Source organism: Cenococcum geophilum (assembly GCF_001692895.1).
Source record: "Cenococcum geophilum 1.58 unplaced genomic scaffold K441scaffold_23, whole genome shotgun sequence".
NCBI lineage: Eukaryota > Fungi > Ascomycota > Dothideomycetes > Gloniales > Gloniaceae > Cenococcum > Cenococcum geophilum.
The window spans coordinates 449,368-509,399 of NW_027137581.1; the positions used below are offsets into that span (position 1 = coordinate 449,368).

Consider the following 60,032-nt stretch of genomic DNA (forward strand, 5'->3'; position numbering starts at 1 on the left):
GTTAATCCTACTAATCAAATAAAATCCTATTATACCTTAAGATCTACCGCCGTACCTAGAAGCCTCTTTTTTAGTTTTTTATTTATTTAACTGTTACTAGCACCTGTAAATTATCCTCTATATATACCCACGGCTAAGTATACTACGCTAGTTATAAAGCTTTCCGCGAATCTCTTATTAACTCTTTACTTAAATACTTTACCTTTTAAGCTTAAGCTAGTTATATATAGGTCTCTATAAAGAATATATAGTATTATTTAATAATATATTATAGATATAAAGTAGTTAAAATTAATTAAAAGCAGAAGGCTTACTTTATATACCTAGTGGTAAAAAGCAAGAGCTGTATAAAGAAGCATTTAAATAGGAAGCCTCTATATAAACTTTTAAAAAATATTATAAAAGTATCGCGTGATAGTAAGGACTTTAAGAGACTTTAAACGGCGCTAAGAATAGCGTACAAGTACAACATTTATTGAATACCACTATATAAAGACAGCCTGTATTAGCAGCAGTATATAAATTAACTTAACTCTAAGGAATAAGTCTTTATATATAATGTACATCAATATTTTAAGATATTTATAACTTTATTTAAGAGCTCTAGTATTGCGAATAACTTACTACCTATATATACCTTATATAATTGGTATATATAGGCCAAATTTTATAGAACGTTATTATTAGTATAAGGGATGCTATAGACTAGGGGTTATATATAATATTCCCCCTTTTATATATTACGGACCTTATATTAATAGTAATATAACTACTTAAGAAGAATATAAACAGACTAGTAGTAGAAGCGCGGGAAGCGCTAGAACCGGTTAAACTATAGGACGAAGGGTACCTAAGTTATATAATAAATTACAAGACTAGTTTAGAATATAAAAATATAGAAACGTAAGAATATAAGACGTACTAATGTGCTAACGTACTTAGTACATTTCTTAGGAGTTAGATTATATATTTAAAGGACTATAGTCCCTCTCTTAAATAGTTCTCTCTTTATAATAAATCTTAGAATATAATTAGAGTTAATTTATTAGGCACTTATTCTATACTTAGATCTTATTATTACATTTACCTATATACCTAGCCCATTAACAAGTCTACCGTAGTACCTACTATAAGGCTGTGTTATATTATATATTTTAGGGCAGTAAAGTCCTCTTTCCTTAGAGTTTTTATTTAGTTATCTCTTACTATAGATATTAAATAATAGAAATCTTTTAAATTCCTAATATTATAATATCTATATCTTTATAGATATCCTCCCTATTTCTATACTATAGGAAACGAGAGCTAGTCTTCCTTATACAGATAGCTATTTTAGGGCAAATAGCTAACTTACTAGGAAAGATAATGTTGGTACCAATTTAATGGTATAAGTGAGTCGTGTCTAGGGGCACGAAATACGTATAGTATCGTATGCTCATTTAGACGGTGGTAACTGTCGATTCTACTGAGGTGGGCTATATGGTCTATATACTAACACACCTCCCCCTTAACTAGCTAGTGTTTTAGGAGTGCACCAGACGCGTAAGCGAGTGGGTACACTAAACGCGTAAACGCGTAAGCACGCGGTTGGTACGACAGGTGCTGTAATTATACACTGGCGGTACTTGGAAAATGGAACCACTTGTGTATAGCCTCCGTAATTGCCTTAATAGAACTATAAAACACAAAAGAAAATATATAGGAAATCCCTCCCAAGGTGCCTTTTGGGTTGCCTTCCAAACGGTGCTCCAAGCTGGCCGTAAGTCCTGCTTATGGTCCATAAAATGAACTATACGGCCTTTTAACGGGCCGTAAATGCACTATACGGCCTTCCGAACGGGCCGTAACTAAACCGTAAATGCTCCGTTAGTCTCGCTCTACCCATTCTATAACCTTTAGGTTGAGCTTATTTGTGTTAATTAGGGTTTTAAGAGCTTGATACGGCTTTGCCTTCGTTATAGCGTTTGCTGGGTTGTCTCCGCTACTAATCCATTTGACCTCTGTAATCTCGCGTTGTTTATAGGCCTAACGTAGGCACATTAGGTCGACCATAAGCCTCTTCTCTTATGTTGTACCTAGTTTGACTAGGCAGTCGTAAAGGGACTTTAAATTGGTGCATAAAACTAGGGGTAGCTACTCTAGTTATAGGATCTTCTGGATCGTTGATTTGATTACGGCTGCTATATTAAAGCTATGGGCTAATGCATATAGTTTAGAAGCTAGTACACTGCGGGTTACTTGCTTGTATTTAATTAAAGACCAATACAGTATATTTGCGTCTTAATTATGGTCCGTAAGTATAATTACGAAGCCGATTTGCGATGATAGGTCCCTATTATTGGCGAAGGAGGCGTCCGTAAATACCATTACGCTAATAGAATTTAGGTCTAGCGGTACAAAAGTAAGTCCTCTTATTGCGTTGTTAATCTGCCATTAAATACGCTTATTAAGCTGCTTAATATTTTCTTCTTACGGATCTACTGCCTGGGCCGTAAAGGATAAGTTATAGGCAGATTTGGGTTAACAGACTATAGCAATATAGGCACCTCTTGCACGCTATGCAGCGTATTGGTCCTTTATATTTACGGTTTTATAGGTCTCTTCGCGGGAACTAGTAAGGTCTATAGGCTTTGCCGTAACGGGCTTTAGGTTTTAAGCTTAGCGTTCCTAAGTTAGCTAGATTAAGTTGCCCTTTTATATAATTAAGCCTCCGTTAAACTTAATTAGAGTCTGCTCAGTTAACTGCTCCCATGGCTTTACTAGGAACTTAGCCTTTTACAGTTTAGTCTCTTCCGCGTCCATAAAAGTTTAGTTCGCTAAAAAGAGGGTATCGTCTATTTGGAGTCTAACGATACTAAGGCCGTTTAATAGGGTATATAGGAGGCAAGGGTCATAGGTCAACTGCTCTATCTTAAGTTTACTAACGTGGTGCTAGTGGTATATTTTAAACCAGTGGTTTCTAGCTTCTGGTACTCCGTAAAGTGGTTTTATAACCCATAAAATTGTTTCTAGTTATAGATTAAGCTTAAGCGGTGGCCGTATAAAGATATCCCTACTTAGGTAGGTATTAGACTGTACGTAGGCTTATAAGATATCCCGTAAGTAAAGAGCTACGGGTTTGGTTTTCTGTAGACCTAGTATAAGCGTAAGTATGATCCGTTAACTGACCCGTTAAATTATAGGCAATTGCGTAAGGATAAGGTCCTTTCCCTGGTCGTTATAAGCTTGTACAACAAGCCTTGACTTTTTAAAGACTTTATTAGTACTGGGGTGCTTAATTTCGTTAATAAAGCGCGAGTTAAATATACGGACGCCTTGCGGAACGTCTCTCTCCGTTACAACTACAAAGACGCCCTTCTTAAGTAGTCCATTAATCTCTTTGCGTCGTGAGTCTATAAAAGGGGTTTCCTGTACTAGAACTAATATATCCATAGGTGGAGGTTGCTTTGCGGATGTGTCTGCGGAGGTATCTATAAAGGTTAGGTAATTCTCTATTACGGGGTTCTTAGTTATGGGGTGCTTTCGGGGGCGTCCTCGGCCACGTTTTACGGCAGGTTTAGCGGGTTCAGTAGGTTTACGGGGGACTTCTGAAGTAGGTAAGGGTGCTTCTAGTTTGTCTAGTTCGGCGGGTGCTTCTAGTTCGTCTAGTTTAACGTTATTAGTATTTTCGGGCCGTAAATAGGGTTTTATAGACGTGCTTCTAAAGCTTATCGGTCCGCTAGGGAGCTATATACAGTAGGTCTCGTCTTCTACGGCCAGTAGACGGTAAGGTCTAGTCCAATTGCCGCTTTCTCGCCATATGAGGACTTCAGAGTTAAGCGGGAGGTTGTGTACTAGGGTCGTATTAGGTCCGTTGCGGTAGTATAGGGCGTTATTAACAGCTTGTTTGGCCCGTAGCTTAACTATCTCTGCCATTGCCTTCCGTATTATAGCTGCTTATTCCGTAATAGACGGGGCCGGAGGGTCTAGGTTACTTATCCTTAGGTAGGCTCCGTAGACTAAGAGGGTAGGTACTAGTCCGTTAGGGCCGGCGGTGTTATTAACGGCTTTTACGGCCATCTATAAAGCCAGTTCCTTTTAGATGTTCTTACACTCGTCCGTAATAATCTAGTAAGCTCTCCATAAAGCTAGATAAGCTCGCTTAACAAGCCTAACGGACTAGTGCGCCTTAACTAGAACGGCTTTTGTTAATATAGCCATGGCCGTAGCATACTGCTAGAATTCCTTACTAATAAAGTTCCTACTAGCGTCGTAGGTAATATACTTAGGAGGTCTAAGGTATGTGTTAATTTAGCAGGTCTATAAAATATCCTAAGTATATTTTGCGGATATATTTTGTAACTAACGGGCGGCTTAGTAGCGGGTTGCCTTGTTAATTATATATAATACTAGGCTGCCGTTAATGTACATAATATCTATATACACTAAGTAGTTAAAATTAAGATCCTTATAAAGGGTAAACTTAAATCGGCCTAGGGAACGTCCGTATTTCTGGCAAAAGGAGCAGTATTTAGTTAGGTGGTCAATTGCCTTCCTATTAACGTCGTCGTGTCCAGAGCGTTTAAGGACTCTATACAGCTTTTCAGCTAACAGGTAGCCGAAACGGCGGTACAGGCGGTGGATTTCCGTACTGGTGAGGTAGCACGGGTTATAGTCAAAAGATTCCTAAATATAGGTCCATAAAGTCTCTCCCCATATAAGGAACGGGTGTCCGAATCGTTATATAATTGGCAAGGTAATATGCTTGCTTCCTAGGGCAGTTGTGGGGCCAGTTAAGGTGTCCGTTATATTATTGTAGTAGACCTATAACCTGTCCATATCCACAAGGCAGAGTAGAAAAGAGGTGTCCGCTTTTACTATATAGAAGTTAACTAGGCTAATTAGGGTCTTAACTGCGACTAATCTAATTAATGCGGTTGAACTAATACCAAATTAGACATTTACGGCCCTAGCTTGCATAGTGTCAATGTCCGTATTGCCATTTGCGGTAGTCTTATATATAAGGTATTGTCCATAACCTACAGTAGACTTCTTAGAGGCACCTATATCGATTATAACGCCATAGAATTCTTTAGGGGTATAGCGTTCTATAGTAATATATGCAAATAGGTCCTATTCGCGGTCCGTAACGTCCATAACGGGTCCAACGGGTATGCTTACGGGCCAGTTTTCAGGTGCAATTAAGTATATAAAGGAACGGTCGGCTAATATAGTTATAGTATTAAAGGCTTAACTGTCCGTAAAAGGTCTAAAAGTAGTTAGGAACGTCTCTAAGGTCTCCTATTCCTAAGCGTCTAAGTTAAAATCAATTATAAGGGCTTCTATTAACTCGTTAAGAGACTCTTCTACTTCCTCTCCTTTGTATTCTAAGATAAACTAGTTAATCCGTTTATTAAATTTCTTCTTAGACCTATCACGTTCTTCTTAGGTATGCTTTATAGACCAACATCCTTCCTTGCCGCACATAAAGTACTTCTAATTAGTTCATCTATAGGGGTATGCTTTCGTATAGGAGTTGCTATAAAGGTTGCGGGTAGAACCTAGTTAATGCGGGTGCTGCTAGCGGTAGCGGCGGTCCATAAAGTAGGCATCTAAGTCAGTTTGCGGATCTTATAGGTCCGTAACAAAGGCTTAAGTACTGCCTGGCGGGTTTAAGGCTTCGTACATTGCAATAGAGGACTATAAATCATTAATAAGGCTAGCTACGGTGTCTGCGGGCTTATAACAGGCGTATTTATAGGGTTCCATTTCCTAGCAGGCCGTAATCAGTTTATTATGCAAGAAGTTATCCGTTTAAAGCTTAATATTAAGACCGTGCTATAGGTGGCGGAGGTCTTTAATAAGGATTTGTAGGCACTCTATGGTTGATTTTTCAGTATTCTTATCTATTACGGTCCATAACTTGGTCGCATTCCATTAGGTAAGGATATCACGCCTATATTCCGGCCCTTTAAAGTAGTTATATATAGCCTTATATAGCTTATTAAAGGGAACGCCAAGGGGGTTACTCTTAAGGTTGGTGTAGTAGTAGTTAAGTGCTAGGCCGCGCAGCATGGTAGAGTAGGCTTGGCTAAACTCCTGTTTAGGGATATTAGCCTTCTAATAGAGGTCCGTAAAGATGGTTAGTTTGAAGTTAAAATTGTCGTTTTCACCGCTGTATTTAGATTCGTCGGTATAGAGCTTAGCCAGATTGGCTAGCTCCTTGCCATAGGTCTTTACTTAGGTGGTTTGCGGATCTATAGCTTACGGATTTATAGCTTGCGGATATATAGCTTACGGATTTATAGCTTGCGGATATATAGCTTACGGGTCTATAGCTTACGGATATATAGCTTGCGGATCTATAGCTTAAATAACAGAAGGGTTTTGGTCCGTGTTTTGGTTTGCGGGGGTATTACGGTCCGTAATTTGGGTTATAGGGGTATTGCGGTCCGTAACTTAAGTACTAGGTATGCTTTAGTCCATAAGGTTAATTCCAAAACTGCTTAGGTTTATAGGACAAATTTAGTTAAGAGGGTTAGGTATAAGGCTAGCGATTATATTAAGTTTTAAAGAAGTAAAGAGTTCCTTAATAGTGTTGAACTGGTCTAGGATTTCTTCCTTAGTCCATTTTGTTTGGTCCTCCTTATATATTGTATTATATAGAGACTGTGCTACAGTAACTCGTTTGTCCCTTTTAACCTATACGCCTTAGTAACATAAAAGGGTTCGTAGGTTACGGATGGTAGTAGGGTTACAGGCCTTAAAAATAGCTTCCGTAAAGTCCACGAAGTCTTCCTGGTACTATTCCTATAGGTCGTTGTTCATAAACTTAAAGTATTTATACTTAAGGGTTTTAAATTGAATATAGTCGTTAACGTCATCCGCAGACGTAAGGTCGACTCCTTGTCTCCACTTCTTTTAACCTTCGCTAACTTGCTTGCTAATGTCTGCCATACTATATAATATAGTCTAGTACGTAGCGGGTGGGAGAGGTCTTGTAAGGGTCCGTAAAATCGGTTAACGGGCCCGTAACGGTTTATAGGAGGGTAAGGGTGTCCGTACGGGGTCTTAATAGGTCCGTAGTGGTCCGCAAAGGGGTAAGAGGTCTCCGTAACGGTCCGTAAGAGTAATTAACGGGTCCGTAACGGTTCGTAAAAGGGTAAGGGGTCTCCGTAAGGGGTCAGAGAGGAGGCCGGGGTATTATGGTAGGGTGTAGTAAGGGTTAGGGTTCGAGGTGGTTGGAGTGGTCGCGTTCTTAGTATAATCGCGTTTTTAACGTGGTCGCGTTAACTACTAGTATAGTAGTCAATATCTCTAATTAAGGTAGAGCGTAAACATCTTCCAAAACTAGGGTAGATTTAAGGTAATTCTAGGTAAGATAGAGCGTTAGACGTCTTCCAAATCTAAAGTACTTTAATTCTCTTTAACTGAAATAAGGGGCTTACAAGGTGGAGCGTCAGACGTCTTCTAAGCAAGTACGTATCTCCTGATCTGTGCGCGCTTACTAATCAGTGTTGGTACCAATTTAATAGTATAAGTGAGTCGTGTCTAGGGGCACGAAATACGTATAGTATCGTATGCTTATTTAGACGGTGGTGACTGTCGATTCTACTAAGGTGGGCTATATGGTCTATATACTAACGCACCTCCCCCTTAACTAGCTAGTGTTTCAGGAGTGCACCAGACGTGTAAGCGAGTGGGTACACCGAACGCGTAAACGCGTAAGCACGCGGTTGGTACGACAGGTGCTGTAATTATACAGATAAGGTTAAATATAAAAATATAAAATAGAGATGTAGAAATCTTCGTATCTACCTTTCTAAGTACTAGGTTCTTATACTAGGATTTAAAAAAAAAACTAAATCCTATTTCTAGTAGGGATTACTATACTTATTTTTTCTATATTATATTATATTATATAAAGGAGATTTCTTCTTCTTTCTATATAGAACCTTTTAAGCTTATACTTATTAATACACTAGTTTAGCTATTTTAAAAGATTTGTAGTCTTAACTATTAGTAAAGTATTTTTCTTTATAATTAATATAAAGAGAAGTAGTATACTCGCAAGATTTACTTAATATATTATAAATAGAATAGGAATAACCTTTAAATAGATATACTACTATATAATACTAACAGGCTCTAGTGGAGTATTTATCTCCTATATAGCCAAACGTTTAGTAGCTTATATACTGTGTAGTAGGAAAGACCTCTATATATTTAACTACCTCAGTAGCTACTTCTATAATTAGGATTTCATTCTACCTTAGGATATCTTATCTTTTCTGTTCATTTTCTATAGTAAAACCTATAGAGCTATATCTAGTTTATAGATTATATCTCTCTATACTAGATAAAATTTATTTAGGTAGTCTCTATATCCTAATAGGATTAAAGGTCTCTATTTCTTTTAGAAGTTTAAATTTTCCTTTTATTAAAAAAGGGGGAGATAGGGATATTGTAAGCTACTACGTAAGTTTAAAGCTCTATTTTATTCCCTTTTAAAGGAGAAGTAGTTAGACTGGATTTCCTTATATTTAACTAGAAAATCTATATTATATTCTTCTATAGTTATAAAGAAAATACTCTACTTCTCTCTAGTTTTAGCTATAGAAGCTATAACTAGCTTCTTTATTTAAAATTTGGATATAAATAGTTAATTAACTTTATTTCTTATAGAGAAGATATTTAGCGCCTGGTTCTTTTAGTTTATAACTAGGACTAGTCTCCTATCTTATAGCTACTTCTTCTTTTCTCTTATAGAAGTAGAGCTAGTAAAACTAGTAAAACTATTAGCTATCTTAGTAGTAGCGGGAAATAAAAAGGGGGGGGAGAGAAGAAAAAGAAGAAAATAAAACGGAGAAAAAAGAAGTGGTAGAAAAGTAGAAAAGAGGCTCTTCTTTAGCTTGTTTATATAGGTTTAGATTTAGGTTTTTAAGGCTATCTCCTTATAGATTGTTCTTCCTTCTTTTAATAGTTTTCTTACAATATCTCCTTTCTTTTTCTCTATTCCCCTTATAAAAGGATTTTCTTCTACTATATTATCTCCTCTACCTAAAATAGTATCCCCTAACGTTTCCTTATAATTTTCTTAGTAGGTAATAAATGCCTAAAAATAGAAGACAATTTAATACCTAATACTCCCCTAACTATTATATACGGATACAATCTATTAGGCGTCTGCTAGTATACTTACTCTATAGTATACGCGGTTATTTAAGGTAAAGGGGGAGTAGAGATTATAAAATTGCTTACGGGCGGAGCTCTTAGCTTACTACTAGCTATTTCCTATAAGGGTATAGGATTGGTTTAAATATAAGGTATATAGTAAAGAGTAAGTAAGCTAAATATAAGTTATGGGAGAGTTAATAAAAGAGGACAATATAGTAAAAAGTATTGTAATAGTCTTGTATAGAGATAAACTAATAAAGAGGGAAGGGCTATAAGCCTAAGAAGTTTATAAAGAGGTGCTAAGGGCTAGCTAAAGGCTAGTCTAAGTAGCCCTTAAGAGCTCCTAGGCGTGCACCTAAGGAAGGGATAAAAGATCCCTTATAATTACTTAGTACTAGAAAATGCGCTCTAAGATACTACGTTTAGTTAAATCTTATCTTTAAACTACGGCTAAGCATTTATTAAGTTTATATACTGCTACTTTATACCTTACCTAAAATAAGAGTAAATAGAATATTTGGCTTACTAATCTTATTTCTACTAAGCTAGTAAATAAAGGGCCTAAAATAGATAACTTAGTGCTATAGGGGGGGCCAAATTAGCACGGTAAGGTTAAGTATATAGAATATATATAGACGCTAACCCTATCCTCTACTCTTTCTCTATAATAGCCTTCTACTTCCTTAACTACTAGGGTAAAGACAGTGTTAAGAACTTCCTATTTTTTTTTGTAGTTGGAAGATTACTATAACCTATAGGCCTTTCCTAATAGTATTAAAGTACTATGCCGCTAAGCTATTTTATGTGGTTTAAATAGAATAAGGAAATATTCTAGGAGGTAGGGATTTACTTAAAGGAGAAGACCTATAGCGCCTATATATAAAGTGTCTAGTATACTAAGCTTAGCGGCGTTAAGAAGACCTAAAAAATAGGCTAGATGCTAGAATATAGACGCGGTAATAGGAGCCTACCTTAGTTATTTACCCTATGCGTTTATATGGTTAATTAACGGCTTCCTAAAGAAAGGAAAGAGCTACTTTCTCCCCTATATATAGGCGGTGCTAAAAAGGCCCTTTATTTAAAGACACAGCCTAAAACTAATATTTAGCTAAAATATATAGAGACCTACTACTTAGATAGGGTAGATAATAAGGTTATATAGCTTAACTTTACGGGCCTAGGATTTCTACGCCTTCTCTATATACTTAGGGTATCTCTATTATAAGACTTAGTAGTATTATAAAAGTAGTTCTTACTCTTACCCCTATAAAAGGACTCCCTCTTTAGCTATTAGGAGTACTAAAGGTTTACTATGTAGGTAGAAAGCTCGCTAGCTAGCGTAGTTACGCTAAATATGCTAATAATATAGAAATATTGGACTACCTATAAAGCCGTAGCTAAGCTAAAATAGAAGGCCGCGATCTTGGAGATAAAGGGGGTTTAATTACGCGTATAAATAATGTTAAACACCTTATCGAGGTAGAAAGGTTATTAGCATTGTTTATACCTATATAGATCTAGTAAGAGGAGATAGTTATCTTAATAGGGCCTATAAAGTCTATATATTACGGACCTTATATTAGCAGTAGTACGATTACTTAACGAGGATATAAGTATAGTTGGCGGACAAAAATCTCCACGTCTAAGCGATTTTACACCAGAACTTACTATATTCGCAGCATAATTGATACTATTCTAAATAATAAATTTATTCAAAAAAAAATCATGATTAAAAACAAGCAGTATTTCTAAAAATTCACTTATTTAGATTTTATTTAATAAAGAATTTGTTTAGGTAAATATACTTTAAAGATAAGTATTATAAACTTTAAGCGAATTTATATATAAAATGCCTTTTTTTGCCCTTAAACTTTGGGGTATATTTATCTAAACTAATTCTTTATTAAATGAAAATCTAAATATAGAGGTTTTTAGAAATATTAATTTTTTTAGAATAAATTTATAATTTAGAGTAGTATTAATTATGCTGTAAATATAGTAAGTTTGGTGTAAAATCGCTTAGACGCGGAGGCTTTTGTCCTAGTACTATAGACTAGTAGTAGAAACGCAGGAGGTGCTAAAACTAGCCAAACTATAGGATAAAGGGTAGCTAAGTCATATAACGAGTTATAGGGCTTACGTACTAAACGTACTAAGTATACTTATATATTTAAAAGACCACAGCTCCTACCTTATATGGTTCTCTCTTTATAGTAAATCTTAGAATATAATTAATGTTAATCTATTGGGTAATCACTCTACTAGTTATATTTACATTATTGACTTTTTATTTACATATATATATACCTAGCCTATTAATAAGTTTACCGTAGTATATACTACAAGGCTTTATTATAATTTATTAAGGGTTAATCTTTAGTGGTATAGGGAGGCTAGGTATCCAGGCTCCTTAATATTATACTATATAGCTACTAACTTTCCTAGGTTAAAATATCAAGGAATACTACGTAGGTAATACAACCTAAAATAGTACGTTTGCCGTTAAATCTAAATACATTAATATGTTGGCTAAGGGGGGTTAGGGTAAAACAATTATCCTATTTAAAGATCTTATTATTAAATCCTATATTACTATTTCCTATATTAATTAAGACTTAAGTATTAACCTATTAATTGTTCTACTAAAGATAATAGTTAATAGTTATACTATAATCCCAAGAGTTAGAGTTCGTAATATTTAAAGTATTTAATAAGATCTTAAGGCAGAGCCGTCCTAGAGAGCGACTTAGCTCTAAAACCTTTCTTTTAAAGGTAATTAGGGCGGAGTTCTTATAGTATATCGGATACAGCTTCGTCTTTATAAGTAGCACTTACTAAATGATAAGTTAGAGCTGGATAACGATTGGGGTTAGTAGATAGGGCTTATTTAAGGCAATTAGTTACTTATATTAATTACCTGTTTATATATTTAAGATAGCGGTACACCGCCTATACCAGTTATTTATATATATATTTAGGGCAGCGGGATAAAGCAGCAGCTTAAGATATAAGTATTACTTCTGCACTTAAAATAAAGGCCGCATTTAATGTGTTATTTCCGTTTAATAGATTACTTTAGGGCGTAAGAGAGGATTCTGGCGTTAATATTTATAGCGTTTATATCCCTACGGGTCCAAGGCGGCTAAGGGGTAGAGTATTAAGGCGTATATTTTAGGGTAGGGCGTAGTATATTGTTATATAAGCTATTAATAATATTATTGTAAGCAATAATAATATCTAGCAATTTAACTCCTATAAGGGAGATCTTTAACTTAGGGTTTAAACATTCTATTAGGCGGTTAATTAAGGTAGATTTATTCTATCTAATTTCTTTAGTATAGTAGTAGAACTTAGTAAAGTATAACGGGAAGTTCTTAGAGCCTTATATTATCTTATTTGGTTTTCTTTATACTATAGCGGTTTAATTAGGGTTGCTATAAAAGGCTTCTAGTATAGCAACTAGTTCTTCTATAGTGCTTAGCTAGAACAAGTATATCGTTTCTATAGCGCCTTTTTTTAAGCGCCTTATAGTATAACGTAGCTAGCTATTAGGAGTAGTATAGCAATTAATATTACCATTTAGTTTATTTTTAAGTTAATTAAAGGAGGAGTGTAGTTTACTTCTTTTATCTAAAAAGGCGGAAGGGCTAAGGAGGTATTTGTTTAGCTTCTTTACGGCGGTACTAATTAGCGAATTTAGGGTTAAGAAGCTAGTTTTAGACGCATTCTTTCTATCTAGTATTTATAGGTTAATACCGGTAGGGATAAATAGAGGAATAGTATGGTAGATAGTAGGTTTCTACATATCTCTTTAATTTCCTTTTTTTTAGAGATTTAATTAACTTATAATATTAGGCTTTTTAATAGATAAGTATTTCTATAAAAACTTATTATAGGTTCTCTATTTATTTAATAAATATAGCGTATAAGTCTTTTATAAATATAGGGGCTTTTAGGTTATTCTATATAGTAGGCGGGGGGGGTATAAAGTATAGATTTAACGTAATATAGTATTATAGAGTAAGTATAAGTGACAATAATATATAATAAAGTTAAAAGGTTATATATTTAAAAAAATAAAAAAAAGGTAAGAAAATAGGAAAAAGGGTATATATTATTAACTTAGTTGCTTATTTAATACGTATATAGAGCAGAATAGGATTTAAGTAACTGTTATAGAAGTGGGCATAAGCTGGAATACAATGTACTAAATGGGGTAGTAATTAAAGAAGGCTATATACGCGTAACTATATATAGTTAATACAAAGACATTTAGATAAAGAAGAAGAGTCTTTATCTGCTAGGTACGGATATAAATAGGGGTTGTAGGGGAACGTGCGTAGGTGTCTTGGGACGAACGTAAGCACGGGTTAAGAACGTCAAAACGCGCAGGGATGTGAGAACGTGTGAGTCCCGTAACAGTAGCTGCCCTAGCAGAACTTAGTAGGGTTTAGTAAACTTAGTAAAATATAGCAAAATACTATAGATTGCGGTCTTGTAGTTAGTCTCTAATTACTAAGTTAATAGAAATAGGTAAAGGTATATAAGGTATTATAGGGGTATTCTATAATATTAAAACACTATTAACCTAAAGCTAAACCACTCTAGTTCCTTAGAAGAACTAGTTAAATATACTAACTTAGACTAGGTAAAAGATATTATAACTAGATACTCTACTACAAGCTATATCTTTAATATTAAAAGGGGAGCAATTAGCTAGTTATTAAGAAAGCAGCTAGTTATTATACTATCCTCCTATAAGGCAGAATATATATAAGAAATATAAGCTATTAAGGAAGTTATTTAGCTTAGGAATCTCTTAGCAAAACCGCTTAAGTTAGAAGAAGAACTAATAGTGACTATTATCTATAAAGACAACTAAGGCACTATAGCCCTAGCTAAAAATCCTTAGTTCTATTCTAGAATAAAGTATATTATAATTTAACACTACTATATAAGGGAAAAATAGGCTAAAGGAGATATAGACCTATAATATGTCCCTACTAGAAAAACAGGTCGTAAATAGGCTTACTAAAGCACTACTAAAAGACAAATTTGTCGCCTTTAGGAAGGCGTTAGGATTAAAAATATATAAATATATAATAATAATAATTCTTTGATTAACGTCTAATACGGATGCTATCTAGCCCTACGCAGACTACTCTGTATATAAGGGAAAAGTAATATTAACGGGAAAAAACCCTTGCTGCTGGGGGGGAGGAAAAACCCTATAAGCCACCTCAGTAGGATAAAAAACCCCGATTTGCCATGTCCGTCCGTAGCGGCGGCCCTGCGGGTCTACGGCTACGTCCTGTCCTCCTTAGATGTTTGAACTCCTTAGGAACCACTGCTTCCTTCTCTAGCTTACCCTAGCTAGGGTTCACTACGTCCCAGCTAGGCCTTGCCAATTAATTGCCGTACTACTGTTTCCCATATCTTGGCCATCCCCTATATACTATTTCTTGTCTAACCATTGCTATATACGCCATGCCTTCCCCCCCCTAGGGCCTATTAAAGGCGTAAGGGGGATTTATCCGTTCTAACTACCGTAATACTAATAAGCGAGCGGGATATTATGTTATATTTGGGTATCTTTTATACCTAGGCCCCAGCTAGGCCCTTTCTAAGGGTTACCACTCCGTTAAAAGAAGATAGGGAAAACCGTGGGTCGCAATCTAGGCTGCTAGGTAGTATTTGGTAGAAAAAACGGCAAGTGACCGTATGCTCCGCGGGCGATCGCCCTAGGGGTTAGGAGGGGCCGTATATTTGCTCATTCGTCTACTTATTTATTCGCGATCGCTTATTTATCGATATAAGAGGTTGTTAATGCTTTCTATTGGGGGTCGGGGGATGCTATTAAATGCCGTATATCCACGTTGGATTGTATAGGTGCCTTAATAGGAGAATAGCGTAGCTGAATTGTAGAGGGCTATAGTAGTGGTTTTTGAGATCTCACCATCTGAAAATTTTTTACTACCGCCCACAATGCTCACAACCACGACTACTAGGTCCTATCGCACGCTATACAACGTCTCTGCGTTAGCTCTGAGTCTAAACTTTAAAGACCTAGGTTTGTAGCCGTTACCACGTACAGGTGCAGAGTCCGTTTTCGACGGCTATATAAATATATAAATATAGGATAGATAGATCTAATTTTTATAAAAGACTTTACTAAGGCACTCTTTCCCTATTTTTCTTTAAGAGTTTAAGGTTTAATAAGGCCTAAAGAAGGTTCTATTATTATTTATCTATCTATAAGGGCGCGGAGAGACTTTGGGGAAGATTTGAAGAAATGATATAAATTCTATCTAAATTTAAGGGTATATAGCTCTTGCTAAGAACAAGACGTTACGTAAAGAAGAGAAAGGAATAATAAGTGAATTATATAATTAAATAGTTAGGGGCTTAGTGGTTAATGCGTGCGTATATATATACGCGGTCTTTAACGGACTTTAGTAATTCAATTAATCTAGCGGATTTTGGTTAAAGCGTTGGAATTTATTTATTAAGTGTTTTACTAAGACATTCCTACTATAACTGGGCTAGTCCCGTTATAGTATCCCCCCTTTTTAGCCAAAGGTCTAAATAATTTAATTTTAGTTAAGACTTATAACTTATTATATGTTATATTTTCGCGTTAGGTAGCGGTATAGGGTTTTACCAATTCTATTATTAAATAAACTAATTAGGATTTTCTATCCCCGGGATAGAAAATTGCTATTAGCTTAGTTAAGGTGGTAAACAGAACTAATATCTTTATAGTAGGTCTTAGTAAGGTAGATCTAACTAATTAGATTACTTTAACTGGCGGTTAAAGTTCCTTAATATCTTGCGTGTTATATAATTGTATTATAAACATTATAACATATTTTAAGTCCTTTTTAATTTTAAGCTTTCTGCTATTATATTTCGTGTATTCGTATTAAGTGGTAATTATTTACTTTTATATCGTGTCTATTTAGCTAAAGTAAGCCGCAAAGGATAGTCCTTATAGAATTCTTTTACTAGGGAAGGCGTATTGGTCTTAATCTAGTTATAGGTTTCCTAAGTTTATATTTTATATCCTTCCCATTTAACGAGAAGTTTAAATTATTTAGATTATATCTTTTATTATATATCGTTAATTAAGTTAATAAAGTAAGAACCGTTGCCGTTATTAACAATTATAGAAGGTAGCGGTAGTACTTCGCGAGTTATAGGTTTACCCTTTAAGGGTTATAGCAAGTTTATATAAAATATTAGATATATTTTTATTTTAGTTAGTAGTTTAAGTTTATAAGCGTACGGGCTTAGTTTCTTTTTAACTTAGTATAGGCTCATAAACTTTTAGTCTAGTTTCTTTAAGGGTTATTAAGCCTTTAGGTTTTGTATATTTAGGTAAACTATATTACCTTCTTTAAAGTTTTACGTAGGAGCTTGTTCTTTATTTATATACTATTTCTATACCGTTTAAGCGTACGCTAATTTACTTTATAATAGTTTCGTTAACTACTTTATTTAATTAACGAAGTTATACATATTAATTAGTTAAATCCTCTTAATTATAGGTCCTGTTATATTAATTTCGGGTTATAGTTTAAATTTAAGTTAAGGGTCTTATTCGTAGGTTACGTAGAACGGCGTTACGCCTATTAATTCATTTCTTATATTATTTGCAGTAAACTTAGCTAACGGTAGCTATTTTTCCCAGTTATTTTATAGGTAGGAGTAGTATATTTATAGGTATTATTCTATAATCGCGTTTACAATTTTAGTTTAACTATCTATCTCCGGATAAAATGTAATTAAGAGTTATATTTATATACTTAATTGTTTATATAGGGCTTACCAAAAATCTAAAATAAACTAGCTTCCTTAGTTAGATATTATTAAATTAGGAAGTCCGTGTAGCTTAAAGACGTACTTAATAAAACATTCAGCTACTAATATTATATTAATTAAGTCCATAGGAATTATATATTATATTTTTATAAGATAATTAATAACTATTATAACATTTATAAACCTATTACTATTAGGTAGGTTAACTACAAAGTTAATTAAGATATCTTACTATCTTTATATTAGAATTGGCAATAGTTAAAGTACTCCTTATTTCTTTATATAAGAGGTCTTCCCACATATATATATTCTATATACTTAAACGTATTTTTGTATATAGTTATACATTATAGGCCAGTAATATACTTATTAGATAATCTTATAAGTCTTTATATAGCTAGGATGCCCTATTATAGGGAAATCGTATACAAATTTAAGTATCTTAAATTATAAGGGTTTGGAATTTAGGACTACTATCTTCTATTAATAGTATAACCAATTATTACGGATTTCGCATTTAGCGAGTGTAATATCCTTATATTACCGTTTCCCTATGTAAATTACTTTTATTATATCTACTATCTAAGGGTTATTCTTATATTTATACTCTATTAATTTATTAATTTCTATATCTTACTTATTAATTTCTAATTTATTCCTATTAAGCTCTATATTTAGGAATATAGGGCGTAGTTTCTTAAAGCGTTTAGGGGGTAGTAGAATTTNTAATTAATTTATAATCNNTTNNTTANAGGCGNTTATAGGTAAGTCNTATAATTATTATATTAATAAGTTAGGCTTCTAATTAAGTTTACTAGGTTAGTATATAATCTTAAAGTTAAATTATAAAAGGTATTCGCCCTAATAAATTTAGCGCTATATTAATTGCTTTATAGTTATAAAGTACTATAGGTTTTTATAGTCCGTTAATACGTATATTATAAACAATAATCCTTTAAGTTTTAGGCGCCATTATTTAAAGTATCTAATAATTATAAGTAGTTCCTTATTATATATCTTATAGTTTAATTTAGTAGGGGTAAGTTTCTGGGAGAGAAAGGCTACTAGGCGCAGCTCGCTATTCTTATTATATTGCGATAATATTCCTTTTAGTATATAGTTAAACGAGTCTATTTTAATAATATATTTAAGGTCCGGATTAAAGTAAATAAGAATTAGAGTAGTTATAAAATAATATTTTAGGTTATTAAAAGCTTATTTATATTTAGTAGTCTATTTAAATCTTATGTTCTTTCTTATTAAGTTTACTAATAGCTAAACAATTTTTAAGAAGTAATTAATAAATTAATAATAAAAATTTATAAATTCTAGAAATCCTTAGATATCTTATACACTACTAGGACTTTCCTAGTTTACAATTATAGCGATTTTTTTAAGGTCTATTTTAATTCTGTCGCGGGATATAATTAGGCCTAAGTATATAACTTTAGACGCATAGAACTTGTATTTCTTAATATCGCATTATAAGCCCGCATATTATAGGTATTTAAGGACTATTTAGATGTGCTTCTAATACTTAGAAAGCAAAGGTAAATAAATAAAGATATTATTAATATACGCGGTAATAAATATATTAAGGAATTTGCAAAGCGTATTATTAACGTATTATTAAAACATACTATAGTGGTGTGATTTGGCCCCTGGATTTAATATCTAGATTGGGCATAGCTTTGGGAGAGCCTAGGCCTTATATAAGTTATATAGATCAGTCTAGAGCCCTTAGAGTATTTAACAACTCGGATAGGCACGACGGACACATAATACGCTCTTTTCTTTCTTTCTTACTGCCTGTTTTACTAACTGATTATAACCGACCAACCGACTAACCGACTGACTGACAGACAGATAGACAGCACTATGACTTTCCTATCTTAGAGAGGTCGTACCCTCCTACATATTTTATGGCATTCCACATAGGGACAACGGCAAGCTCTTTAGATTAGAAGTCCAGCGCTACATATATAGAAGACGCATAGGAACGTGCTGCAGCCACTAAAAACTGTTAAGTCACTATTACCGGAAGCCGTTAAGTCACTAATAGGTGCGGAAATTAAGTATGGAACTACTAGCGACGTACGCGCAGGCATTACTATTACTAAGATAAGTTAACAACACTTTCGGAGATTGTTATTTAAGACCTATAGTAGACAGAATAGATAACTAGGAGTGGGAATATAAGCATAGGGTACAGTAGGACGGAGGATAAAAGAGAGGGTTATGATGCATTAGGACTAGCAGAAAGAAGTCTTTAATTTTTTATTTACTATATTTGTAACGGTCTATATAATTCTTCTAGTATTTATATAAGCCTCCCTTAAATTTATAAGAGTAATAGCGACAGGACCGATAAAGGGAATACTAGGAATGCTAGGCCTATTCTATAATAACGGCAGAGAAGAAAGTAGGCAGCCTATTAACCTACAAAGTTTTCCTAACCTAGAGGATGCGGTACTAGACCTAACTCCTATAACGTCCAGAACCGATAACCTTTAGTAAAAAGAGGATAAGAACTAGGAGGTTAACTTACCTATCTCAGAAGAAACTGCTAGTCTATTACCTTGCGATAAACTACTAATAGAATAAGATAAGGTATATATTATGGCCTAGCCTATACTAGCTTTAGGGACTCTAGGAACTCCTTACTTTACAGGATAAAACGTGTTGCAATTTATTGAACAATATAAGCGACTATGCATTTAACACCATGTTATAGACGATAAGAAGCATTAAGGACTTCCGGAATATTATAACTATTAAATAGGGACCTAGATCTAAAGTCTACCTAAGTTTATTATTGCAGATAAATAGAACTTATAAGAAAGCTTTAGATAGACTACTAAGAAAGTGACTACTTTTAATAAGTTAAGATGGTAGAATTCTTGGAAGCGTATATACTATAGTATAGAAACAACCCACCTAGTAGTATACGCGAGTACTGCAGACAATTTACACTAATTTCCTAGAAAGTTACTAAAGCTAGTAATTTAGAAAACCGTAAACGAGGATACTGGTTTATAAAAGGACTCCTATTTAAATATTAAAAATATACCATAACTAAAATAGGAGCTGACCCGGATAGATAAGAGTCTTTTAACTTCCACCTACTAAGGAGGGCTGTAGAAGACAGGCTTAATTCGCATAAGGGCGTAGACCGTTTATTAATAATAAACCCTAAGGAGCAAGGTCTCCGTTAACTAGTTAGACAATTCCATAAGCAGCAGCCAGCTATATTAAACTAGAGAGATACTACTCTTCGGCCACCTATAGTCTCTTAGCTGAATAAGTCGGCAAGTGCCCGTTATATAACCTAAGAGACAGACCCTAAGCTAGAGAGCCTTACTAGTTAACTCTGGAAGCTTAATCTTAGGATAGTTAAATTAGTAAGCGTTATATCTTTAATGCCGTTCCTTAATAGAATTCGCTAAGACCTAATATAGTATATATAGCTCCTAAATAAGGCGTTAGCGCGTTAAGAATAAGTAGGTTTATAACTAGTAATAAATAATAACGGACTACTACTATCCTATAAAGGGGCGCTATAAGAGTAATATAAGCTAGGTTTAGGAAGGTATAAAAGACTAGGAAACCCTAGTGCATACTAGGTATAAGATAAGATGTATTATAGATATAGAGGCCCTTATTATTTTATTAATTAATGCCTAAAGCTCTAAGAACTAGTTAGCCGGGGGTTTCTATATATAAATAAGAATAACTAAATCTGTACTAGAACACGTTAGCGCCTAGGATATCCACTCCTATATTTACCAAGCAGCTATTAAATTTAGTTCCTTAAAGACTAGCTAAGGCAGAATGCGAATATCGATCCTAATGCGACGGCGATAGGCATCCAACCAAATATATCTTTAGTAGAGCTTATAGAAAGCAATGGCGCTAAAAGTAAAGAAGAGCTCGGCGAGTCCTGGGAAGATATATACTAAGTGGAGTTAGTATATATTAATCCAGTAGGAGCAGCAACCTAGTTGTAGCCTATAACACAGTTATACGATCTTAGGAAGCTAAGAGAAGACGTTAGGGTAATAAAACCACCTCTAAAACCGACTAGTTCGTAACCAGCAATAGTTCGAAATATATAACTAGGAGGATATATCTAAATCGCACTACAACTATAGCGGCAGGCCCCCTATTCACTAGTAAATAATAAGGAGACTAACGAAATGGACTATGCTAAATAGCTAAAAAGAGAAGTAGAGTAAGGAACGGAAGTAACTGCGACCGCTAAAGCACCGCGACTAAAGCCAGTCAGGATAATAGACATATTAAAAGGGAATATCTTAAGCCCAACTATAATGGCGGACAAGATCTTATTAAAAACTATTAAAGTTACTGTTAGTAACTGCCTCGTGTATATACCTAAAGTCGCAAGGTTATTCTTTAAGCCGCTCCCGCCACCTCTTATAGAACCTTACTAACAAAAGTAAAAGGGCGTTAAGGCATCTATATTGTCGGCGTACTTAACGTTTTATACTAATTAAGCTAGCCTAACGACTGCGAAGGTAGACTAGATTAAACGGGAAGTAGGATTTACCTAGTTTTAATAATAATGCCTAAAGATAGAAGCATAAATAGGAGATAAAAGGGTTAAGTGCTTAATTAACTCTGGAGCGGAGCTTAACCTTATTAAGGAAAGTGTGGCTCTATAATACGGCTTGCCAATATTAAGTCTGCCCCTATAGTTATAGGGCGTACGTCTAACGTCTGCAAATAGGACTTAATCTAAGTTTATTAGATTAGTATATACAGCCGCTATAGTTATAGGGGACGTCTTAATATCCACGACTTTTATTACTGTAGGAGAAATGTCATATAAGGTAATACCCAGTAAGCTATGGTTGGTAAGGGCTAGGCTAGTAACGCAGCAAACCGCAATAGGCCAGGTATCTTATATTATTTAATTAAAAAATAGCGGAGTCGAAATAAGGTTCTTAACATCCTATAAGGACGCAATATTCCTTAGACTAGATAAAGGAATTAGTATAGGTAGTAGTTCGGGAAACGTATAACTAGTGCGACCGCTAGGATTGTATCTAGGGTTACTTATAACCCGGCGTATTAGGATAAAGAGGATGCTAAGGACGGAGAGGAGGGAAATAAGGTACGACTTCAATAAGGACGTTTGCTATTTTGGATATCTGCTAAATAGGGCAATTAACGGAAAGAAGAGCATAACGCTAAATAGAGAAAGCTCAACAGTAAAACGTTAAAGGAAGTCCTAACGAAGCACTTAGGAAGAAGGCAGAAGCTAGTATTTAAAGCGAAGGCTAGATCCCTTATATATTAAATATTAAAGATAACAGATCTATTTATAATGTAAATAGAAGGCTATAGAAGCAAGGCCTAATAAAACGCTATAAGTATAGCAACTACGTATAAACGAAAGGTAGAGAAGGTCCGCCCGGTTAATTCGTTAGCACTAGATAAAATGGTTATAGGAGGAATAATAGAGTGGCGAGAAGTGGCCTTGCGTCAGCAAAAGGCGTCTATTTAAGGGTTGCCCCTTAGTCCATATAATTATTTCCTTAAGCCGCAGTATATTAAGCTGGCCTACGGTACATAGCTAAAGCTAAAATAATTAGAGCGCGTGATTATAGGGAACCTTTAGCTAAGAGAATAAGAAATCTTTAAGGCCATATTGTTTAACCGAGAAGAGGCTCTAGTATAGGAGTTCTCTAAAATGGGTCGTGTTAGCAGAGATATAACTCTACTATTAAAGATTAAGACTGTACCGTATAAAGTATAGTAAGTGCCAAACTTCCCTATACTAAGAGCCCTATAAGGGGAAGTAATAAATATATTACAAGAATAACTAGCTTAAGGGACTCTGGAATATTACGAAAGCCTATATAGAAATCTATAGTTTTTTATAAGTAAAAAGGAATATAAAAAGTACCGGCTAATTAACGCGGCAATAAATATCAACTAAGTAACTATTAGGGACGTAAATCTGCCGCTATATGCTAATAAGTTTTCTAAGGAGTTTATAGGGTATAAAGTTATATCTCTAGTGGACTTCTTCTTTAGATATAACTAATTGGAGCTAGATATAAAAAGCAGGAACCTAACGGCCTTTATAACACCTCTAGGACTTCTATAATAAATAATAGTACCTATAAAAGGAATGAATTCGGTAGCCTAGTTCGTAAGGACAATTACTAAGATTCTAGAGCGATATATCCCACACTATACCTTGCCGTTTCTAGATAATATTATAGTAAAAGGACCATAGACAATATATAATGGAGAAGAGAGCCTTTTAGGCGTGCGCAGATACATTTTAGAATATATTATGTGGCTGGACAGAGTACTTACAGATTTAGAACGAGCTAGGTATATAATCTTAGGCGTAAAGTCTTATTTCTACAAGGACGAGATTATAGTAGTTAGTTACCGCTATAATAAAAAGGGGCGATATCTAGAAGAGTTAAAAGTCGCAAAGATTATTTACTAGAGAGATTATGAAGATATTATATCTGCCCAAGCCTTTATAGGAGTTGTTGTATATTACCAAATATAGGTAAAAGACTTCGTAATAAAGGCAGAGCTAATCTTCCGACTGCTATGAGTAAACGTTCCGTTTATATAGGGCATAGAGTAGATAACTGCTATAAAGACTCTAAAGCATGCAATCACTACTATACCCGCGTTAGTTTAACTAGATTATAGTAAGGAGGCTAGGCTAATTATTCTCGCCGTTAACGGATGTAAGAATGGGTAGGGATGCGGTCTTATACAACTAGACGTGTAAGGTTATCGCCACCTATATTAATATAAGAGTGGTATTTAGTCTTAAGTAGAGTAGAAGTACAATTTAGAAAAGCTTAAATATTGGGCATTGCTATATACATTAAAGAAGTATTAAGTATACCTATACGGCGTCCGCTTTACGGTTAAAACGGATATAAATACCTTAATCGCGCAACTAAATTATGCTGCTATCAATTTACCAGGAGCCTTAATAACACAATAGCTAGCATAGATTTAGTTATGGGACTTTAATATTAGGCATGTTTTAGGGAAGAAGAATAGCCTAGCTAATAGACTATTATAATAACTACTAGATAGCGAACGACCTAATAAGCCAACTAAAGATATTAAAGAGTTTATTAACTGCGAACTAAGTGCTTTAGAATACACGGCTAGCCCAGTTAAAATAGAGGTGGATCTGCTATTAGAAGACTTGTATTTTAGGGAGTCTTAAAAGATTATAAAATAGCTAGTGACCTTATAACGTCTAGAAGAAATAAATACTAAAGAATTTAAAAAGTTTAAACAATATACGCTGAAATTCCTAGTGCGCAATTAATAGCTCTTCTACTAATAGTCGAAAAATGTACTGATATAAAGGGTAGTTAATAATAAGGACGCTTAGTAAGAGATTATTAAAAGCCTTTATAATTAAAGCGGATATTACAGATAAGAAGGAACGTATTAGAGGATCTTAAATTAATATTAGTGGCTAGGGCTATAGGATTAGATATTATAGTATATTAAGTCATGTCTATAATACTAGGAGCGACAGTTAGGATAGAAAGAAGAAGCGATATACTCTATATGGGAGTCCACCTTATAGCAATAAGTAGTAGTAGATATTATATTTATGCCTCTAAGCCGTCTCGGATTCTAGTACCTAGCTATTACTTAAGAATATATATCTAAATAGGTGGAAGCTCGGGCCCTTTAAAATAAGGATGTAAAAAGTATAGCAAAGTTCCTCTATAAAGATATTATCTGCCAATAGGGAGCATTCGGATAGCTCTCTGTAAATAGTGGAGAAGAAAATGCTAACGTTACCGCTGCGCTCGCAGAGCTCTACAATATTAAGAGGGTTATAGCTTCCGCTTACCACGCTTAGGCGTAAGGCTTTATAGAGCAAGGCTATAAACCTATAATAGACGCTTTAGCGAAGATAGATGGCTTATAGCTGGATAATCTTTATACCGTTTTATAGGCAGATAGAATAACTATTAAGCAGCCTATAGGAATAACACTGGTAAGAGTTATATACGGATACAAGCATGTCCTTTTTATTAAACTCTATATACCTACTTAGTAGATACTGCCTTAGTAAATAGTCCGGACCACTATAGAGCTATTAGCACTTTGTATAAAGCAGTTTAACTAAAAAGACGTAGATATAAAAGAGGCTGTTGCGCGTATAAAACGACTAAGGGTAGTAAATAAGGAGTACTTTAATAACACCTACCGCATTTACTAGGACGGATTTAAGGTTAGAGATATAGTTATACTTTATAACACGTAGCTTAAGCAAGACTATTCTAGTAGTCGCAAGTTAGATCTAAAATGGCTAGGCCCGTTCCGTGTACGTAAGAGTTACCCTTATAAAGGATGGTACTTAATTAAGGATCTTAACGGCATGCCATTCCGTGATTAAACTCCAGGGAATAGATTAAAAAAGTTCTATTAATAACAGATATCTAAGGTCTGCTAGAAAGACTAGCTTAACTAGTTAGGCGAAACTATACTATAAGAAATAACAGTAGAGCTAGAACCTAAGGAGGATGCTATATAAAATTCACCAGTATCACAACGCCGTGTAGTTTAAGAAGTGCGCGTTTTAGAAAGATTATTTAACAGAACTAAGTATAAATCATTTAACTAGGGGATAGTTAAGTTCTAAGGTGGGGGAAGGGATATAGATAACAGCCGTGTAATCCGTTTATTTATTTACCGTATTTCCTAAAGCTCTTTCTATTACGCTTTCTTATTTACTTTTTTAGTTAGGAATCTAATACATAGTAGCAGTAAGGTAAAAATAGAAGAATGTTTACGCATAACTATCTAGTATTATTTACTACAAAGATATTAGTTCCGCTTACCGCCTTCACCAAGCTAATAGTAATTTTCTATCCCAAGGATAGAAAATTATAATTGGTCTATTTAACAATTAGAGCCAGTAGAACTCTATACCACTACCTAAATTTAGTAGACCATTTAGATTAGGAAGCCCTATTTAAAACTTTACCTTTTTACCCTTAATAAACCTTAAACATAGTCGCAATTAGTTAAAGTTATAAATTAAACAGAATTAACAATAGTATATTTATAATGTCTTTATCTAGTAGACCTCTAGTACTATATAAAGGAGCTAAGTAATAGATTAGTAACGTCCTTATAGAAGTCAGAGGCTTCGCAGTTAATTAGTATCAGGTAGTACTCCTCTAAATCTATAACGAGATTCTGCTCTCTTAAAAAAACTACGCAGATACTACTAGTATAGTAGTTAATTTCGTTAACTAGGATAACGGGCTGTAAGTATCTCTAGGAAGGGACGCGTTCTTATTAATCTTTAAGAATATCTCTAACGTTAGTAAGATGGCAAAAGATTAAAGAAATTAGTATAATAAAGCTAGAGAAACTATCCGAAAGTCCTAGGGATAAGGTGTTCTTAACAGTCCACTTAAACACGCGGTCTCCTATTACTTCCTTTCTACCGCCTAAAAGCTTACCGTCCACCTACTTTATAAAGTAACGGCATAAGTTAATAAGGCCCTAATTAATAGGCTTAAACATCTAGGACGCGGTATTAAGAATACTACTTAACTATAGCCGACCGATTTTGCGCTCGCGCCAAAGATACTAGGAAGGGCAGTATTAGACTAGGTGGTGAATAAGTATAGCTTAGGAAGATACTTAACTGGCTTCTTTATTCTAAATAAGGACCTGCCGCTAAGAAGTAGGAGACTAACTACTATGGGGCTAGAGGTTACTAATATCGGAATTAGACAAGCAGGAGAGAGCTTGGCTTTTATACTATAAATATATTTATAACATACTTCTAACATAATAAATCCCTTAGCCTTTTAGCCATTAACACCTATTTAAGGAGGAGGTGTTAGTATTATGCCAAGTCCGTCCTAACAAGGATTACCTATATTAGTTAACTTACCTTTATTATCTATAAACGAGAGCATTCTTACAGCTAGAACGCCTATTAGCTTGCCCTCACAGCTGCTAGTATCTTTATTAAGAAGGAATCTAAAAAGAGAGCTAACGATTACTTACTTAGAAGTAGGAGGGCTAGGAGTAGAATTAATGTTTAATAAGAACGTTATTAAGCCGGGAGATAATAAGGAGTATATTAAGGAGGCCGCAGATACTATAGCGATATTCCGCGTAAAACAAGGGTGTGACTATAAGGATGATATACCCGCTTATCTTAAGGCGTCCCTAAACTAAACCACTAAAATTAAACTAACTAAGGTTATAAAGCTCTTGCGTAGTTAGTATAAGGCAGCTAGTTCTAATCTAGAGATATATAAGATCTGCTAAATATATACGTAAGCTATAGGAGGACGTATAGGTTTAGCGATAAAGGGTCTAAACTACGCCACACTATATTATAGACTCCGTTTAATATATTACGCTTATAACCACTTTAGCACTATAAAGACCGATCCTACTATATACTCTTAGTTTAGAAAGGCTTATAGACCTCTAGTTTTATCTAATTCCTTAGGACCGTATAAGTTTATTTATAACTTAGCGCTAAGGTTTTTATACAACAGAGAGGCTTTACTTAATTAGATAATGTTACTAGAAGACTAAGAAGTATGGCAGCGAGAAGGATCTATAATTTCGAACGTGTTTAGATAGTAGTAGAATTCTAGTATCTTGGCGATAATCGATAAGGAAATGCGTATATACCGCCACCATTAGCGTCTAATTAATGGGCGGCTAAATTACAGCTAGTTAAGAACGATAGTCTATGGTCTTTGCCAATAGCTAATAAGATAAGACCCTTAGTATTATCGTCTCTATTGCGCCCTTAGACCTAATAGCTAGTAGCGACTTATCTCCTACCCTTATTATGCGAAATTTGCAGTTAAAGGAGACTCTACAGCTTTCCGCTATATTAACGTTAATATTCCCTTGCTCCTTAAAAGTGGACGTAGTACTAATATAATCTAAGGGAGCGTTTCTCTAGATAATAAGACTAAGGATAACTGCACGATTATTCTACTTAGCATACATTACCACCTAAAATTATAGTAGGAGGATCTTAAGGCGCGAGGATTAACTAAGGGTAATGGATTTGTTTATAAGATCTCTAACCAAAACTGGACTACTAAAGACGTAAAAAAGTATGCGACTAACTGGGTAGCTTAGCTATATAAGAAAGGAGATATATATATAACTATACCTTCCCTTCCTTATAGAGCAAAAGGACCTTTAACTGGAACCCGGCGAATAATACTGCTATAGTTTATTGGTATTTAGGACGATTATAATAACCTTAAGGTTACTAAAGGAGGTACTTAGGTAGAGTTGGCAGATGCGCACCGAGACTTAAAAGCGCCGCCCTGTACGCCGTCTAGATATGCTAATCTCTATGGCGCAATTCTATATTACTTCCCTATAGTAGTTAAGCTTATAGCTGCCAGCGCTCTATCTAACGCCCTTCTCGGTAAATAACAATAGGATTCTCTAGTAGTAGTTTGAGATTATAACCTTCTTCTTAATAGCAACAGGAATGAAGTTAGGAAATGGATGCATTCCTACCGTTTTAGGGCCGTTAAGAATTATAAAGATGCGTTTAAGCTAATACGTGTAACTAAGATAGAACGCTTTAATAGCCGCTCTTACTTCTACTGTATTAATAATAGAATCAATCCTTTAGCTGTTACGGTAGATCTAAGTAGAGTGCCCCTAGTTATTATAGAAGGATAGAGTTATATAGAGTTGCCTAAAGAATTATGGGACAGAACTAAGTAAATAGAAGGGTATAAAAGAGCTATATTATCTAAGAGCCGCCAGTCTAAAGTCTCTCTTATTACTTAGCTAAGTAGACGAGAACGGTCTTATTTAACCAGAACGGAGTCTTCTTGTTCGCTATCTTGGGTTCGTGATAAGGGTAAGGAACGTATATAATTACCTACCGCGCCTTCATTTTAAAGATAAGGAGTTTTGGAGTTTTAGAAGTCGTTAGGGGACAACAACTTAGGCGGGGGAGGTATGTAGTGGTGTAATTTGGCCCCTGGATTTAACATCTAGATTAGGTATAGCTTTGGGAGAGCCTAGGCCTTATATAAGTTATATAGATCGGTCTGGAGCCCTTAGAGTATTTAATAACTTAGATAAGTACGACGGACACACAATACACTCTTTTCTTTCTTTCTTACTGCCTGTTCTACTGACTAATTACGACTAACTAACCAACTAACCGACTGACTGACAGACAGACAGACAGCACTGTGACTTTCCTATCTTAGAGAGGTCGTACCCTCCCACAATACTAGGACCGCTCTTTACACTAAACGGCATTACTAGGTATTTAAAAAGTCCCTATTATATATAGAAAGCTATATACTTTTTATCTCCTTTATAAACATAGATTTAATTAAAGGTAGCGACTACGTTAAGCTTTGTAAAGTATCATGCTTTTACTAAGTAGTTAAGCGTTTTTTAAAGTAGAGAAATTGGATATTAGTTTTAAATCGTAATTATATTTAAGGCTTAATAATTAATATAGAATCTTAAGCCTCCTCTAGGTTTTTTAATAAATAGTATAGATAAGGCAAATAGTAATTAACTAGGGCGAATAAATCCTTTCTTTAGGTGCTCTTTAAGGTATTATTATATTATAAGTAGCTCTTCTTATAACATACCATATAACGGGCTAAACTTTAGCGTTATACTAGGTTTAAGTTCTATCTTAAAATTATACTCGTCTTAATATAGGGGTAGTTAGTTTACGAATTGTTTCTTAAACGTATTAATTAGATTATAATATTCTTTAGGTATAAGAGGTTAGGGGTTAATATATTACTTTAGTTCTAACGCCTTCTTAATATCTTCTAGTATTATAGTAAAGATTTTATAGTCTTATTTTCTTACTAACAAATAAAAGGGTACGGCTTATACTATATAAATTTTAAGGGATTTTAATATATTATCTTCGTATTCTTTACCGCAATTAGTAGTTATAACTTTATTATATTAGTTTAAGGTTTATAGCAAGGGCAATTTATATTATATTAAATTTAAATAGTCGTATACGTGTTTATAGGGCAAGTGGTATTTTAAGTAATAACTTTAGCAGTAGGTTATATAGAATTTTAGTATTTCTTTAACCTAGCTAATTAAAGGGTTATATTATTTCAGCTATTTATATTTAAGTATTACCTTATAATGCTTTAAGGGTATTATAAATAGGGAAACGTATTTAAGGTATTTGCCTATTTACATCTTTATAAAAGTATAGTGCGTTAGTTTACTATATATTAAAGGCTTACTCTTAAAGCCTTATAGGCCTTATAGCTTATTAAGTTTCTTTAAATTTAAGTATTAAGTTTTTGCGTAGTTTGTATTAATAAAGCCTATATTAGTAGCTCCGCTATCTATAAGGATTTATACTTCCTTCTATTTTCTAAGTATTTAAATCTTACTAAGTATATTAAGGGAGTTGTGTCGTGTATTAGCGCTAAAAGAGCCTAGATATTTATACTCTTCCACTTTTTATCTTAAGGCGCAACTTAGCCCTAGGATAATTCGTTTTCTAAGTTAACTAAGGGCAAGATGCTTTATAGCAACTAAGTATAATTTATAGAATAAGTATAACTTAAGGACTAAGAGGAGCTACGGCGGACCTTTTTAAAAGGATAAGTTTAGCAATCCCTTTAAATATATCCCTTTTTTCTATATCCGAAATATTCTTTATTTATCGGTCCCTAAGGGTGTATAGGATTAAGTAGTATTAAGGTCCATAGGGTTATATATAGGGCTTTTAGGTCTTAGAGATAGATTACGCTTTAGGGTATATACTAGTTTTATAAAGTTTTAAATATAAGGTATAGTTAGCTTTAGGGAATAAGTTTATTTATTATATTAAAGGTCCTTATTAATTCGTTAATATATTATAGCAAATTTGGGTAAATCCTTTAGTAGTTTTCTGCCTACTAACTATACTCTAATTTTATCCAAAATAGCTTAGCGGAGAGTAATAACTTTAGCAGCTTTATTTTAATCTAGTTTACTAATAAGGCCTAAAAATTCTAAAAAGAAGCTAGTAAAGTCTTAGTTCCGTTATTATAGGTTTTTAAATTTAGTAACAGCTATATATTTATAGCTAGCGTTATTATATATTCGTTCTAGTAGAGAGATAAAAATTTTAAAATTAATAAAGGTGCCGTTATAAAAGAATAGATCTATAGTTTATATAGCGTCTTTACTTAAATAAGACATTCTATAGCTAATCTTGCTAGCTTTAATAGGGTATTAGTTATAGTTTATTAAAAGTTTAAGATAGAGCTTAGTTATAAAGGGATATAGGTTATTTTAATTTCTATTAAATATTGGAGGGTCGGGGAGCTTTTTAGATTTTATAGTAAGTACTAGGTTTATTACAGGTATAGGTTAAGCTACCGTTACTAGTTTAGGGTTTATATTTAATAGGTTAGATTCGCATATAGTTATTTTAATTTTATTTATAGGTGTTGCTATTAAGGTCTCTAACGCGAGTACTTTAGTGTTATAAAGTTCTTTGTATATTGCTTTAATTAATTACTAATACTAAGCTTTTAGTATAGTTTATTACTAGGCTAAGGCATCTATAAAGGACTGTTATATTATAGTTATTTATTCCTTAACTAGGGCCATAATAGTTAATATAGTGGATTTAAGTTCGTTTGCCATTTTAAGGGTATTAGTATTAATATAATATAATGTAAGGGCGCGAAAAGACTTTAGGGAAGATTTAAAGAAACGATATAAATTTTATCTAAATTTAAGGGTATATAGCTCTCGCTAAGAACAAGACGTTGCGTAAAAGAGAGAAAGGAATAATAAGAGAATTATATAATTAAATAGTTAGGGGCTTAGTGGTCGATGCGTGCGTATATACGTACGCGGTCTTCGACAGACTTTGGTAATTCAATTGATCTGGCAGATTTTGGTTAAAGCGTCGGAATTCGTCTATCGAGTGTTTCACCGAGACATTCCTACTATAACTGGGCTAGTTCTATTACACTATCTAATCTATATAAGGATAAAGTAGGAGCTATATTTACGCCGTTAGTTTAAGTAAAAGTTATCGACTTATACTAATTAGTTTAAGTAAAAGTGTTAAGAATTAACCTTTAGTAGCTTAGGGAGGCTAGATACCCAGCCTCCTTAATATTATACTATATAGCTACTAACCTTCCTAGGTTAGAATATTAAGTAATTAAAGCACTATATTTTAATATAATTCTTCCTTTCTAAGCAACACTATAAGGAAATTAAGAAGATTACTAAGGAAGAGCGGCAAAGATTAGTTAATTTAGTTGTTTTTAATCGGCGTTAAAATACCTAAGGCCCTAGCTTAATTGTAGATTAATAGCTCTATAATTAAAGGAACAATCGCAATTCGGTGGTAGAATAGGTAGAGAGCTAGTTAGAAAGCCTAGGGTAGTAGAGGCAATTAAGGCCTTAAAACCCTTAAAAGCCTATAAAATATAAGATGTGGTAGAACGAGATGAATTAGGTAAATATTAGATACTAAAACACTACGTTTTGGAAGCTATATAGATAATATACTAGTATTAAAAGCTTCAATCGCGTTGATTGAGTTGATTTTGGTGGGGTCTTAACATCAAAACCACACTTTGCCCAAATAGGAAGGAGAAATATCTTTTTGGTTCGTCCTCCGTACCTTTTTGCCCAAAATCGCGTGCTAGGGTACTCGGGGGCGGTCGCTGCGCGCTCGTGCGGGGTTCGGGCGCGTTATCAACCTCGTATTAACCCGGGTGTAACCGCGCCAAATAACCCCCCGGTGTGTAGGGGTGTGAATACACCGTGTAAGTCAAAATATTACACGTGTACACCGTGTATTACACAATGTAATACACTGTGTAAGTGTAAGCTTATATAATATATTATATATCGTAATCCTCAACGTCCTCCTGATTAACCTCATCGTCGTCAAATTTATATACATCCGGTTTAAAAAGAGCCTCTACTAGATCCTTATCCTTTTCTTCATCCTTATCCTCCTTATCGTTAAACTAGGTGTCCCTTTCGTCTCTAATTCTCTCTCGTATTCGTAGATTCCAGTATATATATACTAGCTTGTTCACTTAATCATTTAATAAAGAATTCCTATTTTTACTGTGAATATAGCCAAAGGCTAACCAGTTCCTTTCTGTAGCACCTATAGTAGGTAATATTAAAAGCGCCCACTTTGCCAATTGAATAAGCTCCGTATGAGATAAAAAGAGACTCTTCTACTATAGAACTACATCTATCTTCTTCGCAGCTGCCCAATCAAGAGGCCTACTAAAAGGACCTGATCTGGCTCGTAATTCAAGAAGCTCTACGTACACTATAGCGGTCTTCTTTTTATCGTTTTTATAGTGCTCTAATAGCCAACCTCTAATACCTTTTATTTGCTTATCGGTGACGTTAATAGGCCTCTTATCGCGGGCAACAGGGTCGTAGAGGTAGGCAATTGTCATAAGGGGGTGGTAGAGCTTTTTAAAGCGCTAGTTAATAAGTTCGTACGCCTCCGAACGAGTAAGTAGAGAATTTAATAAGGTAGCCGTCTCTTTAAGTAGGAAGGTATAATAAGCGTACAAGCGCAAGAGCTTTGGCTTATTAGTTTTAAGTGATATTATTACTTAAAGAAAAGGTGTTAATAGAGCCTCCAATTCCTTTATCTTGGCCCAGTATTGCTTGTTAAGGATTACGTTCCTCATCCTATTATACTTCTCCTTTGCATCTGCGTCTAGCTTATTACCTTGGCAAGCTTATTAATTAAGAATAGCCCGTTACATTACTTTAATATTTCTAATATTTAATCGGACGGTATATAATTTGCCCTGCCACCTTGTTTTACTTAGCAGTTATAGAGCAACGAACTTTTAATTAATTTCTTTAGCAGTAGCTTTAAGCAGGCCGTTTAAAACACCTAAATTCTTCTAATATTAATTGACCTCTTTAATAGCTTTAAAGTATTAATAAAGCTTTAGCACCTTTATAATATCCTTAACCAAAAGGTTTATTATATAAGAGCCGCAGCCAAGGCAGAGAATCTTAGGGTACTCTATTTATACACCCTTCCAAGACTTCTTTATATTGCTGGCGTTGTTAATAGTTATAGCGACAATATTCTTAGGACCAATTTCCTTAATTATGTCGTTCAAACCGTCTGCAATATATTAACTAGTGTGGCGATCCTTTCCTGTTGCAATTAACTTTAGGAATATAGCCTCTGATCGAGCAATTAACAGGTAGTTAATAATACTCTCGCCCCAAGAATTTGACCAGCCATTAGATACTAGCGTTAGCTTACCCAAATATTAAGTAATTAGGCCGTTTATTCCAGCCTTAAGCTTCTTATATATTTGATCAAGAAGAGGATTAGCTAGCTAGTAGCGTGAGGGAGGCTTATAGGCAGGTTAAATTCGATAGAGGAACTTAAGGAACAGCTTATTCTTAACCTAGGATAATTAGTAAGTGATTAAAATATTAATTAAGTAGCTACTTACTAAACTTAGAGCAATTCCAGCACCAAAAAAGAACTTAGCAAGAAGCTCGTTAAGTACAGCTGCCTCTGCTGTCTTAACGCTATCATGCCAAGCTCCCTTACATAGTCGCTTGTAATTGGGCTTTGATAAAGCGCTTTCTAGAGCCTCTAATAAGTGTGGTTAATATTCGGAATATAGGCGTTAAGGTAGTTCTTGGCACTTTTTAAGATGGGCAACGACTTTCTGACGGCTATTTGAGTGCTATATCTTCTGGTAGTGAATACAGACAACCTTTGGGTGGGTTTTACCAGGGAGCTTATAGGTAGCAACCTCCTTCCAGCATTGATTAGCTGTAGAGCCTCCCATTTGGTGACGGTGGCCCTTGGTTAAACGGTTTGAGGTAGGCCTAAAACACCACGCCAAGACTCGTGATAAAGACGAGTATACAGCTCAAAGAAAGAGTGCGATGAATGGCGTTGTAAATGGATGCTCTGCTCTAGTAATTTGCTATGGACGAGCCATTCAAAGGAAAGATTCTTCATTACACTGTTTACTAAGCATGTGGTCCGTGCAATACACGGTGTAAGCCTCCAGAATACACGTGTACACCGTGTATGTACACAAGTGTATGTACACGTGTAAGTGTAAGCTCACACCCCTACCGGTGTGTGATATTAAGCCTTTTGTCGCCTATCAGGCGGCAACAACTTCGAACCCTTTAAAATTAAAGTGCCAAGAGGTCCCTGTCCAAGCCTCCTGCCCGGCCTAACATTCGTGCCATCCCAAATCGTTTCGCATGTGCACCCCGTTCACTCTACCGGCCCGATCCCTCGTGGAAGAGCGCATCAGTGAAAGCGCACACAAATGCTGAAGCTCAAAGGTCAACAATAGGTCCGATCTGCTGTTCCTCCCACCTAGTTCTTCATTTATGTCTTCTCTTTTCGGGCTAGGCCAGCTTCTCAAGGGCAAACTAGGCGTGTACACTATCACCAGACAACTCCATCAATCGATTTGGTTGGCAATGTATGAGTTGCTGTCTGATATTTCATGTCTTGGACTAACGAACAGAGCTTTAGCAACCAGAACGAAAAAACTGTCGTGATTAAGAGTATTCGTCATTTTCGCCTTGAAAACGAACGCGACGTTCTAAGGCGCTTCCAAGCCCGGGCCCCTTCCCTCCGTCCATTAATCGATGAGATAGAAGATCCGTCCGATCCACCAGCGCTTGTTCTAAAGTACCTCGATGACGACGTGTTACGTGCTTCAGCAGCTAAGAAGCTTACCCGTCCGGAAGTCAAATTCGTTATAAGAAATCTGCTTGAAGCACTAAAAGTGCTACATGAGGATGGTTATATACACACAGGTATAGCGTCTTTAGAGCTGCTTCCCACAACATGTTGAGACCACTAATTATGTTTAAATTTGCAGATATCAAGCCTGATAACGTATTAGTGAACTATAGACCGGGGGGTATCCGGTTCGCCGACGTTAAGCTAGCCGATTGCGGAAGTACGGTTCATAGTAACTCCGGATATGCAAAGGAGGGCGACATTATTGGAGCGCCTATATTTCGGAGCCCCGAGGCACAACTTCAGATGAGATGGAATACTGCTACAGACATTTGGTCCCTTGGCACAATGGCAAGTAATAAGATCACTTATCGAGTCTCTGGTAACTTTACTGACCATCTTTCGTTGCATAGCTTATAAGCCTACTCTGGGGTGGGAACTGGCATATTTTTAAACCGGATGTCCCGGTCGACCATGAGCATTATGATCTGAAGATCCTTATGAAACATCATCAATATTTTGGACCATTCCCTTTGTCATACCGGGAGATAGCAGACGAAGACACTTTAACCATTCTTGCACACGTTATGAATGGAGTGCCTCACGAGATATTGAAGCCATTTCAGTTCATCACTGAACGGGAGATCGCTAAGGAGGACAAAGCATTCCTACTCAAGATCATGAAACTCGATCCAAGAGATAGGCCTACAGCAAAGGAGCTCTTGCAAGATGAGTGGTTTCAGGGAGAGTATTCAGATGGTCTTGTTCAAGGTGGGGTTAACAAGATAGAGAGGCTAAGTGTTTGAATGAGTCCAGTTTTACACGAGCATGGCAAAGAAGGAGAATTCTTGATTGGTTATGTAACCGAAACGGAGGCGAAAGGCCCATGAGGCTCGGCTGAGCGCCCGCTAGCTACACGTGATCCTGCCTTTCCCTCAGACCACAATAGGAGGCCGGATAAATCCGGCCCGATGGCGCTAAACCAGTTCAGGTCATCTGTCCTGTTATAGTCTAAGACACTTTGGCCGACGTTTATAACGTACGTCGCTATATCTATTACGGAGTGAGTATAAGCGACGATAATATATAGTAAGGTAGATATTATTAAGCTATGTATATAAACTGTATGATGAAGTTAAGACGTTGCGTAAGGAAAGAAGTTAGGAAAATGGAGAGAAAAGGTATATATTATTGACTTAGTTGCTTAGTTAATACGTATATAGGGTAGGATAGGGTTTAAGTTATAGTCCTAGCAGAACTTAGCAGAATTTGGTAGAACTTAGTAGAATATAGCAGAATGCCATATATTGCCGTTAGATTGCTATTAGATTGCTATTAGATTGCTATTTTGCGGTTAGTCTTTAATTACTAAGTTAGTAGAAATAAGTAGACGTATATAAGGTATTACAAGGATGTCTTATAATAGTACCCCCCCTTTAAACTTAAGCTTCTNCGAGATAGGGCTGTAGTAGTTCTAGGTAGAGTTTATAAAAGTCTTCTACGGCTTATATAAGTCCTATAGAGTTAACGGGTTCCTATAAGGACTTAATAAAGCCTTTTTATTTTATAAGATATATATATTAGCGTTTCTGTTTATTATACTTAATATTATTAATTCTTTTAATAAAGTACTTGTTTTTACTATCTACTTTAACTAGTAGAGGAAAGTCCTATATTTATTTAGGCAGGGCGTCTAATATAGGGGTAGTAGGGTAGAGGACTAACGTATAGAATATGGGGTGGATTTTAACTATATTAGGGAGCTTTAATTAGTANAAGTAAGAGGAGATAACCTTCTTAACTTTATAAGGGCCGGCGTTCTTTTAATTAAGTTTCTTAGTAGGTTATTTTATGTTTAGATTTTTTATATCTAGCTAAATAAAGTTACTAATTTAGTAGGCTAGTGCTAGGGTTTATTTCTTTTTTGCTGCGGCTTTATAGACAGATTAAGCCTATTTTATTTTATTAGTAAGGAACTGTTATAGTTCCTCTATCTTTTCTATAAATTTATTTACTTCTATAATTTATAAGGCGTAATAAGTAGGGTAAGGGACGTTACTAAAGGGTTTAAAACCTATTTATAAATGCTAGCTGTAGTTAGCTAGGAATAGGGAGACCTTTATAGTTTCTAAGATGGAATTATTTATAGTAAACTTAGTAAATATAAGCTAGTTAATCTAGTTATCTTATAAGTATAACGTGTATATCCGGATATATTATTCTATTATAGCGTTTATATATTCTATTTAACCGTCTATTTTTAGGTAATATATAGTAGACAGTAATGCTTTAATACGGAGTTAGGTAGTTAGTTTTTTCTAAAATATAGAGATAAACTGGCTACCTTTATTAGAGATAATTATTTTAGAGAGTCTGTAGAGTTTCTATATATAATTTAAGAATAGTTAGGCAATAATAGGCGTTAATATATTAGGGCAGGCGATTAAGTGCCTTATCTTAGATAGTTAGTCTATAACTACTATAATATTTATATAGCCTTTACTTATAAAAGGTTAATAATAAAGTTAATTAAGATGTCCTTTTATCTTTAGTCCGGAATAGGTAGTGGCTTTAATAGGCCGTTATATATCTCGCGTAAAGCTTTAGCTTATTGGCAGATATAGTAGCTAGAGACGTATCTTTATATTATATTATATATATTTAGCTAGTAATACTCCCATTAGAGTGGCTTTAGAGTTTTTCATTAGCCTAGGTAGCTAGCTACTAGTAGGTTATATACGTGTTTAAGAAGCTTAAGCTTAAGTTTATTATAGTTAAGTATAACTAGGCGGTTCTAGTAGTATAAGGGGTTCCTATAGGCTTTATATTTACTTAAAGAAATCCTTTTAAAGCGTCTAATGCTATTTTATATTAGCTTAAGCGTCTCTTAAATAAACTCGTTATTTAGGTATTTATTAATTATAATTTGTTTAATTAATTAATTAGTTATTTTAAGGACGTATACCATAATATCTTTAGTAGGAGGGTTAAATAGTTTAAGGTAAAGTAGGGTCTAATTTTAGTAAGAGCGCGCTTCTTTTAGGGCTGGCGTATCTTGTAAGTATTGGGTTAGAGCGTTAGGCTTCTAACCTTAAACACTTAGGTAGTATGTAATTAAGAATTAGAAATAAGATAAATATTTTAACTAGCAGGCCTAATAATAACTTAGCTGTTTCGTGGTTATAAAGTACTATAGGTTTTTATAGTTATTAAGGACCTTAATTAGAAATCTAGTGCCTTTAAGTTTAGGTCGCTATTATTTAAAACATCTAATAATAGCTAATAATTCCTTATCGTAGATCTTATAGTTATATTTAACTAGGCTTAGTTATTTTAAAAAGTATACTATAGGGTGTAATACTCTATCCTTATTATATTAAGACAGGATGCCTTTAGTAACGTAGTTAGATGAGTTGGCTTCTATAATACTTATTTAGTTTAGGTTAAAGTATTAAAGTATAGGCGTAGTAATAAATATAACCTTTAAATAGGTAAAGGCCTTTTTATATTCCTTATTAAAGATAAAGATTTTATTCTTTTAGGTTAGAGCTATAAGGGGTAAAACTAGGGCGGAGAAGTTATTAATAAACTATTAGTAGAAATTAGCAAATCCTATAAAGGCTCTTANGTNCTTAANATTNTNNGGTTNTTNCTAGTTTANAATTACTTTAACTTTCTTTAGGTCTATTTATATACTATTTATAGAAATAAGGAGTTTAAGGTATAGGACTTTTATTTTATAGAATTTGTATTTATTTATATCTAATTATAGACTAGCTCTATGTAGGGCTTATGTAAGAGGCCAGCCTGACCAGAACGTATGATTATCTAATCGACAGTGTCACCGGTAAGTAGAAGGTAAGTCGAAGGTAGAATGAGTTTTCACGTATTGAAGGACAAATGCTTCTGACCACTTCTATTCAGAGACTAATCGCTGGCTCTTCTCTAGAGGAGAACCAGCTCCCTATATGATCCTTCTGAGACGCTAGTAAAACCCTTTGCCCCTTATCTGTCTGACCGTGTCTTCTGGGACGTAGATGGAACATAGATGAGACCTCCTTCTGTCTCATCTGATATGTACCTTCTGGGGAATTCCGTTACAGCTTATAGGATAAAGTTAACGTGTTTCCGGTATTTGGTTAAGTTATTACTATATATTAGGATGTTATTAATATAAGTAGTATCCCTTAACCCGCTGGCGTGCACAAAGCAGGTGGTCCGTGCGGAACATCAGAATCAAAACTACGCGTGTGGCCTACATAGATTTGATCAATTAATTACCATNAACTATGCCTTCTAATCGTACTTCCAATGATATAGATCTTGTTCAACCGACTTAATACAAAGTTCCACCAAGTTGGGTTGCTAAAAAACCACCCCCTAAGCCATGGGAGCTGCCCGATTTTGAGCCTTTACATATTAACGATTTTGACAATTTTAATGCATTGATCTAATTGGCTGGTTCCTTATCGATAACGTGTGCACGAATTTCAGCGGGTTAAGGGATAGAAGATATCCAGGTAGGGATATAGGGTATTATTTATATAATGTTAAAATAAGCTTAGAGCGTTTATAAGGCCAAAGAGTGTTACTAAGTACTTAAATAGTCTATATTGGGTACAAAATGTAGTAAGCTATTTATCTCCTTTTATAATACGAAGACGGTTAAATATAGAGATAATATTAAGCTTTATATAATAACGAGCCTTACTTAGTTAGTTTAGCGTCGCTTATATTAACGGGATTAGATATTAGTTCTTAACGGTAATAGCGTTAAGAGCTTAGTAGTCTATATAGAAGCGCAGACTACTACTAGGTTTCTTAATAAAGATTACTAATACGGCTATAGGCGACGAGCTTACTCTAATAAATCCTTTACTTAGGTTCTCGTTTAAATACTTTTATAGCACTTAAAGTTTATTTTAGAATGGTTGGAGCGTGAATTCTATGCATACAGGTAAGAGCGTGCCTGTTGCAATGACTCAGGTTTCGAAATTCTCGGCAACAACCTGGGAATGGGCATGGAATGTCCCGAGGTTTGCGACCCCACGCACAAGGGAAACAGCACATCACACCGCCAGCAGGATTCTTAGGGTCTACCAGGGCCCAATGTCGATTGTTCGCCCGCAATTCACCAACAGTAATACCACATGCTACACAGGGCTCCTTTGAATAACGACGGTTATGGTTCTGCAGTAATGACCATGTTCGGTTGCCTTTTCCAATTGCAAGATCAACATCCGGTGGTTTGGCTTGGCAAACAAGATTCCACATCTCCGGGGTACAGAACCTCTTACGACTCGAGGTTTGGGGAAGCTCAGAGTAATCGTCAGCGTCTACAGGACGTATTGTGCCCAAGTAGACCATGAGCACACTCTCCGCCAGTATGCACCACGAAGGGGACAAATTGTCTGGATGGAGGAATGCGACTGGTTTCAAATTCATTGTTGCCTGGGGTAAACGTCAGCAAAGATCAACAACAGTGACACAATCTGCAGTAGAAGCTTACGAAAGGCCTCTCAAGGAGCTCACGATGCGAATTGCTAAGGCCTATCTTGCTATCGCACAAGTAGTCTCTAAAGCGGCGGGAAAGACCGCCTTGCCCACAACCGGAACCGACGTACAACCCAAGTGTTCCATCACCACAGGGGATAACATCAAGGTATGCCCCAGCGAACCCTAATTCAACGGCGGCTTCGTATTCCGGAAGCTGCAAAAGGTCGGTCGATGCAATATTTGGTTTGCCAAGGATAAATTGAACTCCTATCCTTGGTAAAAAGTCAGATGTCAAAGCATAATAAATCCTTAGAATCAGAGACATACGGCATCATATCACATAATTTGTCAATGATATCGTCGGCCTTAGTGCTTTGAAAAAATCCGACCCAACTACCAGTGATTGCCCTTTCATAGCTATCCGTATTTTGTTCGGAGAAGTCGGACTGCGAAGTGTTAAAGTGGACATAGTGTTTTACAGAGGTAATGATGAAACTAATGTTGTTTCGGAACCGCGAGATATTTTGGAGGATTTCCGATACTATAATTGTGTTAGAATTGGAGGAATCAAGAGTGTCTAGGGGTGTTGAACCTGGAGATGTAGCGAGGAAGGCGGCATCTACTTTTCGAATAATCTCGTTATATGCTTTTGCTGTCGAATGAGAAAGATGGGCAACGTCTTCCATTGTCTTCTCGGAGTACTTGGCGAAAGTTAACTCTCTCTGGGGTTTGTAACCCAATTTGGATCGTCGTAATACACAACTCTCTGTTCTGGAGCAGCTCTCAAAGACTGCTGGGAACCGTGTAGCAAGGATTGCGAGAAGTCTCCGCTCATTGCGTTTCTTGTTAGATAGTCCTTCGCTCAGGCTGGCACGAACGATCCTTTTTCGGCTGTGTGAGACTTCAACTTGACAATGGAAATAAAATTAATATAAACAATCTCGGCGCGACGGGGTGGGTGTGATTCGAGAGCGAAAGAGAGTTGATTGTCCAGGCCCACGGATCCGGTCTTTTCACAGGATTAAAAAACCTAGCTCGGCATTAAGCTTTGCTAGACCCTTCGGGTAAGGCATGCAAGGTTTTACTAGGCACCCAACCGTGCCGAACTGGTCACCCACCCAAAGCTGAATTTCACCACAACATCGACATAAAATAAGAAAACGAGGATTATATTCGTAATCTTCGACCTATTTATGTTAGTTTCTAAAAGGTTTTGGAATTTCTAAGCAATTTTAAAAAATCCCGAATTTTTTGGTGTTCCTAGTGGATGGTTGACGATTTTAGGTGGTTGCATAATGAATCTGGTAATCCTTCAAAATCTATTAAGGATGCAGTCACGTGATTGGACTAGCGCGAATCTCGCTTACTGTGGGATACCTAGTGTAGCACTCTATAGTTCAGCTTTTCACAAATATCCCCCTCGCTATCACCACCGGCACCTAGTCATAGAAAGGCTTTCAAATCATCTACGGAAGCACGGCTACGCTCGTACTCGTGCGCCGACCGGTCCTTGAACCCCAAACCATCCCTTTAACGGCCTCATCGACGTCTATACCTCGCCATGGGCTCCGTCGTCCTCCCCCATCTCGTCACGGGCTGGCATGTCGATCAGGCTATCATGAGCGAGGAGGAAAGACTGGTGATCATCCGCTTCGGCCGTGACTGGGACCCTGATTGCATGAGACAAGACGAAGTCCTGTTCCGTAAGAGTTCCCTCTTTCCATTTATGCCACACTTACTAATCTTAGATATCTGTAGGCATCGCCGATCGAGTTAAGAACTTTGCTGTCATCTATGTGTGCGATCTCGACCAGGTCCCCGACTTTAAGCAGATGTACGGTGAGTAGCACCTCTGTCATTAGATTATTTTTCTATTAGTTGTCTAGGGTTTTTTTCTTCTCGAGTATTTGCGCTGACACCTCTTGTATAGAACTGTACGACCCGATGACAATCATGTTTTTCTTTCGGAACAAGCATATGATGTGCGATTTTGGAACTGGGAACAATAATAAGCTGAATTGGGTGCTTGAGGATAAACAAGAACTTATTGACATTATAGAGACAATTTATCGTGGAGCCAAAAAAGGGCGTGGATTGGTAGTCAGCCCTAAAGACTACTCTACACGATATCGGTATTGAATCCCGAAGCCCCCAGAGTCTCCCTCAATTTAAGCCGCCATTCTTCTATACTCTCAGAGCTTCATAAGCCTCTCTCACCTCACTCCTCGAGCAATCATATCCTTAGAACCCCCACACTCCCCCTATACCTCGAAACTTCATCGAATGACACGAATTCAATGCAGTCGACTACAATATAGCGAAATATAAGATGGGGGAACGCTCAGGGGGCAGATCAGGGCGGGAGCAAGGAATAGAGCACTCGTCTCGTTTAAGGAGGCTAAGGCAAATGGGGATATATTGCGTGCCAGTAGACCGAAGGAAACTAAAATACAAGGGAAGAGGTTGTACTGGAGCAATGGAAACACAAGACCGGAACATTAACTTTGACGAGGCACATAGTCGATAATGTAACAACTATCCTGTGGTCCCATGCTTTAAAAGCTAGGAAGGAAAAAACTGGGCTTTTCAAATCTTTATTATATAAGTGACTAAATCTTGTGTATTATATGTTTCCCCTTTAAGACTTAGAATAGGATATTAGCATAATACTAGGTATCGGAGGTCTGGGTTAAGCTTGGCATAACCTTGGGTTACGCACGACCCCCCAAGGTCCGCGATATATCGTCCAAATATCACCCTCCCCCTTTGGTGGTGGCCCCTACTTTCTGGACGCGTTTTTAAGGGCTAGGTTAGTACTGGGTTAGTATGGAGGGCCTTGGCGCGCCTTTGACCTTACCATTGCCTTAACAATCCATTTTCCAACCCTCTCCTGCTCTTGTGCCCGCGCTAGCTTGCATAGGGCTTCTAATTTTATATAGAAAGGCCCGCTATAATTCTAATTGTATAATATAGAGCTCTCTTCTCCTTTGTCTCCTTTAATATTTATATATTTAATGGCTTAATTTACCCACGCCGCGCTTACGCGTCTTCCCCCTTACCTCTTGTAGATATAGAGTCTTTTAAGAATCTTCTTACCTTATAGTCTACCTTATAATTAAAGGAAGCCCTTATAGCCTCCTTCTATAGCCTCTAGAGTAAATTTAAGGCCCAGATAGTATGGCTATAGGATATTTATAAGGCCTAGCGCTTAAAGAATACTATAAGGGTATATAAGCTAAAGTAGAAAGAGTAGGAAGACTAGTGTATAAGATTAGAAGGTAATATGGATAGTGCCTAGGTAATAGAAGATAAGCTTTGCCTATTTTTAGAGTAGTAAGTTATTAACTAAGAATAATGGGCTGCTGGCTATTAAAAACGGAAGTTAAAATAGAAAGAGATGTAGAAATATAGTGAGCGGGTAAAGAAGAGGTAGAAGACGGTTTAGTGAGTAGGGCAGCTAGGGGGGAAGGTAGCTATAGGGGCAGCCGTAGGTATAGGGGAGGAAGCTGTAAAGGAGGAAGGGGAGGTATAGGATGAGGAGGCCCTAGACGCCCTATTTAATAAGATAGTTTAATACTTAGTTATAAATAGCTACGTCTTCGCTATTACTAAGCTTTATATATAGTAGTTAGAAGGTAAAACCTTGCAGCCGCTATGGGGGGTAAAGCTCTTAGCAGTACTAGACAGCGTCTACCGCGATAAGGACTATATTTAATGCGTTAACTTTATTAATTAAGGCCTATTTATAATTACTGGCAGCTATAATATTAAAGGGCTTAAAAAGGTAATTACTTAGTGCTGGGATATAGGCTCTAAGAAGCTAGGTTTAGTTAAGTCTTACCTTTAAACTGTAGCTAAGCATTTATTAGGTTTGTATATATACCCTATTTAGTCTATATAGCTACTATTTTCTAACCCGTTTCTTAGGCTATATTACTATTACTTATAGTAAAAGTAGATAAGATATTTAGCTTGCTAATTTTATCCTTATTAAACTAGAGAATAAAGGGCCTAAATTAAATAAGTTAGTGCTATATATAATTATATTAATAATATAAGGGAAGCAGAATTAGTACGGCAAGATTAAGTATATAGGCTGTATATGGAACACTAACCCTATCCTCTACCCCCTCTTTATAATAGCCTTCTACTTCTTTAACCACTAGGGTAAAGATAATACTAAGAGCTTTTTATTCTTTTAGTAGCTAGAGGATTACTATAACCTATATATCTTCTATAGCAGTATTAAAGTACTACAATAGCTACTAAGCTATTATACGCAGTTTAAATAGAAAAAAAAGATATTTTAGAGGTAGGAATTTACTTAAAGGAGAAGACCTATAGCGCCTATAAGTAGAGTGTTTGGTATACTAAGCTTAGTAGTATTAAGGAGACCTAAATTAGATAGGCTGGATACTAAAATATAAACGCGATAATAGGAGCCTACCTTAGCTACCTATTCTATGCATTTATATAGTTAATTACTAGCTACCTAAAGGAAAGAAAGGGCTACTTTCTTTTTTATATACAGGAGGTGCTAAAGAAGGCCCTCTATTTAAAGATATAGCCTAAGACTAATATTTAGCTAAAACGCATAGAGGCCTTTTACCTAGGTAGGGCTAATAATAAGGTTATACGGCTTAACCTTATAGGCTTAGGATTTTTACACCTCCTTTATATACTTAGGGTAATCCTATATAAGTAGTTCCTACTCCACCCCCTATAGAAGGACCCTCTTTTTAACTGTAAGGAGTACTAGAGGTTTACTATATAGGTAGAAAGCTTGCTAGCTAATATAGTAACGCTAAATAAGCTAATAATATGGAAATACTGGCCTGCCTATAAGGCTATAGCTAAGCTAAAATATAAGGCCGCGATCTCTAAGATAAAGGGGGTTTAATTACGCGTGAAGACGGTCTTAAAATAACTTAGCGAGGTAGAAAGGTTATTAGCATTATTTACACCTATATAGATTTAGTAAAAGAAGATAGGTATCTAAATAGGGCCTATAGAGTCTATATGTCTATCTGTTGGTTATATAAGGGGGATATTACGTAGCTACGGTTCGTAGATAGTATGATAATTGTTATTTCTTATATTTATAGATAGGGGTAAGGGTCGAGGAACTTAAGGTTCCTCGCTACGGTAGTGCCGCGGCGACACGTGACGGCAACTTGCCTCACGTGACGGCAATTTGCCTTATATGGCGGCAATTTACCCTATTTCTAACACTAGCAACTCTTTTTTTTATGGTTGCCATTTATATATATATAAACAGATAGGATGCAACGATACTAGATAGTGTACAATAAGACTAAATACTATACGATAATGCAGCAGTTGGCGAAGACGGGTAGGCCGCTAAGGCGCTAGCAGTAAGCGAGCTAATGGCGATTTTCCATCCCGGGGATGGAAAATCCTAATTAGCTAGATTAAGTTAGGGTCTGCAGAATGTTATGCTCTAAAAAGTCTTGGCAAGAGAATCTGACTAATTAGACAACTTTAACTACCGGTCGAAGTTCCTGGATATCTTAAGACCTTACGTGACTAAGAAATTTCTGGGGACTCCCTTTTAACCTAACCTTTAACTCGTATACGTAGAGTATTTGTGTTAATAAACGTCTCTAATGCCTTGTTTAGGTTCGCCTTCGTTATTATATCTACTAGGTTATCTTAGCTATTAATCTATTAAATCTTAAAGAGTTCTTAACACTTGTAGGATTGCTAAAGTGCCATAATATTAATTATAAGGCGCTTCTCTTTTATAGTACCAAGCTTAACTAAACACTCGTAGAGGGAATATAAGTTAGTGCACACAATTATAGGGATAACAGAAAGTTCGAGTTAATCTATAATTATCTTTAGGGTAGTTCTAATTGCAATTGCTATATTAACTCCGCCAACTATTCCATATATCTCTAACGCTAAAATACTTCGGGTAACGCGCTTACTCTTAGTTAAGCTCTAATAAATAAGATTGCTATAGATTATAAAGTTATTCTCTCCAGTAAATTCGTTCGCGATAATAATCTTATATCCTAACTAGGAGCTAAAATCTTTATTATTTATAAACAATCTATTAATAAATACAAAGAGCTTAGCGGTAGAAAGATTAATAGGCACGTAGAGTAGTCCCTAATTAAGATGGTTTATTTGCTAGAAAAGACGCTTATTTAGGGCAAGGATATTATCCTTAGTTAGTTCCTAGTATTAGGCGGCAACAGAAAGATTAAATAAAGCCTTAGGTTAATAAATAGAAGTAACATAAGCTTTACAAGCGCGTTACTCTATATATCCTTGCTTTAGAGAATTAGCGTTAATAACATTGATCTTCTTACCTTAACCCTTCTAGCGCAGAGCAATAGAATCCTCATTTAGGGAGAGGATACATCCGTTAAAGAGTAATGGTGTTATTAAACTAAGCTTTTCCTTTGGCTTTACTATAAGATTTGCCTTTACTAGCTCATCTTCTTTAAGAGCTAAGAATTGGTCGTCTCCCAAAATAATTATATTATTAGTTTGCATGTTAATAATTCTAAATAGAGTTCCTATAGTTATAATAAGGAAGCAGGGATTAAATATAGAAGTAGTTATTAAAAGCTTCTCTTTATAGTGCTTACTATAGGTAGCCCACTAATGAGTTCCTACTTCTGCAATTCTATATAGTAGCTTAAGCACAACCATAATCGTATCTTTGGGATATTAGTGGCGAATTTACTCTAAAAGGTATGCCAGTATTAAGCGCTAAAGGCGCGTCTCTAATTAGGTATAGGCCTAAGTAATATCTTATAAATAAACTGCCATTCCGTTCTTTATTAAGGAGGGAGCTAGTGTAATAATAACTTACTAACTAGCTCATTATATTATAGGAGATTGCGTAAGAATTACCTCCTTACCATTATTATTATAACCTTAGATAACAAGCCTTAATTTCTTAAATAGGGCGTTAATAGCTTTACCCTTAATCTCGTTAACCATTCTTAACTTAAAGATGCGAATTCCATTGAACTTAGTAGGGTCATACTTCTTAAATTTAAAGACTCCTCTTGTAATAAGACCGTCGATCTCCTACTTATTAGATACTTAGAAAGGAGCTCCTAGGGTTATAATATAACCTTCCTTTTAGAGCTATTTTGCGAGCTTAAAGTTAGCCTTTTCTTTAGCTGTTATAAAGGCCATTAATAACTCGACTTTATTCTTAATAGCGGCAACAAATTGTTCTTTAAAATTAATAAGGTATTAGTGATTTCGTAATCCCTTTAGGCGACCTCTACCGCGTCATAGTTATAGCGTATCTACTACAATTATATCGGGATTATAGTCGCCTTCTAGAGTATATTAGTTGTGGTTCTCTTCTAGGGCATTTTCTAGGGCATCCTATAAAGGCTTGGAATTATTATCTTTATAGTAAGGCTTAATAATAGTTAAATAGAATTAGGTGGGTCTATAAGGCATCTAAATAGTGCAAGTTTAACTATTAATTATAATAAGTTAATATAGGCCTAACTATTCTCCCCTTTTACGCTATACGCGTACTTTAGACTAGAGTGGCAGATCAAGCGTAGTTAAGGTATTTAAGCTATTTCTTATTCCTAGTATATTATTAACCTAGCGTATAGCATAGAGGCGTCGCACCTCCTTTATTGCCTTGCGAATCGCCTTAGCTTATTACACAACAAAGGGAGATAGTAGAGAATCGTTAGTTATTCGTGGGTAGGCGCTAAAGACTAGTAACGTAGGTACGAGTTTATCCGGGCCAGCGGAATTATTAATAGCTTTAATAGCTATTTATAAGGTAAGTTCTTCGCTAGCGTCCTTTAGTTCTAAAGAGATAATCTTATATACGCGGCGTAATAGCGCGTAATATCGCTTTACTTTTCTAATACTATTATGTGCCTTAATAGGGACTTCCTTAACCTTAATTGCCATTGCCTTTATTTATTGTTGGAACTCTATAAATAAGAAGTTCTTTTCTACGTTGTGGACGATTTAATTAAAGGGTCCTAAGTAGATATTAATTTAGTATAACTAAAGGGTATCCCATACGTTCCTAGCTGACATATCCTTTAAGAATTATGCGGCTTAAAAGGAGGTTAAGAAGTCGATAACTTAGAGTACTGGCTTACCGCTAAGGTATATAACGTTAATAATAATACAGAAGTTAAAGTTGTAGTTATCTTTAAGGGTAAACTTAAATCGGCTAGGGGACCTCTGGTTCATTTAGTAGTAGTAGTAGTATTTTATAAGATGCTTAATTGCCTTAACCTTAACTTTATAGCCTACTCACTAAAGAACCCTAAGTAATTAGTGAACTGATAGGTAACTAAAATAACGGTGTAGTTGGCGTAACTCTAACTTAGTTAAATGGCTTTAAGCAATACTCTTTTTTGGTTGTTAAAGGAGCAGCTAAGGGTAACCCCACTTACGTATAATAGGCACCCGATTATCTCCCTATATAAGTATATTCTTAAGGTTATTAAGCTTAACACCTAGTTTATCTATATCTCTAATGCAAAATAGAAACGGGGTGTTTGTAAAAACAACGTAAAAAGTAATATACCCTAAGGGGGTTTAAACCCTAATTGTGCCGAGAGAGATTATAGTACCTTTNCTAAAACGAATNGTGTATTNGCCTNCNGTTNAATAGTNAATCTAAATANAGCTATTAAGCTGCTAAAGGGCTCGAACTTGAGGTTCTCCTACTATAGATACTCCTGCGGCTCTAGTATCCGGCATAATACTATAAAAGACGTTCGCCGAGTATCTATCGTTAAAGGAAAACGCGGAGCTCTCCTTTAGCTTATTAAAGATATTTAACTTTGTGATAAAATAGAGCGTAGATTGGTTATTAAGAACAGCAACAGTTTATATACTATTTACCTCACCATACTTAGTAAAGTATTAGTTAGGTAAGTAGTCCTTAATTTCTATATCTATAAGGAGCTATTCAGTCTCATTAACCTTACCCTTAAAGTCTTTTACGCCTTTGTATTAAACCAAGAAGTTTTAAAAGTAGGCCGCAGTAACCTTATAATTTTTAACGTTTCTTACACTTTAACGGAACTTGTTATATACCTCTTTTCGCTTATTAAGGGAGTGTCTAGTTAACTAGCAATTTGGCTTCTTATAAACGTAGCACTTCTTTTAGTAATTACTTCGAAATAAACCTCTATAAGGACCTCTATAATTACCTTATAGTTAACATTAATTATACCCTTTGCCGTATTCCCTACTACGGCCGCTATATATTTAATCAGTCCAGTTATAATTATATTAGTTAGGAACGCTTAGTTAGGTAGGGCTTTTGGTATAGAGCTATTAAGATTCTTATATTTATATTATAGTACCTACGGCAGAGCGTAGCTCAGCATATACTCCTTTAAACGTATCCATAGGTTTATATAGCGCCAAGTTACACTTAGGAACGCCACAGCATGCTAAGATAACCTGGTCCCTTAAGCTGTTCTTATTTTAGTAAGTTTTAGTAAGTCCGTATTGGATTTTCTAGAGTTTATTAAAGAGTAGTTAAAGGCACTCTAGGCAAGTTATTATTAGGTTAGAAGTAATAACTCTCTAGAATATAGTCTCCCGCCATTCGGATATATAGAGTTAGCGGTTTTTATTGGTTTTAAAGTAGGCTCTAGTAAGCTAAAGCATTACATTAAAGCTATAGTTTTTACCTGCGATATAGTTATAATAGAATATCGCCGCCCGTCCCTTTAATATAACAGAGAAAGCATAATGGAACTAGTGGCGTTAAATTCTAACCTTATTGCAGCAGTTATAAAAAACCTATAGTTTTGCTCTAAGCATATCATATAATTCTCCTCTAAACTTCTTCTCTTTGTCTAAATATACCTTTATTAGATTTGTGACTTCTTAAAATAGAGGCTTATTAGTTAGCTAGGATAGAGGAGTTAGAGGTAGTAAAGGTAGAGGAAAAGCACCTCTAGGTAGGAGAGCACCTTTAGGTGGGAGAGTAGCGTTCTAGGGGTTTCATTCCGAATTAAAGTTGCCTTCCAAAGAATATAGGTTGGTTTTGGGTTTCCGTAGTTAACGTATAATCTCAGCTTTTATCCATATTAGTTCTTCTATACTAGTAAGAACGGCGTAAATATTACTAGTAATTAGGTTACTGTCCTTAGTAACATACACCCTATTCCTTCGGAGGGAGTCTTAAAAATCCTAAATAATATTAATATTGCCAAGTGCCTAGGTGTCGGCGGTCTATTCTATAAAATCCTCCCTAAAGTATTCCCATAACTGTAAATCGGTATAGTGGCTATCTTAATAGAATAGAATATGGTATAGGAGAAAGCCATTAACTTATTTTACGGTATAGGTTATTATATTAAAGGTAAATACGTCCTAATCTTTATTAATAAGTTTCGCGTATATAGCTACCCCTAGTGGTAAGGAGTCTCTCTAGTCGTTTAGAGTGGCCATAGTTATGTCTTCAAAGGAAGGGAATATTGGTAGTATAGGGATTGTCGTTTGGTACGCGTTTATGATGTATATTTGCGATTATAGGGCTTAGGACCAGTTCTAGCCTTAAATCGCGAAGACTTATAACGCGTGTTATTCTGCGTAATGGACGCAAGAATCTATAATCTAGGGAAGGCTTAGAACCAGTTCTGGCCTTTAGATCCTTGGATTTATAGAAGAGTTCTATTTAAGGTTTAGGACCAGTTCTGACCTCAAAAGACAGCTTCCCTTAGCACAAGTAGCACTGGTATAGTGGCTTGTCTCTTCTTGGTAAATACCTAGCTGTTCTGTGGCATAACTATGAAGTTAACTACTAATTAGTGTTGGTTACACAAGGGGGATATTACGTAGCTACGGTTCGTAGATAGTATAATAATTATTATTTCTTATATTTATAGATAGGGGTAAGGGTTGAGGAACTTAAGGTTCCTCGCTACGGTAGTGCCGCGGCGACATATAACGGCAACTTGCCTTACGTAACGGCAATTTGCCTTATATGGCGGCAATTTGCCCTATTCCCAACACTATCTTTAAACGGCCCTATACCTATACCTATGCCTATACCCGTGCCTATACCTATACCTACATTTGTTCTTAAACGCGTTAATAGCTAGATTCTGTCTTTAAATAAACTCTCTTTTATATATTTAACCCCTAAAGAGATACTAAGGGGTCCTTAACTGTCTACTGTTATAGAGCCTACTTAGCCGTCTACTATAACATCTACTATAACGTCTACTATACCCCTATAGCAGCTGCTATAAGCTTTTATTATACCCCCACCGCAGCTACTATAGGCTTTTACTATACCCCCACTGCAGCTACTATAGGCTTCTACTATACCCCTACTACAGCTACTATAAGCTTCTACTATACTCCTGCCACAGCTACCGCAAGCTAATACTTAACCTCTTCTATTTATCCTTAACCTATAGGCGCCGCTAAAGAAATATAAAATGCTTTAGGGCAGTAATTTGGTGTTCTAGCTCTGGGTTAAGTGGACTTTAGGGCTAATAGGTGGGCTATTAATTAAAGCTCTTAATTGCTGCTAGGGGGCGCGCTAGTAGGTTAATAGTAAGGCTATATTCTATAGCTATTGCTATAAAATAATTAAGGATGTAAGATGGCGCGTAGAAAATAGTATGGTAAGAGATAAGAGATAGGCTATTAACTAGCTGGAACAGCTATAAGGTTGGCGTTCTTTAGATTGGCTTTATAAGAATATTTAAATAGTTATTTTACTATAGTAACCTTAATATATAACTATACTATAGTAACTAAGACGCCTCTATATATAACTGCACTGCAGTAACCAAGACGCCTTAATGTATAACTATACTATAGTAACTAAGACGTCTTAATATAGAACTATACTGGTAACTAAAATATCTTAATATAGGACTGCACTATAGCAACTAAGAAGCCTTAATATATAACTATACTATAGTAACTAAAACGCCTTAATATAGGACTATACTGTATTAACTAAAACGCCTTAATATAGGACAATACTATAGTAACTAAGATGTCTTAATATAGGACTATACTATAGTAACTAAAATGCCTTAATATAGGAATAGAACCTATTTAGGTGTTGTGAATTTAGAGCAATATTATATAACCGCCCAGAAGTACTAATTAAACTTAAATTATATACCTTTTCGCCTAAAATCGCGTATAAAAGTACTTGGGGGCGGTTGCTGCGCGACCTTATACGGGGTTTGGGCGCGTTATTAGTAGGGGTAGCCCTAACCTTGTATTAACCTAGGTTATAACTACGCTAAATTAGCCCCCCTAATATATAATGGGCATTAGAGGTCTAGGTTAAGCTTATTATAACCTTAAGTTATATATAATCCCCTAAGGTCCGCGACATATCGTTTAAATATTACTGTTGGAATATATGGACAGGAGTATATGGGCAGATATTACGTGGTCGTGTATCTAATTAGTCATCCTTATGGTAACTTATCAGCCCCCTACTTAGGCACTGCGATCCTTACAATCCTCTGCTTTCGACACCTATTAGATAAGAATTAATTCAACAGTTAATAGGCCAATTAAGTGCACTTGGGTGATACCGACAATTACCCCCCCCCCCCCCTTTAGTAGTGGCCCCTACTTTTTAAACGCGTTTTTAAGGCTTAGGTTAGTACTAGGTTAGTATAAAGGGCCTTAGCGCGCCTTTAACCTTACTATTGCCTTAATAATCTATTTTCCAACCCTCTTCTACTTTTATACCCGCGCTAGCTTATATAGGGCTTCTAATTTTATATAAAAAGGTCTATTATAATTATAATTATATAATATAGAGCCCTCTTCTCCTTTATCTCCTTTAATATTTACATATTTAGTGGCTTAATTTACCTACGCCGCACTTATATATCTTCCCCCTTACCTCTTATAAATATAAAGTTTTTTAAGAATCTTCTTACCTTATAGTCTACCTTACAGTTAAAGAAAGCCCCTATAGCCTCCTTCTTTTATAGCCTTTAGAGTAAATTTAAGGCCTAGATAGTATAGCTATAAGATATTTATAAGGCCTAACGCTTAAAGAATATTATAAGGGCATATAAGCTAAAGCAGAAAGAGTAGAAAGACTAGTATATAAGATTGGAAAGTAATATAGACAGTGCCTAAGTAACAGAAGATAAGCTTTGCCTATTTTTAGAGTAGTAGGTTATTAATTAAGAATTATAGGCTATTAGCTATTAAAAACAGAAGTTAAAATAGAAAGAGATAGGGAAAGATAGTAAGCGGGTAAAGAAGAGGTAGAAGATAGTCTAGTAGATAGGGTAATTAGGGGGGAAGGTAGCTATAGGAGTAGCTATAGGTATAGGGGAGGAAGCTATAAAGAAGAAAGGGGAGGTATAGGATAAGAAGGCCCTAGATACCCTATTTAACAAAATAGTTTAATACTTAATTATAAATAGCTACGTCTCTGCTATTACTAAGCTTTATATATAGTAGTTAGAAGGTAAAACCTTATAGCCGCTATAGGGGGCGAAGCTCTTAGTAGTACTAGATAGTGTCCACCGTAATAAGGACCAGATTTAATGCGTTAACTTTATTAATTAAGGCCTATTTATAATTACTGACAGCTATAATATTAAAGGGCTTAAAAAGGTAATTACTTAGTGCTGGGATATAGGCTCTAAGAAACTAGGTTTAGTTAAGTCTTACCTTTAAACTATAGCTAAGTATTTATTAGGTTTGTATATATACCCTATCTAGTCTATATAGCTCCTATTTTCTAACCCATTTCTTAAGCTATATTTGTTACGGACGCTTTAAGTACAATATTACGACTACTTGGAGAAGAGACGGAAGAAGCTAGTTGGTTAATTCAGGCACGGTCCAAGATGGAGCCAATAGAACCATGTAATAAGGAATAGTAACTAAGGTCACATAATATGCTACGTATTAAACGAGAGGAACAAGAGGAACTTATGTACCTCACATATAAGACGTATATCACGTATAAGAAGGATTTTATAGGAGTACGGTTGTGTATTTAAGGACCCTTAGTCCCTACCTAGATAGTTCCTTCCTTATAGTAATTCTTAGAATATAATTAGAGTTAATCTGTTAGGCAACCACTCCACCAGTTATTATTACATTGTTAACTTTTATACTTGTATTTCCTATACACCTAGCCTATTAACAAGCCTATTATAGTTCTTGCTATAAGGTTCCGTTATATAATTACTACCTAGTTACGGTATTAATATAAGAAGTTAAACAATATACTACCAAAAGCAGCCACCACAACGCCATTAACGGCAGCAACTACTTCAAGGATAGGAGGTGATACCAGTATAGTAGATACTAACTTACAGTAACCTGTGACGGTCGGACAGCTATAGGAAATAGTTAACTAGCTAACAGCTAACAATATAGTGTTAGAAGAAAGACTTAACGGGATAGGAGCAGCAAAGATTAAGCTACTATTAATTAAGAGATTTATAGGAAAGAGGTTAAAGCTTAAAGGATTCCTTACGCAGATATACTTTAAGGTCTTATAGGAGGGAGCAAAGTTACCTATACCTGTGGATTGGATAGCCTACGCAGGACTATTCTTATTAGGAAAAGCACTTAAGTAGTTTAAACCTTACCTTATAGAGATATAAGTAAACGGAATAACAACTACTAACTAAGACGTGCGATTTATATTCTTAAGTTAGGAAGGATTTGCAGAACGACTTACGCAGATATTTAGAGACCTGGAAGAAACAACTATAGCGGAAAGAAAACTCCAGAACCTTGTGCAATAAACTTTAGTAATTAAGTATATAACACAGTTCTAGACACTAGTAATATAAGTAAAGTAGAATAATAGGGCGCTTATAGCACAGTATAAATAGGGACTTAAGGCTAAAGTCTAGGACGCGATTATCCTAATAGAAGATGCGGATACCCTAAGGGAACTAATAGATTAGGTAATTAAGATTAATAATTAGATCTACTAAAGGGAATAGGCTAAGAGAGGCTAGGATAGAGTTCTATAGTTATATAAGGCGTAGAGTACACAACGACAAAAGCTAAGTTAGAAACTATGGTATGGCGTAGAGCTAATAGACCTAAGTAGTACTAAAGAAGCCTATAAGAAATAAAGCAAACTATAGAAACCTAGAGGATAAGAATTAAGTAATTAAAGGTCTAAGGAGCAGAGGCCGAATTAGGGATCTTAACAGCAGAAGATATTTAGGTGGACTCCATAATAAGAGAAATGGTTTAAAAAAAAAGCTTATATAAATTATAGAAAATAGGGTTATTACGTTAGAGACTATAGAAGTAAATAAAGTTACCACGCAGTAAAGGGTATAAGACTAGTAGACGACATATATATATAAAGGGACAATAATATGCTGCGAGGAACAAAAGAATATTTAATTAGAAGTTTTACATTTTATTATAATAACGCATACCAAATTTATAAGGACGCTAAGTACGGCGCAAGCTATTAGCTATAAGAGCTAGCACCTATAGGATATAGAGGAACTAACGAACTAGTTTGTAGATCGGATATTAAGGATAATAAATTTAACCTAGGCGAAACATTCCGTAACAATAAGGCAATAAGGGCCGCTTACTAGGAGCGAGCAGACCTTAGAGATGTTATACTAGAGGTAGAGGATGATTCTATTACAGAATAAGGAATATTAGTAGGGATTAAAACCCCACTAGATATAATGTCTATCGCTTTGCGAGACGTAAGAGAAGTAGGACAGCGAACTACTTCGGCACTCGATAAAGGTAAAAGGCTAAAGGCTTAAGATTCTTATAGCGAGATAAGAGATAACTAAGATTCTTAAAACAAGATAAGGTAAGCTTAAGGACCTATAACGGACGATAACCGATAGAGTAGAGCAGTAGCTTAGTTTAAAAACATACGAATAAGCTCGGGACAGAAGTTCCTATAGGTATAAGATTCTTAAGACAAGATAAGTGAGATCTAGGACTCTTAAGACGAGACGAGGACACCAGTTAAGCCTAGTTGGACTAAGGCTGGAGCTAAGCTTAAGTTAGAAGCGAGCTTAGGATTAAAGAACCTAAGGGGTTAAGAATTTGGGGTATAAATTAGGACACCTATAGATAAGAGGTAAGGAGCTTCTTTATAGATTAGAGAATCTATAATATAAATAGCAATTAGACTAAGAGACGAATATATAGACCTAGAGGATTTACCAGTTAAACAAAGTGTTTGGACTAAAAATTAAAAAATCGATACTAGGATTAAGAAGTAAGATAACTTTAAGAATTAGAGCGTAAGGCGCAAACTAAAAGAAACCATAGAAGAATTTAGGTAAAGAATTATCGCGTAGTAAGAACAGAAACTAGATAAGAGATCTAGCACATTAGGACGTATAAAGGATAGAGCACTAGTATAAAGAATTACTAATAGACTGAGAGTAGGCATACTAAGAGCTAAGTGGCTTACTAAACTGNAAGATAAAGAGGATCTAGGGATTCTAACTAGGTTCGAGGAACGATATATAAAGGGCTATTACGATGCAGTAATAAGAAGATACTTCCTTACGGACAGACCGTATATACTCTAGTAGTTATATTAAAAGTGGTATAGGCAAAGGCACAATAATAAGTGGGAAGATTTCTATATATAGTTGGATAAAAAAGTTATTTAGGACTACCCGATTATAGAGAAGGCTATAACGCATATTAAAGGAGCCTTAATTATAACGTTAAAGGATCTAGAGGAACGTTTAGAGGACTAGAGAAGTAAGAGGCGTATCTTAGTACCTATAAATAAAGTTGTAACGTTTAAATTAGCACGATAAAGGTTTAAACTTAGGGATAAAGATAAGCTAAGAGTTAACCTAAAGCACCCAGTATACTATACGTTATTATAGATTGCGTGTGTAGACGATATATATAAAATATATAAGAATCTAAAGGAAAAGAATCGGAAATACCCTATAAGGATGTACTGAATAATGGATAAGTAATAGTATAGGAATGCCAAATATATATATAGATGGCATCCAGCAGAGGTCTAAGAGAAAGGAAGTTTAGTACTTTAACTAGGAAGATTCCTTACGGAAGAATGCTTAGACGGACAACAGTGGTAGGAATGCCTAGAAAACATATATCTATGGCATATTAAAGATAAAAAGCGAACTAGGTATTAGCTAAAGAGCGAGCCAAGTATACTAGGATTAAGCAGCTAATAGTTAGAAAAAGTAGAGGCCTACGGGACTAGGGGGAGCCAGTAGTAGAGCCTTAGACCCTTAAAGGAATTTAAGAACAACACCTAAATTTATAAGTTAATTAGCAAGATTAGCAGTTTGAAGCGCTAATAGATAGTAGAGTAACGCGAAACTATATCTTACTAGTAGTAGTTAAGAGAATAGGACTACCTTACAGATAAAAGGAGTAACTTTACCTATTAGTTATAATTTTAGGAGATCTAATAACCTATAGAGGAGGGATTATCAATCTTAAAATAGGACCTATTTAGATAACTATTAAAGGGAGACAAATTAAAATGTCTTTTAATATCCTACTATTAGGACGGGATAAGGCAGTATTAAGCATACCTTAGTTATAGAAATATAATCCGAGGATTGATTAAATTATAGGTTAGGTTAATATTAGAGATACTTAACGCCGCAAGATGCAACAATAAGCCAAGTTGGTATGGTACTAAGTAGGAGCAACCTATAAAGAAATAGAAAAAGGACTAAGCTATATACTAGAGAGATACTATAAATACAGTAAGAAACTATAGTCACTAGAAAGTAAAAAACTATTAGAATATATAGTATAGGACTATAAAATAGAGTTAGAACTAGGAATAAGTTTAAGGTTCTTTCTAATCTACAAGCTTACTAAAGAAGAAGGTAGAGCGTTAAAAGAGTTTATCTAGGAAAATCTATAAAAGGGATACATTAGACCATCGCAGTTATTAGCGGGTTATCCAGTACTATTTATACTAAAGAAAAATAGTAAACTAAGGCTGTATATTGACTATAGATAGTTAAATAGCATTACTAGGAAGCAGCTAAGCTTAAGTTAGAAGCGAGCTTAGGATTAAAGAACCTAAGGGGTTAAGAATTTGGGGTATAAATTAGGACACCTATAGATAAGAGGTAAGGAGCTTCTTTATAGATTAGAGAATCTATAATATAAATAGCAATTAGACTAAGAGACGAATATATAGACCTAGAGGATTTACCAGTTAAACAAAGTGTTTGGACTAAAAATTAAAAAATCGATACTAGGATTAAGAAGTAAGATAACTTTAAGAATTAGAGCGTAAGGCGCAAACTAAAAGAAACCATAGAAGAATTTAGGTAAAGAATTATCGCGTAGTAAGAACAGAAACTAGATAAGAGATCTAGCACATTAGGACGTATAAAGGATAGAGCACTAGTATAAAGAATTACTAATAGACTGAGAGTAGGCATACTAAGAGCTAAGTGGCTTACTAAACTGNAAGATAAAGAGGATCTAGGGATTCTAACTAGGTTCGAGGAACGATATATAAAGGGCTATTACGATGCAGTAATAAGAAGATACTTCCTTACGGACAGACCGTATATACTCTAGTAGTTATATTAAAAGTGGTATAGGCAAAGGCACAATAATAAGTGGGAAGATTTCTATATATAGTTGGATAAAAAAGTTATTTAGGACTACCCGATTATAGAGAAGGCTATAACGCATATTAAAGGAGCCTTAATTATAACGTTAAAGGATCTAGAGGAACGTTTAGAGGACTAGAGAAGTAAGAGGCGTATCTTAGTACCTATAAATAAAGTTG

The 60,032-nt window shown here is 35.3% G+C and overlaps 3 protein-coding genes across 3 annotated transcripts; 2 read left to right on the plus strand and 1 right to left on the minus strand.

The window, feature by feature from the left end:
* Positions 1-35,406: 35,406 nt before the first annotated feature.
* Positions 35,407-36,851, plus strand: K441DRAFT_636876 (serine/threonine protein kinase; the record flags this gene model as incomplete). Its single annotated transcript, XM_067646494.1, has 4 exons — positions 35,407-35,501; positions 35,555-35,841; positions 35,907-36,118; positions 36,181-36,851. The coding sequence occupies 4 exons, from the start codon at positions 35,407-35,409 to the stop codon at positions 36,571-36,573; spliced, it is 987 nt and encodes a 328-aa protein (XP_067503617.1). The 3' UTR covers positions 36,574-36,851.
* Positions 36,852-40,583: 3,732 nt separating this feature from the next.
* K441DRAFT_120188 (uncharacterized protein) lies at positions 40,584-41,360 on the minus strand. Its single transcript, XM_067640010.1, has 2 exons — positions 41,277-41,360; positions 40,584-41,218 (listed from the first exon to the last, which is right to left on the minus strand). The coding sequence occupies exon 2, from the start codon at positions 41,210-41,212 to the stop codon at positions 40,685-40,687; it is 528 nt and encodes a 175-aa protein (XP_067503618.1). The 5' UTR covers positions 41,213-41,218; positions 41,277-41,360; the 3' UTR covers positions 40,584-40,684.
* Positions 41,361-42,824: 1,464 nt separating this feature from the next.
* Positions 42,825-43,402, plus strand: K441DRAFT_562398 (mitosis protein dim1; the record flags this gene model as incomplete). The annotated part of the gene is made up of 3 exons (XM_067643557.1): positions 42,825-42,966; positions 43,022-43,102; positions 43,194-43,402. 3 exons carry the CDS (start codon positions 42,825-42,827, stop codon positions 43,400-43,402), a joined length of 432 nt encoding a protein of 143 aa, XP_067503619.1.
* Between the last annotated feature and the right edge of the window lie 16,630 nt (positions 43,403-60,032).

Coding starts and splice junctions, on each gene's coding strand:
- K441DRAFT_120188 (XM_067640010.1), bottom strand. CDS start 41,212: ATGAATTTGAAACCAGTCGCATTCCTCCATCCAGACAATTTGTCCCCT.